The sequence below is a fragment of the Pithys albifrons genome, chromosome 17 (assembly GCF_047495875.1).
Source record: "Pithys albifrons albifrons isolate INPA30051 chromosome 17, PitAlb_v1, whole genome shotgun sequence".
Classification (NCBI taxonomy): Eukaryota; Metazoa; Chordata; class Aves; order Passeriformes; family Thamnophilidae; genus Pithys; species Pithys albifrons.
This window is the reverse complement of record NC_092474.1, coordinates 11,393,668-11,462,773: the sequence shown is the minus strand read 5'-3', so window position 1 is coordinate 11,462,773 and position 69,106 is coordinate 11,393,668. Positions and strand designations below refer to the sequence as shown.

The window sequence follows — 69,106 nt, the reverse complement described above, 5'->3', positions numbered from 1 at the left end:
TTTCTCTTGGTGGTGGTCTCAGAGCAGGGAGGGGAAGTGCAGGAGCGCCAGGCCTGGGAGGCACAGGGGTGCCATGGTGCAGGAGGGATGCAGGGACAGGCACAGCACATGCCAGGGATGCTGGAGGATGGGCTGAGCCCCCAGAGCAGGTGAACATTGTGGGGGTCTTACGGACTGACAACCCATTGTCCCCAAAGATGGACAATCCCAGCAGAGCCCAGGTGCTATTTCTGGCAGGATTTCCCCTCCTTGAGACCAGGCACAGGCAGGAGAGTGATGTCTGGGATAGGGCCATGGTCTCCCAGCAGCTCCATGTCCTCCATCACCTGCCAGGGACATGGAGTTGCTGCAAAATCACCCCACACCACTCTCCCTGCTCTGCACCCTGGTCCGGAGGGTTTCACATTTCCTCTCCATGAGCCCAGCAAGGTGCAGCCCTCGTGCTCCTCATGAAACCTCAGCAAGAGCAGAGCTGGTGTTTCCTGTAGCTCTCTGCAATACCCCGTCCCCAGGATTTGGGCTCACTATTTCCCTCTCAGAGGCGGGAAGCAAGCAAGGCAAGCTGCTTTTTTGGTAGTGGTGTTGATTCCCAGCTCGTAATTTAATTAAGAGAGACGAGATCAAAAGGGGACAGTATTAAAAAATAAATCAGGTGCAGAGAGCGGAGTCCCTTCCTTTAATTACAGCGTGGATCTGTAACAGCGAGAGACTCCATCAATCACAAAGGAAACAAAAGGTGTCAAGCGGAGATACACGTTCCTGGGTTAATTATTGCTAAGCGGGAGGAGATGATTGGGCTGGTTGTCAGAGAGCCGGTGCATCCCGGTACACGAACCCCTCCGCCGTTCATAGTGATGCTGCGGGAGCCCGGTGGGTGCAGCCCTGGATCCTCGGGATGCTGGGCAGTGGTGCTGGGATGGGTGGGCTCCGGGGTGTGGGGGCAAACGGCCCACGGGCGGGTCTGGGCTTGGCCGTGGGCAGCAGCTGCCACGGTGAGCCTGGTTTGGGGGGCCACGGGCTGTGGCGTTGGCACCGCCATCGGGGACCAGGGTCGGGCTGGCAGCAGAACGATTGGTGGAATAATTAATTCTCCTTTGATCATCTGCTGTGTAAATCAGTGGCCAGGAGTTAATCATGCATATGAGATGAATCCTTCTCCTGCCTTAATGAGCGCTGAATCGTGACCGGCATCTGTTTACTCCTGACACTTTCATCTTCTTGACAGTCCGAACAACTAATTGTTCCCAATAATCTCCTTTTTATTCTATTTAAAAAGAAAGTATCCGAGAGCAACCAGCCTTCCACTCTGCACTCCTGCTCACAGCGTTGTCCCCCTAATCTTTGGTTTTTTAGTCTCAGGCAAGGATTTGGCTTTGGAAGTGAGGTGAGGGCTCTGCAGCACCTTGTGAGTCCCGGTAGGAGCAAAGCTCCGCAGGCTCCCGACTGGGATGTGCTGGTGGCAGGACTTGCTCCTCCCCAGCCGGGTTTGAGGCCGGGCTTTGCACAGTTAACAGCAAACAACAAGCCTGTTTGAATACAGCAGTGGTTCCGCCTCCATCTACCTGGAACAAACTGCAATTAATCCACCGGTTGCGCCGCCAACGCAGTGTTGTAATTGGATTAATTAGAGAGGAGCTGGTGGCCACGCTGGGGAGGTCTGGCCCTGGCTGCAGCCTCTTCCAGAGGTGGGATCCATGGGATCTGTGCCCGCCGGGCGCTGGACCAGCATCACCAGGGGATGCCCGGGCACTGCTCACCCGCCCGCGGGTAATGGAGCTGGCTGGTGGAAACGACCTGCCTGCTAATTGGAGTTGATGAGGCATGGCTTGGTTAACGGGGCCTTGGAAGACGCAGCAGGAGCAGAGGGGCTGTGCGTCAGATGAGAGGAGCCAAGTGGGTATTTTGGCAGGTGGGGGATGGGGTGGACTTCCCCATCACCCTTGGCTGTCTGAGGGGCCCTGGGTCATGTCTGCCAGCCCTCGACTGCCCCTGCCCCACTTCCTGGGGAGAAGCATGGAGGGAGGTGAGAGTAGTCTGGGAGTCCTGCAGAAAGGCTGACCCTACCATGCTGCCCCACTGCTACCACAGTCTCTGCAGAGCATCAGGAAGATAAGATTCCATGTTCCTGCTGCCCCAGGTGGCTGCTCAGGCCTCCAGTTCAGACACATAGGTGCCAGTGTGGTCACTCACCTGGACAGACAGACAGACAGACAGACTGACAGACATCCTTGCCAGACCTCACCAGAGCCCAGTGAGCTGAAGGAGCCTGTGACCTGCCCAGGTTTGTGCCCTGGGATCAGATCCTTCACATCCACCTGGAGTCTGTGCCATCAGCTCAGCTCCCTGGCTGCCCTTGGGAAACATCCATTAAATACATATTTATGTGTATATATACATGTATAGGTATTAGAAGAAGCATTTTTGGGAGGGTGTGCCAAGCCTGCTGTCCATGTGCCTGGAGGAATGGTGGAAGGCAGGTGGGGTCTGCAGGCTCAGGGTGGCCCTAGGCACAAGGAGCATCCCCGATGGCTGTGAGAGGATGTCAGCCCTGATCTCCCTGAGCTAAATTGGGTCTAACCTGGCTCAGCTGGAAACCAGTGGCCACAGGGGATTTACTGCAATTGCCTAAATCAACTAAAAAAGCCCTTGGGAAAGCTGGTGCTTCCCTGTGCCGGGGGCTGCAGGAGCAGCTGAGCTGGCTGCTAGTGCTTTTGGATCTCTCTAAGCTATCCTGGCTGGAGCAAGGCTATCCTCACCTATGAGATCAGTAAAAACCAACTCCAGAGTCCTGAGAACAGACTCTGCACACTAAAGCAGGTGGGACCCCAGGCTGTGGGACTCCAACACTGCTGAAGGGAGCTGGGACTCAGCAGCGCAGCTAGGATGGCAAAGAAGTGGTGCCAGAGGGCACAACCCAGCCTTTAGCTACTCTATTCCTGCTTTACCCAAAGGGAAGAACAAAATCCCACTAGCTCCTTCATTATTAAAGAAAAAATTTTTTTTCCCTGAAATTAATCAGATTCCCCCATAGGCAGCTAAGACAACGTGTAGGGTACAGCCTCAGCATTAGCCAGGTAACTGGGGGCTGGGGACATGTCCCAGGAAGGACATCACAGTTCCTGACAGACGAAGTTGGGGTCCCTGGACAAGTGGGAAGGATTTGCCCCAGCCCTGGCCTCATCCAACCTTCCAACCACAGCTAACAGGGAAGAGGATCTCTCCAAAAGCCAGGCACAAGTAGATGTCCCCAACTGCTCTGGAGCCTGTGGGAGGGGTGGGGCCCTCATGTCACCCTGGACAGCAAATCCCACTGTCCTCAGGGATCTGCCATGACCTTTTGGTGAGCTCCAGGGGCCAGCGGCTCTTGATCCAGTTTGCAAACGAGCTCAAACGGTGACAGCAAGGTCAGTGAGATTTGGGGCCCCTGGACACGTCCCCTGTCACATCAGTTCCTGTGGTGTACTTGGCTGTAATTTAGCCTGGTTTAATTGTGCTTGAATTAGCCACAAATGGCACAACGCTGCGGCTGCGGCTGCGCTCGAAAATGTATAAAATTACAGCACAGTAAAACATTTTCACATTTCATTAGTGCATCTTAATGGGAAGTGTCTGCTCCCCAAACTCTCCACTTGCTCTCCAGAGCAGTAAAAGTTTACACATTAGCAGTTGTGATGCCCATTAACACTGTAAAATGCTCCATGTGTTTTGCAGGAGCAGCACTGCTCCACAGGGATGGGAAGTCTAAAATTTGGGTGATTGGGTGTTCTCCTGAGGCACCTCTAAGTGGGTGGTGGAGGGAGCTGTAAAGGAAGCATTTTGCATCCCAGGTGGGAGTGTCCCACAGCCCAGGAGGAGCACCTGAGCCCCTTTCCTGGGATGGTGCTGCCTGTCCCCCCAGCTTTATCAAAGCTCCAGCTTTCTCCCAAGCTGCCTCCAATCCAAATCAGGAAGCTTTTTCAGCGGAAGCAGCATTTTAGTAGAAGCCAATTTAAGCAGAAGCTTAGGCTGACGCCCTCAAGTGCTTTATTTTAAAGCATTTTTGTTCCTCTCCATTATCAGTAATAGTCTATAAAAGCTGAAATGTGGCACTTTGCTCCCTCCTGCTCCATCTCTCCATGCCTGTATGGCAAGGGCGAAGGAGGCAGAACTGGGCTCCTCTGTCCATGGCTCCCACTGCCCCAGCGTAATAATCCAGAGGGGGAAAATACCCAGGGAAAAAACTCAGTGAGAAGGGGTCAAACCACCTGTCCCATCAATGTTCCATAGGCAGGTTTGCTTAAATAGCTTTGGATTTCTGTCCAGATCTGTGTTTCTTGGGCAGCATCTTCTCCATCCCCAGTGGGCTTTGGATAGAGGATTCACTGTGGTTTGGAGTCTGAGCCCAAAGTGAAGGGGTGGGGATTGTACCTTGTCCATCTCTCACCTGATCCAGATCTCAGCTTCCCTGGGGGGGGTGGGCTTTAGCAGCTGGGGTGGCCAAGGATGGGTGGGGGGTGCTGGGTCTGGTGGGGTTTTAAACCTCAAGCAGTTTGGGGGAATCAAACCTCCTGCCCCTGACTTGGCTCATGGGTTCAGTGCAGGGAGGTGCTGGAGGAATGGGGAGCAGGAGCTGGCCCTGCTGGGCTTGCACCAGCACCTGGAGTGAGCCAGGAATAGAAACATCCCAGTGCCAGTTTGGAGGAGGATATCATGCATCCCTGGTGTGACCCATCTGACCCTTCCCAAGCTGGAGGCAAAAGTCCAGTGGCTTCCCACTCTGCAGCCCAAACCTGTGCTGAGCATCCCCAAGCCCCCTTCTCCAGCCAGATCTGAGCTGGAGACAGATCAAACCGAGCTGCCTCTGCTTCGTTAACCAGTAATTACCCCAAAAGGGAATGGTACTGTTTGTGTGACTGGAGGCTGCTGATTGCCAGCAGGGAAGGCAGTGAGAGAAGGGCAGCCCTACCTTTCACCCTCCTCACTCCCTGGGCACATCCTGGGAGAGCTGAGACCCTCTGTCTGCAGTCAGGGGCTGCCTGAGCCCCCTGCAGCCCAGCGAGGGGCTTTGCTCCCTTTGTTCCTGGTCTGGCCAGCCAGGCCCTGCGTCTCTGCTCAGACACATGTGGCCACGGGCTGTGTCCCCCTCTGCCAGCTGCGTCTGACCTTTTGGCAGGGGCCCTGGAGAGCAGCGGCGGCGGCTGCGCAGCTTTGCCGCAAGGTCCCCAGGGGCCGACTCGCCGTCACAGCCACTGCCGCTTGGAGGGGAAAAATCCTATTTGCAGCTCCATCCCTCCATCCCCCTTCCCAGTCTGGAGCTTTTTTAGAGCCAAAGGAGAGAAAAGGCCATGGTCTGGCTTCCCTACCTCCCTCTCCTGCTGCCCTTTCATTCTGCCTTTCCCAGCAGCTGCAAAGGCTTTGCCTGTGAATGCTCACACTGATCTGTCTGTCCCTGTGCCTTTTCATCTTGCACTGCCTAAATGTCAGAGCTGGACAGCTTTGGTAGGTGAGCAGGGAGGGTAAAGGGCTTTTGTTGGAGCAGACCTGGGCGAATGAGCTGCAGAGGCTTCTCCTGCCGACAGAGTAGCTGACTGCTTCCACTGGGGCTGGCACAGAAGCCAGGCTGGGAGACACCTGGCACTGGGAAGGGGGACAAAGGGACTCAGCAGGTCCTTGGTGTCCATCTGAAGATGATGGAGAGGCATCCAGTGTCCATGTGAAGATCATGGAGAGGCATCCTGGGGGTGACACCATGCATTGGTCCTACTTCCATCGTGGTTTTTCACACCCAGACCCTGAAGGTTTCCCTTCTTCTTCACGAGGGCTGCACAGAAATGGTGGAGCCAGCACTGATGGAGGGAATGAAGACACTCCCCATCCTTTATCAACTCAAACAAAGGGAGCACAGCTACGTCCCCCCAGTATCATCCCCAGCAGCCACCTTGCACCACATCCAGCATCCTGAAGCTTTTGAGCCGGGCACTGATGAATGGTCCTTGTCGGCAGTGGATGCACCCAAGTGCCCACAGCCTCGGTGCTCTTCAAGGAAGGCTGCAGCTTCTCCCTTATTTATTGCCAGTAGAGACATGGGGTGGGAAGATGGAGGGAAGGAACAGGGTCGTCACTGCCTTGCAGCTGCCCCAGAGCTGTGGGTGCTCCCAGGTTTCCTGTGGATGCAAATGGCTTTTCCACCAGAGAAGAAAGGGCGAAAAAAGACCTTTGAAAAGTGCCTTGACCTTGGATGCACCTGGATATGGGGACAGGCAGAGTGGGAAACTCGGGTGCTGGGTGCTGCCCAGGGCTGTGTGGGGCCAACTGGTAGCCTTAGAGTGGGGTGAAAAGAGCCACAAAGCAGATATTTCCCATGAAAAGCAGATATTTCCCATGAGAAGGATGATGAATTCCATCTTGCAACTGATTCTGAGAAATGCATTTACCAGGCTAACGATTCTTCAGTGGCAGTGTGGGACTGCTCGGCCATCTGCTGCCATCCAAAGATTTTTCCCAGCTTGGCAATGGTACACGTTGTCCCATGGCTATTGCTGCTTCCCCACCCTGCAGCCTATTCCATGCTCACTCCTTTGCACTTTTCTTGGGAAAACCAGCTTGAATCCCCACTGAGCATCCCCCGGCCCCTCCACCTTGGCAGCCCCATGGGCAGACCTGCTCAGCATCAACCCACATCTGCAATGACATCCAAAGTGGAGCTGTGCCTCACCTTGCAGGTTCACATCTCAGTTGCAAATGTATTTTAAGCAAGGAACTCTGTCCTCCTCCTCCTCTTCCTCCTGCCTGGCTGAAGTATTGCAGTATGGCAGAGTATTGCAGCAGGCAGTGGAGGTCCCCCCTCCCGCCAGGCAGGGCTGGCTGAGTCAAGGGAATAATTGGTAGGTGCTTCTGGAGTGCCACGAGCAGAGGGCACTCGCAGCCTTTGTTTATTGACTCTTGATGATAATGAATACTTCCAGAGATAATTATTGATTTTCTGCATTTGCAGCAAACCTGTTTGGCTGGGGAATGGGAGGAGCAGTACCGTGCCAATGGCACGTGGAGATGGGAATGGGGTGGATTGGGCAAAACCAGGCTCTGGCTTTTCCTGCTGGCTACAAGCCAAATAAGGAAAAAAAAATAACATTTACAGAAAGATATTTCTGCAGCTCCAGGACAAGCCCAGTCTTCTTCTCTCTACTAGGGGGAACAGATTAAAATTTAATTGTAATTAAACATATTTTCTCCTTTCCCTCTCGTCGGATACCCCCTGCACGCATACAGCCTCATCCTGCTGATCCTTCTTCCCTTGGGCCTGAGCTCATCCTCCTCAACAGCAGCCAAACACCCACAGTGGGTGTTCACCAGAGCAGGGACCCCTCTCTTCTCTTTGCACGCTCAGAATCAAAGCCTGGGTGTGGGAGGGGATGGGGCGACGAGGCCCTTTAAATTGGCAGAGGATAAAGCAGGAGGAGGCATAGCTGGAGTTTTCTGAGCATTCCCACCAGTTCCTGAGCCAGGTAGGTCCCTTTCACATTTCCCAGGGGGTTTTGGACCATGGGAGGGGCTTTGTGGGGTGAGGGGTGGGTGTTTAATTGTGGGGTGCAGGTGGTTGTAGGGCTGCAGAGGTGGGTGCAGTCAGTGGGGCTGGGGGGCAGCAGCCTCAGGGAGAGCCTGGTTTGCAGATCCCCGTGCAGGAGGGGGAAGCCCAGGGCTCAGCCCTTTGTGTCACTAACACAAAATAATGGAAGAAGAGCTCTCTAAGGAGGAGAGTTTTTTATATAATTTATATTTTATATTTTGTTTTATACTTTTATATTTTATTTATTCATTTTGCTTTGGAGAAAATTGTGCAGTTATCTTCCAAGTCACAGTTTCCCTATTCCCATCCCAGAACTCCTCTCTCTCTGCTACAGTTTATTGCAGACGTTTGGGTGCAAATGTTTGAACCTGGCAGAGACCCACGTTACTGCTGGGGCTCTAAATAACCTGGGGTGGCATTTCTGGCAGCCCCACAGAGTGAGAAAGCAGCAGCTCTGTGCTGCTGGCAAACAGTGGTCCCACAGGGTGGACTGCAGCTGCAAAGGCTCTGGGGATGCTGTAGCTGTGACCAACCCCATGGCACCAGCCCCACAGGTCCCTGCAGGACCATTGGCAATGCCATGGCTTAATAGACACACTAGAAACATACAGAACCATTTCTTGTTATGATATAGTGCTTTTTCTGGGTATCTTGTAATGCTTTCTCAGGCTATTTATTTATGAGACGATTTATTACAGTGCAGTTATTCTATAGCAGTGAAGTCTATTCCTGGGAGCCTCCGTTAACCGAGCCAATTGCTTAATTGGCTCACTGATGTCTCCACAAGGTACGTCAGGAGAGAGGGCTCTTGTAACGATTGAAGCCTCCCTCCTGCCCACACACCACCCGTGCTGCTAATTTAATAGTGCAAACATTTATTATTTCTTTTATTTGGGAGTTTATGTTCGGATGATTAGAGCCATTCTGGGATTGCTGGTGGAAGGGGTGAAAAGCCCGGGAGTGCCATGAGGACCCTGGTTGCAGCTGGGAGTGTTGAACTCATCCTGCAAAGCCCAGAGGATGCTGATACCTTGCAGGGTATGTGGTTAACGAACCACAAGGGGAAGGTTTGGGCTGACAGTGCCAGTGAGGCTCCTGCCTGATCCCCACCCCACAACTGGGTCATTCATCAGCAAATCAGAGCAAGACCAGGCCACGTGCGTATTTACACCTGATCTCTCTTTGGTGAGTTTAATGTGCTCTGAAGGCAAACAGGTTCCTAATGAACAGGCTATGTGCTACAGGAATGAGTGGGAAGGCCGGAGGAAAACAAGGCTTGAATTTGCTTGGGTGGGGAGTCCCTGTCACTGCCCAACTGCAGGAGAAGAGCGAGGGCCAGTGGTGGCTGTCCCAGGGCTGGTGGGTGCCTGCTGTGAGTGCTGTCTATGCCCTACCCAGATGTGCTTTCACAGCGTGGCTGCTCTAGACCTCTCAAACCCTTTCCCCTACTCCGTCTGCTCTTTCCTGGCTGTGACAGTCCCCACTTTGGCATCTCCCACCCATGGCATGTACAAAGTGCTCTGGGCCGGAGCAGAGCTGTAACTCCAAACTGGCCTTTCCCAGCCATTGCCCTTGGGCAGTTTCCTGGGGGAAGCAGCTTCCCAAAGAGCATCTCTCCGCTGTGCATGAATGTCGTCCTTCCCCATGAGGATTTTAGGCAATGTCTGGCAGAGCTGACAGCGTTTCTATAAACCCTGCTGGATCCGTGCCTGCTCCCACTGCCGCCACTTCCCCAGGATCTGTCTCCAGCCGTCCATGGCCTCACAGCACAAATCCCACCGGTGTTGGTCCATCGTGTGCCACCAAGGCTCCGGCTTTGCAGCTCTGGGCGTCGGGACACAGCTCAGGGCTATCTGACCCCAGGTACCACTGGAACAGAGCCCTGGCATTGGGAGCACGAAGCAAAACAGAGCAGGGAAGGAGGAGTTCGCAAACACTGCCAAAACGAGCCTTCTGCTAATTTTGTATTTATTGCACAGAAACGATTAAGTTTCCCCGTGATTTTCCTTCTTGGGCTCCCACCGCCTATTGTTCCTGTCTCCATTATCCCCCCGCCGCTTACATAAACGTATCATGCGGGTTTCTGAGGCACAATAGAAAGAGTCTCATTCATCCAAGGTCACCAGCTTTTACTTGCGCTTCAAAGCATCTGGTGGAAGAAGCGTTTTCTCCTAAAGACGTTGTTATTGTACTCAGTGAAGGGGCTGAGGAAAATCGCGGCGCTGCACTCGCACCGCCCCAGCCCTTCTTCCCTTCCCATGCGCCCAGTCCTGGCAGGTGAAATCCTGCCCTGAAAGGTGAGGAATTGTGTTCTGTGCTGGCTGGGACCTGCTGTGGGGTTCCCCACGCTGCTGCTACACAGCCCTATGGCTGGGGCCCAGGAGCAGCATATTCCACCCCAGTTAAATGAAGGGATGGGAAGAGGGAGCTAAAAAAGGGGTTGTTTTCCAAAGTCCCTTTCCCATATGGATCCCAGTATGGACCAGAGAGGTCTCCACAGCCTCTGGATGTTTTCTCCCTCAGCTGGTGGCACCAGGCTCTCCCTCTTTATCTCCCTGTGTTTGGTTGGGACTGGGCAAACACAAAGGGGCACCAGTCTCTCCCTCGTTTTTGCCCTGTGTCTGGTGGGGACTGGGCAAACACGAAGGCAATCTCTGTGGGGGGACACGGACTTGCTCTGCCCTGCAGGGTTTGTGCCCCGCCAAGGGCAAAGTGCAGGGGTGACCCCCATCCAGCAGCGAGCTGGCAGTGGCTGCTGGGCTGGGGAAAGTAACGGTGGGATGGCGCAAGGACAGTCCTGGGGGCTGTGAGGGAGCGGGAGCCCCCCCCGAGCCACTGGTGGGTGGGCAGAGAGGCGGCCCGTGCCGGGGGGAGCGAACCCTCCCCGCGTGGGGCCGCGGGTGCCCCCCGGGGCCGCCCCCCCTCCGGGCCGGGCCGGGCTCGGCTCCGCCGCTCCGGGCGCAGCTGCGGCGGGGGCGGTGCCGGGGAGGGGACGGCGGCGGGGACGGCCCCTCTGCCCGCCCCGCCGGCACAAAACGGGAGGCGGGGGCGGCCGGGGCCGCACTTCCCGCAGCGGGCCGGGTTGCGGGCCGAGCTGAGCCAAGCCAAGCCAAGCCAAGCCGAGTGAGGCTGAGCTGAGTGAGGCCGAGCCGAGCCGGGTCGAGCCGGGCCGAGCCGAGCCGAGCCGAGCCGAGCCGAGCCGAGCGGGGCCGGGCCGGGCCGGGCGGCGCGGGGGATGTAGCCTCAGCACCGCGGACAGCGGCGGGGCCGGCCCGCGGGGCCCCGGGGCCATGGCCGGCGTGCAGCAGGGCGAGAAGCAGCTCTTCGAGAAGTTCTGGCGAGGCACCTTCAAAGCCGTGGCCACGCCGCGACCCGAGAGCATCATCGTGGCCAGTATCACCGCCCGCAAGCCGCTGTCCAGGTAAGGGTGCCGGGGCATGGAATGGGGGGCTCTGGGTCATCCCGTGTCCTCCTCGGTGCCCAGTCCCCCTCCCCAGCATCAGGAGGGTCTCCCTTCCCCGCCTAGTTAGTGGCTGGACGATCCGGGGACCCTCCGCATGCCTGGGGCAGGGGGATGCTGGCTGGCAGAGCCCTCTCCCCAGGCAGGTGCTGTGCTCTGGAGCAGAGCAGGTTTGGGAAACTTTGGTGGTGCTTGGAGTTTGGGAGCTGGCTGATCCCACCGAGGGGAGCAGGGTGAGGGTCTGGAAAGTTCTAGGTGGGCTGTGGAGGGAGGGCAGTGTTGGGGGGCATCAGCCAGAAAGTGTGGCCAGCTCCATCCCTGCTGTGCAGAGCCCTGGGGTATGTGTCCTGCTGGTCCGTCTTGTCTCTGCATCACTCCCCCACCAGGGGATCCTTGGGGAGGTGAAGCCCGGGGAGGGAAACAGCCCCCTCCAGCTGGACCCTGCCTTGTCACAGAGGGCAGGCTGATGCACCCCAGGGATGTGCAGCCCAAGGAGTCTGGTCACTGCCTTGGAGTGGAGCAGCTCTGGGGCTGCTCTCCCCCAGGTCCCACAGCCAAACAGCCTTGGCTTTGCACGTCTGGTGCCTGCCCTGTCCTCCTGCTCCAGGGAAGCCGCTGCCCCCCATGTTTGCCAGAGGCTGAGCAAACCCATGAAACAAGGCACAGGGTCTGCAGGTACCCCCTGAGCTGCTCCTCTGGGCTGTCACACGGGCAAAGGATCCATGTGGCTTCCTCCCAACCATGCATACTCTAATTTAGACCAGCTTTATTTTGCTGACTGTCTCAACATTCTTTAAAAATATTCTCTTTGCACTGTTTTTATAAGGAAAGGAAGATTTTGCTGGTTTTCCTCTCTCTTTGCTCTGTTTTTCCACTGCTGGCCACTGCCCACCTGGTGTGGGGAACAACCACATGGAAGTGATGGGTTTGTAGAGGAGAGGGGCTTGGTCTGCAGTGGGCTGGGTATCACGGGCTCAGCCTGTGCTAAGGAGTAAAGCTCATAGGGAGTGAGCTGTTTTGGATGCTTCCCCTGCTAGTGGAAGCCATGAACCACAGCAGCAATGGGGAGGGGATGGGGGTCACTTCTGGCCCTGCAGCCCAGCTGCTGAGCATGAATTTTTTCAATCTCTCTGAGTTCCGTTAATCTGGGTGGGAGAATGGGAAAGGCGCAGCTTAAGCTTCCAGAGGAGAAGAGCAAATCTTGTTTACACGGGCAGCACTTACAGCACTTCAGCCTTTGTGAGGGAGAGGAACCCCTGTGTCTTTCTCCATCCCTTGCATCCGGTATAGTCAGCGTCCAAAGGGACCATTGGCAGGCTGGGTGCTGGCTCACACACACACACTCCTGCCTGAAGGTGCCTGAGTGAGCCAAGCTGCTTAAATATCTTGGAGTTGGAGGTGTAATACAGCAGAAAATTAGAGTATTGGGGGAATACAGCCAGCCTGGGTGCCAGGAATGATGTCCGTATCTAAACAGCAGTTTAGATTGCATGGACATCCCGGTGAGGATGAGCACCACAGCTCGGGGTGTTTGCAGCTCCATTAAAAAGTTCTCAAACGTGTGTACCTCTCTGTTCTGCTGGCAGTACTGGCTCTGCAGGAAGGGAACTGTCCATGCAGTGCTCTCGGCACGCGGCAAAACGGACCCGCCAGCTCAGCTTTGCTGTGGTTTGTACCTCGGCACCATCAGACCCTGCACGACGGGGTCCCCAAGCCGAGGTGTACTTCACACAGCCGGCCACGGTGCTGCCAAGTGCCCGTGTCTGTGGAGCCCAGCTCCTTTTGTCTCCTCGCAGCGTGTGCCGCTGCCCGGGGCTATTCCCTGCGGTGTGGCCATCTGTGCCGCTGCCCTCGCCACAGGTGTCCAGCGGGGTCAGCCCGGCGGGCTCTCCCGGCGGCTGCGGGGCACGTGCTGCGCTCCCTCCTGTTCCCAGTGGCACAGGGGCTCTGCTGCTCGGAGGGTGATGCCAAGGGCTGCGGAGACAGGGAGACTGCGGTCCCCAGCTCCTCTCATCAGGGCTGTGGGCTCAGCTCCCATCCCACAGGGCTCTGCCAGGAGCCCGAGGCTGCTGTCTGGGCAGGTTCACACTTTGGAGATGCCAGATCTCACATCCCCGGGGGCTTTGCAGCAGGTCCCAATTGGGGTACGCAGTGATGTCCCCAAGCTGGCACCAGGCTTTTACTCCAGCAATATCGAGAGCCAGGCTCCTGCTCCCCACGGTGAGAGCAGCCCCCATGGCTTGCAGCAGTTCCTTTCATAGTGGTCTCCGTGCCCAGCTCCACTCTGGGTTTGTTTTTCCTGGAGGTTTCGCTGCACCACTGCTCGGATCGGCCTTTCTTCCCTGACGATACTCCCGGCTAATTTAAGAACAAATGACTGTGGTGCCAGCAAGCAGAGCGCACCAGAGAGGAGATGGGGAGACCAGTTAGCCAAATGAAAAATTAAGATGACCATCTGGATTCCTGTTTTCTCCCACACTTGACAGCTGGTCCCTTGAAAACACCCTGCCCTGGATCCAGCCCCGCGCTTCCCGCAGCAGCAAAGACACTGGCATGTGTCTAGGCCAGGGCTGCCCGTCTCCTCATCAGTTTTGCTGTCTGAGCCTGTGCCCTCATGGAGTGCCAAGGGGCTCAGCTGCTGCACAGAGGTCCTGCCAGGAACCCCCAAAGTGGGCCTAGCTTAAGACCTTCCCTGCTGGGTGCCCTGGGCATGACTAAGGGCTCAGTCCTGCATCCTTGTGGGGCAGTGATGTTGTTCCCAGGAGAGAAGGTGAATTTTTTCCTCCTTTTCCAGCTGGGTCTGCCCTTGCCACATCCCTCAGCACCACCTGCTTGCTGGTTCTGGAAATAAAGCCTCTTCTATCTAAATTCCCATCAAGCTCTCTAGGAGGTTTGGGGGGTTAAAGCTCTGTTAAACCCATGGTTCATCCTGAACAAAAGAGTACATTAATACCTTCCCTCCTGGTCCTGCTGGGGCTGGGGGTGGGGGGACTATGAAGTCCAGCCCCCAACACAGCCTTGTGCCCAGAGCAGGGCTCTGCCAAAGTAAATGGATTATTGACCAGTTTGCAGAGTGAAAGGAAAAAACGAGGTGATGGGGAAAGGGGCTTTTCCAATTAACCTTTTCCCACACAGGGTCTGTCAAGGTTTCACTGTGCAGGAGGGGGTGAGGGACGGGGTGGTGCGGGCAGGCTGGGCAGGGCTGGTGCTGATCCCACAATTTGCCTTTGCAGCAGGATTGCTCCAGCATATGCAAAATCCCAGTGTGGGATTTGAGGGGTTTGTGTGCCCAGTGTTCTGGGGAGGGATGGGGACAGGGACAGGGACCACCTACCCTGCCTGAGGCACTCTGATAAACCAGCGTGCTGTCAATCTCTCTCACTGGTCCCTAAGGATGGGGCTTTGGCACTTGTGAACTGAAAATGCTTTCTAAATCTCCTTTGAGAAGGTGACACAAGCCTCTGCCCAGTCTGTGGGGATGGGTATCACTACCACACTCTCGCCCCAGCACCATCACCAGGATCCCCTTTCCTCTCTCTTGGCTGGGCTTTTGTCTGTGTCTGTTCCCTGGCCCTGACCTCGGCCACAGCGCCGTGGCTGGGAGCTCTGTCCTGCTGGGCAGCCTGACTTCTGCCAGCGCTGCTGCACATTCATCAGCACCTGTGCTGGGGATCTGGGGACAGCAAGGTGGGAGATGCTCCAGGATATCCTTGGGACCCAGAGGTAGTGGCAGTTCAGGGGTTTGTGGGATGTTTTTTGGGGTGTTTGCATTCCCTGCTCCCGCTCCACCAGCCACTTCAGTGAGGCATGAGCTGCTCTGACCCCAAAACTCAGTCAAAACCCACTTTGAGGGCACTGCTGGACCTGGGGGCTGTGACTGCCAGTGTTGGATCCTGGGTCAGCCGGTGATGCTGGGTGAGCACTGGCAGTGCTGGGGGAAAGGAGCTCCTGCATCCCTCCCTGCCAGATGGTCTAAGTGGGTCACATCAGGGCAGTGCAGGGGATTTGTACTTTAACCCTCAATCCCCCGGGATGTGCTGTGCACGGAGGGGGAGGGAGGGATGTGTTGCTGAAGTGGGATTAAGCCCAGTTTCGCCACCTGCTTTGGCATTGCGGGTGATCTTGGAGACGGGTGTTGGTGCTGCTGCTGCTGCAAACCTGCTGGGACAAGGGTGACGTGTCCTCCCTGGCTGCACTGGGACGGGGCAGGAGCAGCCATGGCACTGCAGTGCCAAGGATCGCAGTACCCCAGCGAGGGCAGAATGCATCTGCAATTCTCCTGTGGCCTTTGCACTGACTTTTGGCCATCACAACCTCTGGCTTCCCAGCCACTTCCCGGTGGCCTCGACCCCCAGCTCGTCCCTAGCGGGTTGGCAGCCCTTGGCTATGGATGTGGGGTGCGCCGCTGGGGAGGAAGCCCCGCTGGCAGCCCCGCTGTGCGGATGGTCCCCCACCCCGCTAATCCTCCCCCTTGTCGGACGGGCATCTGTTCCGCGGGAAGAGGCGGCGGCGGTGCCGGCCGCGCCAGCCGCCTGGCTGCCATCTGCTCCCTCCGCTCCCAACGAGCCCGAGTGTTAATGAGCCCGTGGCCCCGGCCCAAGAGCGGGGAGAGGGGCTTGAAAAGAAAAGCGCAGGGGGAGAAGAAAAGCCCCTTCCTTGGAGGGGCTGTCAATAGCGAGGCTTTTGTCTGCCCCTGCCCTCCGGCTCCAGCTGGACGGCGATGGGAGCGGGGAGAGCTAATTAGGCAGCTCGGGAGCTGCTGGGAGGCTGGGGCAGCTGAGTGAGGGGAAGAGCAGAGGATGTCTGCAGAACTCCCTTCTTGCTGCTCACAAAGCCTTCATCCTCCTCCTCCTCCTCTTCCTCCTCCTTCCCCTAGGCCCTGTCCATCTGCCTCTCCACTGGGCTGGTGCTGGGAAACGTGTCCCTGCTGGCCTTCTTGGTGGAGTGGGGGACATCTCTGTCCCCACCACTGCATCGGGGACAAGGGGATGGATGCTCCTGCCGGGGCTGGTGCGATGCAGTGAGTGCCAGGCAGCACTGCCAGGCTCAGCACCAATGGGTACCTTAGCCAGGTGTGCTGTGCCCCAGAGTGGGAGGGTGCACAAGCATCTAAGGATTTAGGGAAAAGACCATTGGAAGTCCCTGTAGGAACCCCAAGTTTATCGATGGGGCTTTCTTAGAGCTACTGGGGTGCCCACAGAAGTGCTGCCTTTCCCCACTGTGCCCCTGCTGTGACCATGTGGGGCTTTGTCACCTTCAACTGAAAGCTCCCCAAAGTGGATGTGAGGCTGAGAGTTGTCCCCAGACCAGCACTGCAGGAACTGGTAACCAGAAGGGTGGTGGGAAACACTGTGGTTTTGGGGACAGGTAATTTCTGACCTATAGGAGTCCATTTGAGAGCTTAGCTGAGCTCTGCCCTGGGGCTTCAGTTCCCACACTTGCCACCAAGAGCAGAGGTGCAGCCTGGCCCTGCTGCTGAGAATGAAGGAACACAGCACCTGGTGGGGAAACACGGGGTGAGGCTCTCCCTGAGTCTGGGACTTGCTGCTGCCCCATCTCGGGGGAGGGGGAGCCTGGGGGCCTGCAGTGCTCAAGCTGTGACAGGGGAAGCACCGTATCTGATCTCTTCAGATGAGGGATGAAATCAGGTGGAAGGAAGCAAAAGGGAGGAAAACTCCACTGGCTGGCTGGAGGATCATTTTGTAGAAATATTTGATTTCACCCTTGAACAAAGTTGCTGCAGACACTGCCCTGGCTGCTGGGCAGCCCCTCGCCTGCAGATGCCAGGGCTGTTGGGTTTGTGAGTGCAACACTGGTGGGGTCTGGCACCCCAGGGGGCTGTGCTGGCCATGGGGTCCTCTCCCTGGCTCAGCACGATCCCAGCACTTGAGTGAGGCTCTTTCATGGAGGTAGCAAAGTGTGAAAGCCAGGGCAGAATGTGGCAGTTTAGGGTCTCTCAGGGCTGGCTTCTTGACTTGCCTGGCTCAGGGAGAGCTGGCAGATGCCCTGATAGCAGCACCAGCTCCAGCCAGCCCCCATCCTGCTGGTCTGCTGTCCCTGGAGAGGCAGCAGAGCAGGACACTTGAACCCTGCAGACGTGTTCACACCCTTCCCGCGATGTCCAGCTAATAAATATTTAGGGTTGTGAGGCCCTAAATAATAAATAGCAATGATGACCTTGATGACAGGGATTGCTGAGAAGCTTCTGCCCCATGCTGGGTCCTGTGGCTGCTCATCTCCCTGCTGTCATTGTCCTACCCCACCATCCGGAGCAGGCTGTCCCACTGTGGCTTGTCCCCAGAAAGGGCCTCTGCAGACCCCACTCTGTGTGCTGTGGGGAGATCCCCACTTTCTCCTTGGATCCCTGGATCTGGGAGATTTTTCCTTCCAGTGGGTCATGGCTGGAGCTGAGCCCTTCTCTGCTCAGACTCGCTCCTGCCCCTTCCCACATCTCCATGTCTGGCAGCTGCACCTTTCTATGTGCTCATTTTTCTATAAGATGAACTTATCAAATGCAAACTCCACGTCACTGAAATGAAATAATTTCATGCATGACCACCCTTTCCTTTTCTCTGGTTTTTTTTTGTCTTCTTTTCTCCCTGCGGGCACCGAAACCTCTTCATCCCTGCAAAGCCTGACCCAGGCCAGCAAATCCCACACATGTTTTGGCTGCAGGGGATGCCAGGGCTTTGCCACAGCCTCTGGTTGGGAGTGAGCTCCTGGGGGCTCTTTGCTGTTGGGAGAGTGTGGGCCTGCTGTGACCCACAGTTCTTCCCTGCCCCATGGGAGACCCACACAGCACTCCCATCCCCTTGGATCCTCCTCTGGCCTCAATCCCTGGCAGTGCCATCAGCTGGAAAACAGGGCTGGGTTTGATGCCTGGATCAGAGCCCTTTGGCATTCCCAGCAAAGGGCAGGGAGAAAAGCCAAATCTCTGGAGCCACTTTGCTTCCACAACCTTGCTTGATGATTTTATAGGTGTGGGCAAAGGCACAGAGGTCGTGGTGCCTGAAATCTGGCAGGAGCAGTGGATCCCAACGGCACAGCATCCCTGACAGGACCCGATGTGATGCGGATCTGCCACGTGCCGGGGGATGAGCGGGCTGGGCCACCCCCTCCGCCGGCATGGCCAGGCGCAGTGCCCATGTCTTGCTGCCACCATGACCTGGCAAAGGCCACAGAACCCTCTGTGGGACACCGGGTGCTGCAAAACTGGTTTCTCCATCAGCCACTCGAGCCGAAAGCGCTGACAAACAGTGGGAGTTTAAAAATAGCAGGTTTTTTCGCACGCGGCGGGAACACTTTCCCTGCCAGCACAGCGGGGACTGCAGGAAGGGCTCACGAAAAATAATACAAGGGAGGAAAAAACTCTATTAGAAACTGTATTGATGTTTCAGGCGGGCTGAAATAAGTCCCTGATCTGGAGGCAGCTCCACCAGTGACCTGTTTAACACTTCATGTTTAATTTATGTCTCGGGGACATGGAAGAAGAAGAAGCAGCTGCTGCCCAGCCCCAGCCACCTCCTCTTTCACCCCTTAGTGGTGCCTGTGTGGGCAGAGGGGACACTGTGGGAAGGGTCCTGCTGCCTATGGGGCTGCTTTGCTCTCTCCTTCCTGGGGCAGGGGAGGTTGTGATGTGCTGGTATGGGCTGCAAGGGCCTTTGTGCTGCTGGGTCCCAGGACTGGGGTCAGGTGCCCATCTCACATGGGGGTGGCTGAAAATGCTCTGAAACCCACAGGCAATGATAAGAAAATGGGTTTTCTCTGCCTCTATCACCAAATTCCAGCAGTGCATCATCCTGCTGGAACTTGATGACACTTTGGCAATGGGCTGGTTGTATTGAATTTGTCTCTGAGCCTGTGTGTGTTGGAGGGTGACTAGAACAGAGTGGGGTAGGAGGCTGGGATTTTAGCTATATTACTGTCAGGATGAAGAATTAGCCACTGCCCAGCAAGAGAAATATTTTTGCATTAAGAGAGATTTCACAGTTAAAGAGCTCCTGCTGCATTAATCTGTGGGTCAGCTGGAGCCGCCGTACAACCCCCTGCCCACCAAAGCTGTGCAAGTGTAACACCAATCTATAATAGCATGTAAATATATCATAGCTTATTCTCCACTCCTCTGCCAGCTAAAGCCAGTGGAGCATTCCTGCTCTACCAGAGTGGGCATGGGCATGGCTGTGGCACAGTGGGTGCAAGAGGCACTTAGGGATTTGGGTGGATCTACCCCTGAGGTGGGTGTTTTAACTCGGAGAACCGATTGCCTATCAAACATTTGCCCTTTTCAAATCCCCCTGCTCCAGTCAGAGCCCAGCCAGGTTTGTTACGATGGGGAGAAGCAAGACAAGTGGGCTCAACACTACTTCTTTTAAGGGATGAGGTTTTGAATCACCAGAAAACTCTAAGATTGGGAACTTACACAAAATAAAACCCCAAAGCAACCAAGGAGACCAGTGCCTGCCCTTCCCTGTGTGTTTAACAGGTCCTGTGGTTATCTGTCAGCACCCACCCCATCCCTGCCTTTGTCTGCCCATCAGCCATGCATGGCTGGGTTAAAGGGTTGTGGTGTGGGGCCTCCAGAGCGAGAGGCAGGTTGGTAACTCATGCCAGGAGATGGAGGTGCCAGGGGCTGGGTGGGCACCACCAGCAGAGGAGGAACAAAGGGAGCTGCTGCTGAATCCCTGAGAGGGGCCAAGTTTGCAGCCTGCCCTGCAGGGAGTGGTGAAACCCATGGGCTGTCAGCGTGGCTGTGCCCTGTGTCTCCTAATGGAGGATGAGCTTGATGTCTTGGTGAGCTCCCCTGGCTCTGTGTCCCTGGACTGTGGCTGCCTTGGGGATCAATGTGGGGCTGAGCTCTGCAGGACACAGGACATGTTGGCTGCATCTCTGCCAGGATCCTGGGACACCCCCGGATGCAGGGACTAAGTTGCCTGTTCTGTCTGATGACTGGAGGAGTCATTGGCACAGTTTTGGACTGGTCCTTGTGCTCTCCCAAACATTTCCCACATGTGATGCAGAAGCCAGTGAAAGTGAAGGATGTCCTTTGTATCTTTTGGAGGGATTTGGCATGTTTTGGAGAGTCCAGGCTGGCAGTCACAACTGTTTCATGCTTCAGGCATGTCCCTGCCCTGGGATGTGCTTGGGACCATGTGGCTGTGCCTGGTGGGCAGGTCCCTGTCCCCATCCCTGCCCTCACCAGGAGTGTGGAGAATCTCAGCACCTGCAGGGACAGAGCACAAGGCACAACACTGGCAGCATGTGCCAGTGGCAGGTTTGGCTCCCACTATTTGCTGCCTCATGGCAGAAGTTACTAACCCATTGCCCTCAGGAGCTCCCCACAAGTGTTTTTTCCACCCACAGCCCCAAATTCTTCATCCCCATCTCTCCAAGAAGGCTTGGATGCTCAAGGGCTCTCAGTGTGGGAGCTGTGCTGTGGGGATGAGTGGGTTCATTTTGTGGTGGAGGTCTGAGCGCCAAGAGCTGCCTGCTGGCTCTCAGGGCTTTGAATGCCACCTATGGCACATCCATCCCTGATTAATGGAAACTGAAAAGCAGGATCCTGAGGATCTGTGGCTCCCCTGCCTCCCTCCCTGTCTCCAAGCTGTCACAGCCACCAGGTTTGTCGTGCACAGAGCAGAGGACTGTGGGTCTCCCCTTGCTGTCCCATGGAGGAGGAGCACGCAGTGCAGCCCAGGGACACAGCCTGTGCCCTGCCTGCAGAGCTGGTGCTGGCACACAGCCACTGCCCCGCACCCCCCGCTCGCCCTCCCCACCACTTCGGTATTGATTTGACCTGAGCTCCCTTTAATGGGCTGTGATTTCTTTCAATTAGGCTTTGAGTGAGGTCTCAATAGAGCTGGACCCGGCACAGTGCCTGGACCAGCATAGTCCAGAGGGAGGTGCTTGTGGATGCTTCCCCCTCCCTGACAAGAGCATCCCGCCATGTCCTATTTTCCCCATGTCCCAAGAGGATAATCCCACTGCTTAAACGTTGCTCCTTGTTCCCTCTGCATCTCCAGACTCTTTCCATCTGCTGGACTAGTGGTGCCTTTGCAACCCCAGCCCAAAGGACAGATTTCAGCATCATTATCTGGTTCACCTTCCTAATTTAGACTGAGTGCTGGACCCTCATGGTCCCAGCTGCTCTGGATAGGAGCAGCCCCACTGCCAACCAAGACTGAACTGACCCCAAGCACTCCTCATCCTCCCATCCCCAGCAAAGCTTTCTCCTTTCTCCTTGGTGGCTGTCATCTCCTCAGGGATGTACTTAGCCAAGTCAGGGCTTGGTGTGACATTGTTTCCGGAAAACTAATGGGCAGAGGGCTTGTTTCCAGAGATTGTGTGAAGCAGAAATCCCTGCCCTTCATCTCCAGCTGCAATTACTGAAGCCAAGTCGATGCAGTTGATGGCAATAGGATGGTAACACTGTCTGAATTTGTATTTAATGCTGATTCCAAGGGTCTATAATCTTCATCAGCACCACATGACTTTTTATAGAACAGAAAAATGTGAGAGCGGTTAATGAGCTGTAATTCTGGAGAGCTTCTGCCTTGATTGGGACTAATTATTTTCTTTATAAAAATAATTAACCATCCACACAACCTATAGAGTGAAAGGCATGTGGCATTAATTAAACCATGCGGTATTTTCAATGCACCTTTATCTCCTGTTTCCCAGCACATCCCAAACAGACGGTCACACACTGCAGAAAGCCAGGCTGGGCACAAGCTGGCATCGTGCAAGGGCTTGTGCTGGGTATACAGGGCAGGTCCTGAGTGAGGGGGCTGCATCCAGATCCCACCCCTGCAGATGCCTGGCCCTGCACATACTGTAGAACTCCTCATTTGGGTAGGAGAGGCTGTTTTGGGGAGAGTGACAGTGCTCATGTGTGGGCTGTCTGTGATGGGTGCAGGGGGATGCTGGGGGGGACTCTGCTGTTTTGGCTGAAGAGCAGCCAGTGGGACCCTGGGGGGCCCAGGGGTCTGTGCTGGGTGCTGTCATTTGATGTGGGGCATCAGGATATCCCTTGTTCTCCTGCACTCTGAGGTCCTGGGCTGAGTCCCAGGGAATGTGCCCCAGCACCGGGTCTGTGCGTGCTTAGACACACACTTACATAATACATAGTTGTTAACAAAACTAATTCCTCTGTTTTCCTGGAGGTATTCTGAGAACTAATGAATATATTTGCATAATCTTGATTTTGTTTATGAATAATTCTGGATTATCCAAATGTGAATAACACCAGGGCTTTGCCACTCTAGATTGCCTTTCAGCTGAGGATTGCAAAGCATTTTACAAATATTAGTTCAGCCTCACAAATCCCAGCAAGCAATAAAATTATTATTACACCCAATTAAAGGTGGATGGGATGAAAACTGAAATGATCCTCTGCAGCCCTTCCTGGCAGGGTCTACCACAGGAACACACACGCCTCTTCCAAACATTCCCCCTAGGAAGCAGCAAGGCAACAAATATCCTCCCATTTCCTTTTTGGGATAATTTTAAACAATATTCACAGTTGCAGGGTGGTGTGGATGGTTGGGGACAAGGCCTGGGAGCAGAGAGGGAGGTTTCTTTCAGGCTCTGACCCCCACAAAACCTTGGGTGCTGGAGCCCTGATCACCCCAATGACTGCCAGGTGGCAGGGATGGCACAGCCATACCAGCCCCTCCCTCCTGGGAGAACAGCAGGAGGAGAAAAGGCCCTGTCTTCCCTCCCAGAAACTCTCCTTAACTTAAAACCTTCTCACCAGTCCTTCCTGGGCAGGTGGCACAACCACTGAGGTGTTTTTGACAGGACCAGGGGCTATTACAGGCAAGGAGGTTTGGAGTCAAACCAAACCCTCCCATCTGAAGCAGCAATTTGGGAGTTTCCCAGCTCAGCTGACATAGCAGTTGTGACACAGGGAGGCAAAGGGCCTTCTGGCCATAAAATGTCGCCAGCAGTGGGGGTTGAAGCCCATTTGCCACCTTCCTTCCTTGGCTGGAAATATTGCAGGCTCATCTCTCAATCTCTCAGCAGCAGAAATCCGTTGGTTAATTCCTTTCCACAGCAGCTAATTGATGCCCACGCTTCCCCACACGGGGACATCTGCTTCTTGCAGTGTCACTTAACCCTCTTGGCCCCACGTGGCCCTGGCACTGCAGCCCTGGCACTGTGGGGGATGGATGTCCCAGGAGACAAGTCCCAAGTGGGAGGATATCCAGGGACCCCTGCTGTACCAGACCCTGCTCAGGGTGCACCTGTGGGTCTGTCCTGGGGGATTTGAGTATTTTTTTAAATGCTGGAGTGATTTCACAGCCTGGATGGATGAGTGGATGGATGGAGGGATGGGGTGGGCAGCAGCCAACCAGAGTCATTCCCAGGGCAGACCCACAGGCAGGCAGTGACTATGTAAACGTTTTTTTTGGAGTTATCCAAGTGTTGGGACTTCCAGTGTGTTTTTAGCTCTTCTTCCAATGGTCATTCAAAAGAAGCAAGGAGGAAAAAGCTGCATGTGGGTCAAAGGCAGCATTTCTGCTCCAAGTGGATCTTCTCCAGCCGTCTGCTCCTTGCTGCTTCCAATGTGCCTTATTATTAATTCATTTTTAAAGTGATCTCTCAGCACTCCCAGGAGCTCCTGGTAACTGTGTGCTTACAATTCTCTATTTGATTAAAATTTAATGAGCTGTTATTGGCAAATACACTATTTCGTTGCTGTTTGCCATGCCAAATGGCAAGGGGTTTGAACAAAGGAGGGAATGGGCACATCCCATGGTCCCTGGACCAGGGTCTGGCACTGTGCAGCCCCTTGGGTATGAAGGTGCTCTCCAGCCTGACCACACTGCAGAGAGTGCCAAAGTGTTTCTTTTCTAGGGCATCCTTCAGTTCATTTTTTTTGTTAAACCCCTCCTAAAACATTAAGCATCATCTCCTCGTGCTCCTCAGCTTCTGGTTCTCAGTGTTGTGTTGGGAAGTGCCCAATCAGAACTGCTGGGCTCCCTGCCAGCCCGAGGTCCTGACCTTTGCCCAGTTTGGTTTTGCCCTGTGATGTTTGTGGGTGAGAGTCTAATGAGAAATTTTTGCTGAGATCCAGACTTTTCCTAGTGACAAGCTCTGCAAGGACTGCTTCAGGTTGCCCCCATGCCTGGCTGTCAACTCTTGTCCCCCTCACCCAGGAGCAGTTGCCACTGTGGCTGCCCCAGGGATGAGGGCAGGGGCAGGATCTGGGAATGCTGTTTGTTGCCAGCCAGGACAAGAGTGGTCGTGAGGCTAAGGCAGGTTTTAGCATAAGCTCTCAGCCCCAGTCCCTCCTCAGACCAGTCCCTGGGTCACTCAGGAGCCTGGAGGCCCCCAAATCATACAGGTTTGCTGTGGCACGGGCCAGCATGGCAATGCCAGCACTTTAGTCCACATTTGCAGGCACCTGCAACAACCAAGGCTCCTCCTTTCCTATTTCCTGAGTGAGGGTAAAGCTGGCTCCTGTACAGATGTGGGAACCCACAGAGGATTTGCCTAAGGAGGAGGATTTGAGGACAGGAAAAGGCACGGGATTGTCCCCCTGAGAGCAAGCCTGGCCTGGCAGTGTGCAGGTGCTGACGGGCAGGAAGCTCCGCAGGGCCCTCGGAGCCGGCAGCGTGGGAGGCACAAGATGCCGTAGAAACCATTGGAGATGGGGCAGCTGTCCAGGTTTCCTTTGGGAACAACGTGCCCATGTGCCATATTCCTTGAGTTTGTCTCTGCTGTTGCTGGCAGGCAGTCAGCAGAGCCATCCTGGGTTGCTGGCACTGAGGGAAGTGATTCCAAGCCCTGCAAGGTGACCAGGTGCTCAGGAAGGAAGTGGGACAGGGGTCTTGGTGCCCCTGGGGTGGAGGAGATCTGTGGGGAGCAGGGAGAGGCTGTGCCTGCCCTCCTGCCTGAGCCTGTCTGAGAAGGATGGCCCATGGAGGCATCGCTTTGCCCTGTGGAGTTTTCCCCTCTGCCAGGGCCATCCATCCTGGGAGCCTCTGCTGCTGCCAGCTGGTGCCCAGGACAGAGCCCTCCCCGAGGGCTGCAACTGCACAGCATCCCCCAGAGCACCTGGCACCGATCCTGCACCACTACCAGGGCCTCTTCCAGCAGGGAAGTTCCTCTGTTCTGATCTAACCATGCATAGTAAACCCACTGCTGGAAAATAAAGAGCCAAGCTGCTTTTTTGGCCCAGGATGTTCTAAGAGCAGTTGTTAAGTGGTTCTGGAGACCAAGAAGGAAAAGGAATCACTGTCACGTACAGGCTTGTGGCAGGACAGAGGGTTCCTGGGAGCAGGAGAGGAAGGCAAGTCACAACTGGGAAGAATTTGATGAAAAATGTATATTACAGAATTGTATTTCTCTTCTGTGTTTAAACTGCCTCAAGAAAACCACGTGCTTTTCTGCAGCTGGTGCCTCTGCTGATGCACAGAAAAAAAAGAGTGGAGAGAAGATTAAAATTGAACTGGCTTGGAGTCTGTGTAATCAAGGAAAATATCTCAGTGATTTGCTATTATAATTTTCAATAACAAACTGCAGGGCTCCTGGTGCACTAATAATAACGGGTTGAATGAGGTGGGGAAAGAACCTGCCATGGGGTGTTTGTGTGTGTATGTGCTTGTGGGAAGCACTTACAATATTCCCCTTCTTCTAATTTTGAAGAGGTATTTTTAGTGCATATTTCAAAGAGCTTTACATAAACACATCTGCTGGAGTGTTTGCTGTGAGATGTCTTTACAACTCTCTTTTCTGTCCCTTTCCAGGGACAAGGGAATGGTTTGACCATTTTCTTTTTCAATCAGATGAGCAAAGTCAGACACCAAGAGAGAAAATCAAAGGATCATTTTGCCAGTGCCAAAAGGCTTCTCAGGCCCAAGGGTGGATTTTAGAAGCTATTTGAGCAGCTCAGGTTACCCTCACTAGAGCCCAGGGCAGAGGCACATGGAATGGGGCCATGGCCAAGCCATGGGGATGTGGGAGAGCAGGGATCCCAGCCTGCCACCTGCCCTCTCCTGTGCAGCCAAAACCCCCAAGTGAGGAAAGGAGAGGAAAGATGAGGAATTCCATCACCTGTCCATGCACTTTTTGTGTGTTACTTGGGAGAAGTGGCAAGAGCATCCCTGGCACGAGCAGCTACGGGTACACAAGGTTCTCCCCTTTCCCCTCAGGCTGATGTTCCCAGTTCCCAGCCTGTCCTTCCACAGGCTGATGTTCCCAGTTCCCAGGCCAGGCATCCATCCATCATTGTTTAATGCCAGTGAAACATTCACAACTATTAGTTTAACCTTTTTTGTTTTGGGTCTCTGATTGCTGGAGCCGCTCCTGCCTTTTCAGTAGGGGCTATAGAGAAGATGGGAACATTGTGCCAGCCAGGGCTGAAGCAGGGAAGGTGGTGAAGTTTCTATATTGGCTTTCCCAGACCCTTAGTCGTGAGCCTGGAAGTGCTGTCAGTGCAGCTTTGCCAAGTTCAGTCAGTGTTTGGGGCCTCTGAAGTGCTTGTCTGTGCAGCTGAGGGCATCCAGCACCTGACCCAGCTGTGTGTGCAAAGGAAAATAAAGGATAAAAACAAACAAAAAAGCTTGGTTAGCATGATCCAGACCCAGTTTGCTTACACTGCTGCTTGCAGAGCAACTGGAAAGGGCAGAAGGGCTGCTCAAGGCCATGGAGGGCTGGGATTGCTGGAGCCCATCCTGCAGAGGGACGGGGAGGCTGCAGATGGGGAAATGGGGAGGTGCCAGGGTCCGGCAGCTGGAAGGTCACTAGGAAGACAATTTTCCTGCTCTTGAGATGAGTTACTGTGGGGAAAAGTCTGATTGATGAAAGCTTTGTGGCAGGAGACTGCTGTGGGAGCAGAGGAGCAGGGCTGGGACACAGAGCCTGCAGGCAGAGGGGGGCAGTGCCCAGCGCCGGCAGTGCTGGGGTGTCACACACAGGGATGTCAAGTGCACACCAAACCCTCACTGACTGCCCGTCCCTGTGGGCCTGGGGCGACAGGTGTCACCAGGCTCAGCCTGATGCGATGGCACTTGGCCATGGCATGGGGTGTGACAGCCCAGGGTGGAGGGATGGAGATGGTTTGGGAGTCAGCTCTGCTCCCTGAGGCAGACACACCTTGTGCCTTTGTCCCATCCTCTCTGGAGGGTGCCAGGATCCGTCCATGGGCAGGAAGGGCAGTGGTTGAGTGGCCTCCATGGTGCCTCCACAAACTGGAGGTGACAGCCCTTCCTTGGGGAGGTGAGGCAGGATGGGGTGGCCTCAGGAGATGGGGCTCTGTGGGGCACTGCTGGCAGCAGGGAGCCCAGTGGGAGTCAGAATTGTGATGTGTCTTTAGGAAAGGCTTGTGGGAAGAGCTTGAGGCAGTTTGCAAAAATAAACAAGGACCTCCCCACCTCACAGCCAGGCTGGCACTACCCACCCCTTCTGCTCCAGATGGACATAGTATTTTATGGTGGTTTCGCTCCCCTTCAAATGGGGAATATTTGGGTTCTTTCCCACCGGTAACCTTTCCTGCATCATGTCTATTACAGTAGCAATAGATACTTTCTCTCTGTGGTCTATACATTCTGTTAGGGAATGAAAACATGGGAGAGCCCAAATCTGATATCAGAATGTGGAGATGGGCTGGCTGAGCTGTGAAAAGAGGTGAAAGGCTTGGGCTGGTGGAAAGGTGAGCTCTATGTGCCTGATGCTTCTCTCTGAGCCACTGCAATGCTGGCAAAAATTGCCATGAGCCCAAAACCCCCCTTCTGGACTGGAGACTGCTGGGCTGGGGAGGGACAGGGTGAGCCAGCCTTGGCAGGAGGTGACCCAGGGCATGCTCTGCACTGAGCTGGTGGCAGGCAGCCCACAGGTGCCCTGCTGTGGGGGTCTCCCATCAGGAGCAGGTGTGCTGCTTTTAGACAGGTCTGATGGATAGGCTGGATTTCTTCATGGGAGAAATAAAGGAAGAAGAAAAGTGAGTGCAACAGCCAAATGGAAATGGAGAAACTTGGATGGGTGGGCAGCTGCCTTGTCCTGTCCTGGCTGCCCATGGCCATCCTTAGAGACAAACATGCAACTGTGTTGTGCAGAAAAGCTGCAGTCCTCACTCTGATGCTGGAGCAGCGTTACCCACCAGCAGGGCAAACTCTGGGTGTCCTTCCTGTCTCCTCATCTTCCTGCCTGTTCTGGCACATCCCCTGGGCTGAAAGAACCCCACACTTCCAGTGGCATCATACTGAGCATCCTCTGCTCTCCCGGGGCCAGCTCCAGCAAAACACCCACAGAGGGCTTTTCTTCTCTGCTGCAGGCACAAGCAGCAGGGAAGGTGTGATAATCCCCCATTCGAGGCCACAGTAATCGTTCACACCAAACTGCATCACTTCTGTATCTGTCATGAAAGACGAAAGACAATAAGAAAAAATGCAGTTTTATATATATATTCAATCAATGTCTATGGAGCTCAGCACAAGGGGATTACCAGCCAGTTTAGAGCGTTAGTGACTCTCAGCATCCATCAGAGAAGAATATCTGGTTGAATGGAAGCCAGCCTTTGATGGAATTGGAGAATAATTATTTCCATCAATAATTACATCCAAGCCCAGAAGAAATGATTCCTGGCACGTTGCAGGACAGGAGTCCTTGTTTGCCTCGAGGCCAACATGTTTGAACCCCAGGACCTGGAAATCCCATTAGTGGGAGTGGGGGCTGGGGTGAGAAGGACGCTGCCTGCCATGCCCAGGTCCTGGCAGTGCTGTCTCACCCTCCTGCCAGCCCGGGGATGAACCCTCCTGCCTCCACTGCTGGAGTGGATCCAGCTCAGACTGTGCTCAGGTCATTAATTTGGGGACGTTTTTAATGGATCCTAATGATTGAGCCTGTTCTTAAAAGGGTTTGGGAAAGGCCACGAGCCAATTAGCTCACACAGAGAAAGCAATTAACCATGTAGCTTCCTGGGTGATTAAAACTAACATAGACGTTGGGAAGCGACTGGGGAATTTATTACAAGCAGAGTAACAGTTTTAAAGACAGAGGGACTATCACCTCCTGCATGTTCTGGGCCAGAAATATTTCACCCAGCTTCCCCCCAGTGACCCTTGTATATGGCTGTGCATATTCTTAAATGTTCAGGCTTTACAAAATAGGCTCCAAGGAGGACTCAGCTATTAGAAGAGGGAGCTTGTTGACAGAGAGAACTGGTATCCCTGTGCCAACTCCAGCCCCTGGGACATGCAAGACTCTAGCTATGCCTAATTGGGGCTTTTTTAATATTACATTGCTCTTTAACCACCCTCTTGGCCCCATTCAACCCCCCAGATGGGCAGCACACACCTGGCCCTGGCCCCAGAGGAGGCTCATATGTGATGACTGTGGCAGTCTCTGCAGCCCAAAGGATCCTCCACTGTGGCTGTGGGGCTGGCAGGGGGACACCTCAGCCTTCCCCTTCTCTCTTGGGGTCCCTGTGGCCTGGGGGCTTCGTTGTGCTGCTTTCCAAAGGAATGAGGAAGGATGGGTGGTGCACACAGCAGGGGAACCTTTGAGAGCTGACCTGGGGATGGCCAAGCTCCAAATCAGCACCCACAGCCCAATCCTGGGATCAGCTTCAAAATAACAGTAGGAATAAACTGGGACAGTTTCGGTGCCAGCTGAGCCCAACCCACCCTGGGTACCACCTCCACAGCCAGGATGAGCCTGGACATGCCAATACTTGCTTTATCTATTCAAATAATACTCTGGATGACACCAAAGCCCAGTGTTCTCAGCACCCCTGCTGGGTACAGTTTATGGCTTTTCATTAATCTTTCCATTCTTTGAAATAAACATCTGCAGGGCCTAGAAACCTATTTGCTTTCCCCCCGAGTGTCTGCACACAGGCTTGTTTGTGTTTGTTTTCCCTGTCTGGCTGATTTTCTTCATTTCAGCTTGCACAAGCCCTGGTGTTTCTTAAAGGCCACTCACTCACTGGCTCTGCTCTTCACCAGCTCCCATGGTCTTCCTGGGTGGTTCCCCACAGCTCTGCTGAGCTGCCCCAGGTTCTCCAGGTTGGGCTTTCAGCAGGACCAGGTGTATTCACTGACCCAGCATCCTATTTGTAGGAGGGAAGGAGAGCTGCTTCCCTGGCTGCCAAAAGTTTTCTTCTAGTGGAGGATGAGGATGTGTGGCAAGGTATTATCAAGGCAATAGCAGGTTTGGAAAATTGCACTTGAAATGCAAAAGGTTTTTCTCTGTCAGAGTACAAGACCTGTGCTGTCCTTGCAGAGCTGGTGATCTAAACCCCACGATGCAGGAGATGTCCTGACTAGCTCCCGTTGTCCCTTCCCCGTTGGATTGGATCTGGACAGCTCCATGGGGTCCCTGCAGGATGGAGCTGTCCAGCTGCTTCCCGGCTGCACGATGCTCGTGGCATCTCTGAATGCTGAGCACAGCAAGCGTGAGGTGCAGCTTTGTTTGGAAACGGGGCATTTTGGAGGCTTGTAGGAGCATTTCCCACTTCAGGGCTGAGCAACCTGCAGCTCTCCTTGCCAGCAGGAAGGAAAGGAGATTCCCCAGGACAGGGGAAACCCTCAGGCAGCGACCCCAGCTGAAGGGACAGTTCCTGATGACTCTCTCTCCCCTTGCTCTGGCAGTGGGACACTGGGCTGCCTGCCATACCCTGCAGAGGACAGACGCCCCGAAAAGCTGAGCAGCTGCGTGGTCAGGGAGGCCTCCACCACCAATGGCTGTGCCAAAGGGAGGGAGAGACGGAACCACGGGCACCGCAGGTCACGCAGGTAAGAGCCAGCACTGAGAATGGGGGCACCTCAAAGCTGAGGGGTGGCAGGGGAGGCATCTGGGGCTGTTTACCCAGCCCCTCTGGGGTCTGTGAGAGCTGGGGATGGCTTAAATGCCTCTGTGAGTGTACAGTAAATGCATGTGATTATATGAAATCCCTGTGCATGTTGTCAGGGAGAAACCTACAGTTCCCTTCTTCTCTTACAGCCTCCTTCCAAATAGCCCTGCCTGGAAGACAGGCGACCTGCCAGCACCCCTCTGCACCACTAGCTCTGCTGGGAACCACCCTCAGCAATTCCCCTCTCCCCATGCCTGGATCAGACCAGCAGCATTGACTTCATTAGGACACAGCTTCGTTATCAGCTTGTTGCTAGTCCCTGACCCTTTGGGAGGGGAAAAATGAATGGAAGGTTGTAGAGGAAGCAGCTGGGGTCTCTGAGCCCTGCCTGCTAAACTATCTCTGGGGTTAAAGCCTCTCTGGTTAAAGATGCTGCAAAGAAAGAGCAAGAAAGCACATTTCATATCTTCAGATTTCAGGCTAACCAGAACAATAATCTGAAGCATATTTTTAATTAGACTTTGATCATAATCACGGAGAAACAATTAAAGTCAGATCAGCACATGGGAGAAAGCTTCCACATCAAAGACAGATTGTCCCTTGGGAGAGGGAGAAGGGTTCTGCAGAAACTGTCTGTGGCTGAATGGTCAGCAATTCCTCCCTGCTGTGCCTTGGCTGTGGCCCTGCTGTGCCCCTGAGTGAAGGGGGTGAGGGGCACCCAGACCTGTGTGCTGGGGAACCCAAACCTGTGCCAGGGGAAAGCAATGGGAACTGGGCTCAAGCACTCTGAGAAGGGAGGGATGGGAGCAGTGCCAGGATCCCTGGTCTGGCACAGCCTGGGGGTGGCTCTGGGCAGGTGTCTGAGCTTAGTGACAATGAGACACTCTGGAAAACACACGACTTCCACCCCAATGCAGACAGAAGACTCACTGAGCCCAAGGTGTGCTTTATCCTCTAACAGTGCTGCTGCTGGTCCATGAAATCCTTGGGACGAGAGAGAGAGCAAGCAGGAAGGAGTGTGTGGGTGCCCTGTGGGCCCGTGGTTGTGCTCAGATTTGCTGCACCAGAAGCACTCGGCGCTAACCCACAGTTCACAACTGGAGCATTAACTTGAACTTCTGATTTACAGGGCAATTTTTTTCCAAAGTGTACTAAAAGCACTAAGCAAGTGGGTTTTTATGATAGCATGATTTTGGTGGTATTCAAGCCCTGGCTGACCAAGTGTTGAGAAGTGGTGGAGGCTCAGTGTCCCCCCTCAAAGTGCCATTTGCTCTGCATTAGGACTTTTACTAGCAATAATGGTAGTTCTCTCTGCAAAAAGCTGCTCAGTTTTTGGTCTGTTTCTGTAGTGAAGATCCCACACTGTTTTCCAAACACGGGGCTGCTTCCACTCCTTACCTGCTCCTAGTTCTTCCCACTGGCAAGGGGGGAGTGGGGAAACTGAGGCACAAATGCAGCACCCTCATGTCCAGCAGTGATTTTTCAGAGGCTCTGAGGACCTGGCTGTGCCCCCCCAAACTTTGGTCCTGGATCCATTGGGGATCCCCCTGGGATTCTCTTTGGAGTTTCATGGGCTGATTTGGGATCAGCCTGAGGATCCACAGGCTGCCACCAGCTGCCCCTGTCTTTAAAAGGATTTGCTTTAGTTAATGAGTAGCCTCAGAGTATCTGTCAGTTTTTCAGCCCAGTGCTGTTGAATTAATTAACCATGGTATTTGCTTTTCATCAAAATATAGTGCCATTTGGCATCACATGTTTAAAAAAGAAATTAATTTACAGGAGGGTTTATTTTCAAGGTTTAACAACTGTATAAGAGATGCATATCTCCTTCAATTACCATACCATCTCAATAAATATATATATATATTTCTAATCAATTGCTACTTAACACATGTCAAGCCTTTATTATAGTTAGATGCATCTGGCTGCAATAATTACTGTGTGCAAATTAAATGCCAATTAATTATTTAAAGCATATTTACAAAGAGCAACAAACCCTATAAATCTGTTACAGAGTCATTAACCTTAGCAAACACGTTTTAAATAGTCAGCATTGCTGTGGTGTAGCTGTCTTGTTATATCTCCATTAGACACTTTCAACTGTGACCAAATAATTTGTTGGAGGGTAATTAGGCATCACTCCTGCCCCAAACCCGCTGTGAGCACTGATCTTGCTGCCCCGTGTCCCTGAGGTGGGGATGGCAGAGAGAATCAACTCAGCGTGAGTCGATTTGTGGTTTATTTTTAATATTTTTAATGTTTATTGGTTTTTTTCCCCCCTCCTCAGCCCTTCATATGATGGGGAGCGGCTGCCGCCGGCCCGGGGCAAGAAGAAGAAGAAGAAATCTGGCCGTAAGAAGAGAAGGAGGTGAGGGGGCCATGGGGGTGTGAGGGGACAGGCAGGGCAGTGCTTGGCTGGGTGTGAGGGATGAGGGTCAGTGAGGGAGGTGAGGGGGCCATGGGGGTGTGAGGGGACAGGCAGGGCAGCTCTTGGCTGGGTGTGATGGAGGGGTGTCAGTGAAGGAGGTGAGGGGGCCATGGGGGTGTGAGGGGACAGGCAGGGCAGCTCTTGGCTGGGTGTGATGGAGGGGTGTCAGTGAAGGAGGTGAGGGGGCCATGGGGGTGTGAGGGGACAGGCAGGGCAGCTCTTGGCTGGGTGTGATGGAGGGGTGTCAGTGAAGGAGGTGAGGGGGCCATGGGGGTGTGAGGGGACAGGCAGGGCAGCTCTTGGCTGGGTGTGATGGAGGGGTGTCAGTGAAGGAGGTGAGGGGGCCATGGGGGTGTGAGGGGACAGGCAGGGCAGCTCTTGGCTGGGTGTGAGGGATGAGGGCCAGTGAAGGAGGAGAGTATGGCCATGGCAGTGTGTGGGGCAGGAGGGGACCGAAGCCCTCGGCTGGGTGTGAGGGAAGGGGGTCGGTGTAAGATGGAGGTGTGAGGGGCTGGGGGTTCCACAGCCCAGGGAGGCACTGCCATCGCCTCGCCCTCCCCTCAGGGCAGCAGAGCAGGGTTGAGGCTCATCCCCAGCCTCATCCCATTCCCACTGGTTGCCCCCAGCCCCTGCCTGCCCTGGGGGTGCTGCTGGGGGTGGGGTGAGGGCTGGGGAGCCCTGCAGTCCCTAATGCCCCTCTGCCTCCTCAGGTCTCCCTCCTACAGCCCCTCACCTGTGAAGAAGAAGAAGAAGAAAAGCTCCAAGAAGCGAAAAAGAAACAGGTATTTTCCCCTTGGAAACGTAATTCAGTCGGCAGCAGCTGCTGGAGGGTTGGAGAGGCGGGAAAGGCACAGCTGCCTTGGGCAGAGCCCTGTAAGACTCTGGCTGTCAGCAGTGGCCACCTCCAGGTGAACACTGGGCAGCCAAGGAGGGGCACAGCCAGTGTCCTTCTGGGCAAGGAGAGCACAGAATGGGGTGTCCACTGAGGGCAAACAGATAAACGTGTGCTGTTGGGGTGTGGGGGCAGAGAGATGGACAAGCCAAATCCTTGTGAGGTCTGCAGAACATCCGTCTGCTGTCCTTGCTGTCCTATTCCCACAGCTCCCATCCTCTGGGATGCCAATGAGATCAGTGCTCAGGGATTGCACTGATCTCTGTCCCTTCTTTCCCAGCCTGCAGAAGGTGCCAGGACCAGGAAAAGGCTCAGACAAGCTCCTCTCATTCACATCCCAGTCTCCTCTCCTAGCCCTGGTCACTGCCTCCACCTTCCCCTTCTGAAGCCCATTTTTAATTCAGAGAATATGATTAAATTTTAAAATTGCAAATACTGCACTGTTTTCTCTCAGCTGTTAAACCAATATTTGAAGAGAACAGTGGATGCCATCTTCCTTGGAAAGTTCATGTATTTATAATATATTGAACCAAAGAGAGAAGCTCCCAAAAATGGATAACAGGGTGAAAAGTTGAGCTTGAATCTTAAAGAAGAGGAAGACAGACAAGGATAGAGAAACTTCTTTAAAACAGTTTCTTCCTGAGGAGGGATTCTCTTTTATGGATGCCATCTCCTTGTGGAAGTCCTTTGTCAGAGACTCTTTGGCATTGAACCTTCAATACCAATTTTTGCCCCTGCAAGCCAAGAATGAGCTGCAGCTGGTCCCAAAAGGCAGCATGATAAACCCTTCACGATTAGTGACCAATGGAAGTTGTTTCCAGACACCTGGGAACACTTTAACTATGGAACCCATGTGACTTTGCCAGAGGCAATCTCACAGCCCCTTTAGGCAGGACCTCAGGCCGTGTCTTCTGTGGGATGTTGTGCTCCGAGGTGAGATGAGACAGTGGGCTGTGCATGGAAGTGCCCTCCATGCTCTCAGGGTACTCTGTATGACAAAAGTGTCTTCTGTGTCATCCCAGGGATGCTCCAGGAGGCAAGACAGAGGCATGACAGTGGTTTGGCTGTGAGGCTGCTCTGGAGTCACACAGAAAGGATTTTTCCTTTGACTGCTGTTTGGTCCATTATACAGAAAACCAGGGAATGGACTTACCCCAGCCCCCTCAACATGCAATGAAAAACTGTGGAGGCAGGAGCAGAGAAGAGAGACCTACCAGAGATAGAGGATGGATCTGATTTCTCTAAAAACTTATCCTGAGTATCATAATCTCAGTTACTTGCAGAGTGTGCTAGTCATTTCTACAACTCAGCTGCTAAAGGGGAGCTGGGGCCATTCTGCCCAGCTGGTCCAGGAGGTCCCAATGCTTAGTCTGGGCCTGAACACATTGTCTCTGATTCAAATTTACACTTTTGTGAGACCCTATATTCAATGTACATATTTGTGTCTTGCAGGTTATCTTCAAAGAAGAGAAGGCACAGGTAAGAGTTGAGCAAGTGTGGGTGGTCCCTTAGAAATAGGAGTTTAATGGTTTTTCAAGGTTGATGTTCCCTGAGTTGGGGCAGAAGACACTACTCCTGTGTCTCCTTCTTGAATCCCATCGGCTCCCCCCATTCCTTGTGGGTCTGGGGCGACCCTCTCCTTATTCAGCCTTATGTGTTCCTCAGATCTCACAGGAACTGGGTCTCCAGCCCAAGCTGTGCAATGAAGTATATAAATGGAAAACACCTCTTGGTGTTTTCTAGCCCCTGGAGACCCCATCCATCCTCCACCTGAACCTTCATTTTTCATTTGCAAGCAGTGCCCATCTTTGACACATTCAGAGTCAGTGGCTTCCCAGGTGTGTACTGGAAGAACTCTCCTGATTCCAGTATGTGCATGTACCATATCAAGAAGTATTCATCTTTTCTATGTAAAAAGGCAGTCATCAAGTTGGCTGATCCCTCTGAGGGCTTTGGCCAGGCCCAGGAGGCAGATTTGTCAGCAGGCACTCAGACCCCCCGTGCTGAGGCAGAGTCACGAATCCCTTTCATTTTTCCTGCATGCTCGTGGGCAATCTCACTGTACCATTGATGTGTGATTGTGCAGCTTTGTATCAGAATAGAAATCTCCAAATTAATTAGCCATTTCTTATTTAGTTCTTCAAGCCCCAAAAGTAAGAGAAAGGAAGAAAGAAAACACAAAAAACAGTAAGTAGTGATTCCTGGAGTTCCCTGCCCTGCCTGCACAGTGTGGGCTAGAAGTGCTTGCTGTGGTGGGGCCCCTGGAGCTAGACCTGCTGCACAGCCCTGAGCCACTCTCAGGATTGCTTGGCAGCTAAAACCAGCAGTTCTGGTCTTGCTGGAATGAAAAGGAGTTTGTAGAGCCTGGAGATCTTTCCTCTCCCTTCTTTTTCTGACCCCTCATTTGTTACTTTCTGTGCATCTCACAAGGATGTGAAGAGTCTTGTTCATCCAGTCTGGAACAGGGACTGTGGCTTTTCTGGGGGGAGCAGTGTGAGAGAATGAACTCTGATCTGCTCAAAGTGCAGGCTGGCACATTCTTACTCTGAAGGGCCTTGGCTCCTCCTGGTTTGCTGCTCTTGCAGGTCACAGTAGGGGCTACTCATGATATAGACTACAGCCAAATATCTGAATGGGGCCTAGGGAAGAGAAAGGATTTGTTTGGAGGTGATGGAGGCTGCAAAAAGTCTGGTGCTGAGGTTCTCATCAGCCCTGCAGTGTTAGCAGAGCACAGTCCTTGTCCTGTGGGGCAGATAATGGAGTGGGATGGTGTAAAATGGGGTTCCTCAGGGCTGGAAAGAAGGAAGGACTGTAAGTTGCCTGTGTTTTTCACTTCCTTCTCTGTTTTCTCCTGGCAATTGCAAGTTGTGGCTTCTCTCCTACTTTCAGAGCAAGGAAACAGCTCTGAGGCTGCACTTTGGGCACTGCTCCCCTGACTGGCTTTGCTGGGACTTGGGATACTGCCTGCACAGGCCATCTCTGTCTCATTTTCTCTACGATTTCTGTGTGACCAAGGCCACAGACACCCTTTTTTCCCCTCAAACTGGGCTGCCCTGCACCTAGAAATCTCAGTGGTAAAAGGAAGGCTTCCCAGGTTACCTGTAAAAGCAGGCACCTCCCCAGCCTGCAGTACACAGCAGTACCCTAACAGTGTGGTTAAAACAAAGATCCAGGTCCTGCTGCCGTGCCCTGAGCTCAGGGAATGAGAGCTGCTGGAATAGCTCTTTGGGGATAAACCAAACAAGGCATTTCAGCCTCATCTTTCTGCTCACAAATCAGAGCTGAGCCACTCCTGATTTCTGCAAAGCTTATTGCTCCCAGGCATGGATCAGATGGATCCCATGAGCCATCTCAGATCAGGATTTTTGCATAATCATATTGCTTTGGCTTATCTTTGCATTGAACAACTGGTTATCTAAATCACACAGGACCAGTTTTTCCTTCTGCAGGGAGGGAAAACAAACTGGAGAGACTGGAAAGGGAAAGATGCTCAGTGTTGCTGATCTCAGCCATATGGAAACAAGGAAGGAGGATCCCAAAATGTGAAGTTTTTAAAAATATAGGGTGTGAAAAGCATCAAAGAAAATAGCCAAGTGGAGTTGAAGGAATTGCCATGGAGGTGGCCCTTTTGTCTTAAAGGAGATGCTGTTCCCAAGTAATTATTTGCTGAGTTTTTATACTGGCAAATTGCTAAATGCTGTCCAAGCAGGTCATATTCATCCTGTCAGTGACTGTATAGTGTGGTCATGAAGCCAGGCTGTTCCCACCAGCTCATCCACCATTAGCTTTGACTGCTGGCACAGCCATGCCAGTCTGAGCAGATGGATGTGCTGCCAGGACTACAATAATTGCTGTAGTGGGCACTGGTGAGAGGGAATGGGCACAGAAGGTGGCAGGTAGCCTGCCACCCATGTCACCCCATTTTCTGCATGCAGGACTTCAGCTGTTGGTGCAGGCAACAACAGGCCTTCAGTAACAGGGACAGGTAATCCATGAGAAACAGCCTGGATGGTGCAAGGGGAAGCTCAGCAGGGCACTGGACCTGTGTCCCTGCACATGGTTTGCTGGGGACTGTCCTCAGGCCCTGTCACAAAAGGGAGCAGCAGTGACTGGGCTCCTGTCAGAAGGCAGGTAAATGGCCCTGCCCCTCAAGCAAGAGCTGTGTCCAGGGCAGGCTGCCATCAGGGAAGCTGTACTTTGTGTAGCAGCCATGAGAGCTGCCCACAGGACTGGCTAGATGCTCCCACCTGCAAAGGGTGGGCAAGGCTGGCTGTTACCGAGTGCACTGTATCGCTTGGAGCTTGTCCTTCTGCATCTGCTCTTTAACAAGGAGCCAGCACTATGGAGAGGGTTGCAGGACTGTGCTGGGTTGCCTGAAGGGATGGTGCTCCCCACAAGGCTCAGCAACAGGAAGGAAGCACTTGCTTGGCTATTTTAGGGTGGGTTGCAGAATTAAAGGCAAGCACATAGTTCTTTAAAGTCTTCAAAGCAGAAAGGATTGGTGGTGGCTGCTGCACTCCTGCATGCTTGTCCACAAATCTTCCCCCAGCAGACTACAGAACCAATCTAATAGCTGTGTAAAATGTTGGAAGATGGCTTGCCTTGATGTCAGTGTAGCAATGAAGGGATGGAGAATTTCATGCCTCGATGTTCTGTACAGTGTTTCATACACCAGTCTCTGGTTTAAAACACAGATCTTTGTTCTGATTTGAATGTTGTTGACTGCAGCCTACAGCTGCTGGCTCTTGCAGCCCCCCATCTGTTGGCCTAATGCTGGTTTTCTTTCTGCTTCTTGAAGCTCTCGAGGGCACACCAGGAAATCTCACCGCCACCGCCGCTGCCACTCTCGCTCAGAGAGCTCCGACTCGCACTCGCCCGACTGCCGGAGCAGGTAATGGCACCACTCCCTGAGCTCAGTGTCCTCCACACTCCCCTGTGGGCTCAAGGACATGTTTGCCATAGCCTGCCTGAGCCACAGGCTCTGTGTGCAGAGCCACGTCCCATTCGGGTAGCAGCAATGTCACATGCTGGGGGCTGAGCTGCTTGTGGTCTCGGCCATAGGAGGGTTTTGCCTCGAGGAGCAGTGGCTGCAGCTTTTTGGTCTGCCAGTCACTTCTAATCCTGATGATCAGCCCATGACAGCTGATTCCAGCCTAGTGTCCCTTCCCCAGCCCAAGGGCTCTGTCCTGCTGATGTCCCAGGAAATGCTTAAACATGGTCTTAGCAACAGAAATATATTTGCCCGTGGCAATCTATAGCCACTGTCTTTGACCTGATTAAAATCTCTGTCCTGTGGATGACAGGACCTGGGGCTGGCTAAGTGGGTGCTGGTGTTAGAGTCGGCATTGCTGCAACAGCAAGTGGTTTATACACATCATGAGTTCATGTTTCATGTTCTCTGAAAGCACTTGAAGAACCCACCCCCACTCTCCCACTTGACTTCTCCTAAGTGCTGTGAATTTTCATATGAAAAGCTGATGATCAGTGGGGGGAGGAATGCAATCAGTAATGGGAGGGGTGCTCACTCAAGAGCAGAGTGTGTCTTCTGGAGGTGTATCACATTCTAGGCTCCATGAAGGCATGGCTTGCCTTGAGCCACCAGAAAATCATGAGCTGGAGATGAAATCTGAGGTTAAGGTCCAAGGTCTGGATGCAAAATCAGTATTTTTCTTTTAAAGCAGAAAAGCAAAACCCCCCTCTTCTCTCCATTATGGCTCCACACAGCAGTCATGTGGAAGACATTTTGCCACATGCCATGTCCTAGCACAGAGCTGCCAAGGGTTTGTGTGGAGCTGGTAATGGGCCCTTCTGCCATACTAAGGAATAACATTTTCGCTGTTCATGTCTCCTGGAGGCACAGAGCCAGGTCTCGGGAGGAGGGGCGCAAAGTACGGCGAAGACGCTCCCGGCACCATTCAAAGATCACTGCAAAGAGAAGCTCCTCTGCAGAGGTTCAGGCCAGTCAAAAAGCCAGCCAAACCCTCCCACTCTACAGCTTCCTGTCTCCTAAGGAAGTAGTAAGTATTACACACTGTCCTTCCTTGCTTGAACTAGCCAGAGGAATCTGGGCAAGAAGTCTGATATGAAATTTTTATAACTCAATTATAGTGATGTTAGACAAACTTGGTTAAACTGTATTATTAATTCATGGTGCTGTTCTCCAATGTGTGTAAAGTCATTCCTTCCTTCAGCACTTTCACACCAAGGGTGGGGCTGGAGAGGGGAAAAACTTGTAAGGGCCTTAGTTTATGAATAATGAATGGAGGACATTTCACAAAAAAAAAAAAGTGGCCTCCAGCAAGGATATTTTACAGGGAAGTATTTGTTATGCAGTCTTTGCTCAGCTGGATGTGAACTTAATTCATTGGTCTTCACATCCAAAAGTTTAGTCCTTCAGGGTAAGAAAGGGTATCAAATATATATAAAAGGAACATTTACATTAAATGAGTTGCTGATTATAGGCAGGGGATGTTTTCTGACTATCAGGATCCTTCTAAGATCACTGTTGCTCTGGACTGACAAGCCCAGGGGCCAAATTCAGAACTTGTGAGTAGCCCTCATTGATGCTAATGGGAACTGCTTGTGCAGCTGAGGGTAAAATGAGGCTCAGTGCCTTGGGATGTTTTTCCATATCATATACATGGAAAGAGATGATATAATACATGAATTGAGGGAGCAAGAGGTGGAGGGAAATATTAGGTACAGATTGATAACAGACTTCCTTTTCTGTGGCATGTTTCCCCTTTGTTCCTGGCAGCAGCAGAGCAGAGGTGTGATGCTCTTTGACTGTGGTGTTGGTATCAGATAGGTATTCTGGAGAGATAAATTGCTACATAGGACTGGAGGTAGAGCAGAATCTTGTACTCACATGTGTGGATGTGTAATGCTAGAGGTGTTTTGAGTAGAGAGTCCTCCAAGCCCTGAAGTGTTTTTCTCCTTCAGGCCCAGTCATCAGTTGGAAATAGCTCAGCCACACGCAGGAGCTACATCAGATATGAGAGAAATAGTGCCAGCAGGAGGAGAGACTCTACCCACACAGACAGCGTGCCCATCAAAATACTCAGGGATTGTACGTGGGTACAGACAGGCACAGGCTGTCTCTCAGCATTATAGACATGCAGATTTGCTCTCCTTATAGACAGCTCCTGAGTGTGTGGGGCCATGTGAGTCACTGCTTGGAAAGCCTTATAAGGCAGCGTGGAGAGCACAACCCGCACACCACACGCTGGTGTGTGAGGGCAGAAAAACAAGGTATGAAGCTGAGTGCCATGAGCTGGGGGTGTTGCCCTCGGGATGAGTGAAGAGCTCCTCCCAACAAACAAGCAGCCAAGGACTGCACCATGTCACCAGGGTGTTGTTCCGTTCAAGCTGCGTATTTTGCATAAACGCTTTTGAGCCTAAGCCTGGTTTTTAATTAGTACTAGGTTTCCTCTCTCTGAAGCCAGGCTCCCCGAGTCCTGGGAGGCCAACTGCCAGCTGTTCTGTTTCCTGAGAAAGAGTAAACCCTAATTTAAAATTTTAAAAGCTTTAAAATGAGCTAAACTCAAGCGTGCTGCACTCCCCTTCCCACTTGCTTCTCTTGAGGTAAATAAGCACACAAGCTGCAGGGCAGGGAAAGTCAGAGCTTGACAGCTCCAGATGCAGGGGGTAGATGAAAAGCAAAAGTCATCAGGATCCTCCTGTATTCTTTCTAGTAAGGATTAATAACACAGGCAGATATTTCAGTGACTAAAAGATATCACTGATGCAACCCACCACTGTCCTTCTGTCCTCAAAAGAAACAGACTCTCCTGGGACAGGATTCAAGAGCACATTTAAGCACTTGCTTAAATTGAACAAGTTAAGAGCTGCCCCTGAAATTTTTCTGAATAAGGTCATTAAATATCATGTGCTCAAAACTGGCAAGGGAAAAATGAAATGGAGAACCTTTAGTCTCATTTGTTAATGACTATACACAACCCTTTGATGCCTTTCTTTTTTTGTGAGTTAAATGGTTGGTCTATTAATAAGCTTAGTTCTGTAAGACTCTACTTTGAGAGCAGCCTGGATGTGTTCTGAAATTAAACTGTGCTCTTGCAGAAAATGCTGATCACATATAAAAATAAATTAATGGGAAAAAAAAGATTTTGTGAAAAAATCCAGAACTGGGATTCAAAAATGTCATGTTTCAGTCCTTTGTGAGGGCTGGTGTGTCACATTCCCTACCCTTCCATCTGGCCTGGGCTTCCAAACCAAGCCATCTTTACCTGGAGGGATGCACAGTCACATCTCCAAAGGAAAGGGATTGTCCAGGGAGAATCTCAACATACAGAAAAGACTCAGAGAGATAATACCCAAACCCCCATGAGGTACTGCCATAGCACTTCCAAAATAAAGGGTTTGGGTTTTAAACCATTTTTTGTTCTACATTCTTCTTCTGAAAATTTTATGTGCTTTGTTCTAAATTTTGCATTTCCCCCAACCCATTTGCCTCCCTTTGTAATAAACCAGCCAGAATTTCTACCTGGGTGTACTTGGAATTGATGAGGGATAAAGCACACAAAGTAATGCCCTCACCATGCACCTGCCTTGCTGCTCCTTTCCCTCCTTATGCATAAGTTGATGCACACACACATGCATGTACACATGCAGGAACACCCCAAAGTTCCCTGCCACTTTTCTTTCTGGCAGTGAATTTCCAAGCTTCTCCCTCTCCTTCTCCTTTAATCCTGTGCAGCCACAATAGCCACCTATTGAGAACAGGATTGTGGGGCTGTGGCTCAGCATGCAGAGGAGCTGTGGGTAATGTGCAGCATTTATTTCTGTCCAGAATGCCCTTAACCTGCTGCAGACACCTCGTTCAGCACAGACACAGGTGTAGGACGTGCCACTGTGCTTTCAGTTAGCAGTGCAATATAAATACCTGCAGGGCATGGATCTAATTGCCTTTGTTGTTCCTGATGAAGATAACTGCACAATGCTTGTGCTTTCCTTGCCAGCTCCTTTACTTCCACTGTAACTCATTTGTGAAGCCACAAATTAACACAGGCTTGAGCCAGATTTCCAGAGAGGCTCAGTGGGGTACGGCTGCTCCAAATGATGCTGTTTGTCTTTGTGCTCGTGTCTGCAGAAAGTAAAAGGGGGGAAATGCTGTGCAGGGGCTGGGACAGTGTGTGCTGGAGGGCTCAGGAAACCTTATGGCAGATCTGCATGGTGGCTTGCTGCTGGTCTCTGTTTTCTAGCCTGGGTTAAGAGCTATTCTTTTCAGAGTTAGGCAGCCTATTTTTGATAACAAACATGGCCCTTGAAGAGCAGAAAGGCAAAACCTCCCATAAATATACAAGTTGTTCTCTTTTTTCTTTTCCTATTCTCCCCTCTGGGCCAGGGGCTGAGGTTACCCCTGGCTATTGTCTGGCAAATCCACAGCTCAGTGCTGGGACCAGCAGCTGGGGGGGAAGGAGAGGTGCCTGTAGCCATTGAGGGGCTGGGCATACACCAGGTGCCAAAGAAGGTGGGGGAAGGCAAACCCTTGCTCCAAAGTAGTGCCAGCCTGGCCTAAGGTGAGTTGGGGACACCCTGGCCTGTGACACACCCCACTGGCTGCACCCCAGCAGGCTGAAAAAGTCCTTGAAAAGGGACAAACCTTTGGTTGACATGCTCTGGAGTTTACCCCCAGCAGTGGATTGGTGAACCAGCCTGCTCAGCAGTGTTGCCATCCTGCCCCAAATAACCCAAGCTCAGAGCTTCAAGGGATAGTTGTGTCATTGCCCTCCATGCTCTGGGACTCAGCTTAGCCCCTGTGATAGACAAAGCCTCACTCTGAACTCTCCATCTGGCCAAAAAAGGGGCATTTTCCCACTCAATATTTCTCTAGTCAGAGATTCCTAATTGTGCAGAAATGAGTTACATTGAATTCCTACAGCATTTCTATTTTTTGTACTCAGTAAGAAGTTGGCTTTTCAGCTGGGGTAGGTTCTCAGCAGAGCTGAGCCCGTTGCCCCAGGGAAAAGCCTCCCCCATGCCCCTGCCCTGGCAGTGGAGGTGCCCCAGCCCAGCTCAGCCTCATCCCCCCAGCAGCCCCTCAGCAGGTGCTGCTCCCTGTGCCGGGCTCGTGGCAGATGTTTGCTGACAGCAGGGCTCACCAGGGTCAGGGACACAAGTGTTTTATTCCTTTCATTAACACAATGCCCAGAAAGAGAGAGAAAGGGAGACATTATGCCCCTCTGATAAAGAAATTAACTCTGCTTTGAAGTGAGTTGCAAAACAAGAGAAAAAAGGCCCAAGGAAGAAATCCTCCAGCTTTAAGTGAGGCTGTGCCATGCTGGGCACTGATGGGTCTCAGTCCTGGTAGGGCTGAGAAAATGTGTCATCTCTCACCCTGGGGCTGTTTGTGGCACAGTAAATGGAGTTGTTCAGTTTAATTGGAAGATGAGAAGCGATTGTATTTTTGTAACCTATTAGGCCTCGCTGCCTCTTGGTCTGGGATTGTACTCAAAAATTACAGTCTGGAGTATGAGTGAGGGCCTCATTTCTGCTCCCCCTTCATCTTGATTAAATAATGACTTGGAACAAAAAAATCCAATAAATACATATCTTAGCTTCCCTTGAGGGCAGCAGTAGGTTACCTGCTGAAAGCTGGAGGAAGCAAAGTTCAGGAGATTATTTAATTACTTACTAGAGAGGGGAGTGAAAATCCAAATGTTCACAGAGACAGAATTAGATTTGTGAAAGAGCAGGATCTTTTAAGACACCCTAGAAAAACAAAAAGCCATTAGAATTCAGAATCACACAGAACAGTGTGATTCAACTGAGCATCGTGCAGTGTTTTCAGTTGTAGCACCCTGTTTCCATCCTGGTTGGCTGGCATGACTTTCAGAAGCAATAAAATGGGACCAGAAGCAAAGCCAAGGCTGTCATATGGGGACTATAGGAAATGGGCCTGAGCAGACAGGCAAGTTGAGCACCCTGAGGCTTGTCCTGGCTCTTGCTGCAGGACAGCATCTCTCTCAGAGCCCACAGAAAGCTCCTGGCTACAGCCTGGTGGCCCAAGGTGGTGAGGCTGGGAAGCTGCTGTGTCCCCCCTGGCACCTCCCTTGCCCCATCCAGACCCTCCAGCTCTCGCACAGACTGTGAGCTCTGTATTTCACTGACATCCACATGCTCCCTCTTCCTGGAGTGTTGCTGCCACAGATGCTGAGCTACAGAGGAGCTTGTTGATCCATTTGACAGATTTTGTGATGTGCTGACAACAGTTTCTGCTTTGAAAGTAAACTTCAACCAAGGCAGAGCAGAAGCAAGGATCTCAGGGCCCAGAGTCAGTCTGAAAAGCTGTTTTAGAAATGCCAAGAAACTGCTGTATTTCTTGGTTGAAATAATGGCCTTTTGGTTTAGAGTGGGGGGGAACAGAAGGAAGGTGTTTGTGCCTGTGGTGCTGGGGTCACTGTCCTTTGGAGCAGCCCTGTGCCCACTCCAGGCTTTTCCTACTGCTGCATCTGGGGGTACCTCACAGGGTGGTTTGGTGCCTGTAAATGAAAGGTGATGAAAAAGCTGCTCGTCTCTGGGTTAGGGTTCAGCTCTAATGCAAACCATAACCCATTTTTAAAAAAGCCAAATCTGATGCCATGTTTGAAAGCACAATCTGTATATTCTGGAATGTGCCTAGGGAAAGTGCAGTGGTCCAGATCTCCTGGGGCTCTGGATGTGGCATCAGGGTTTCAGAAAGAATTGGTGGAAAACAGAGCTGGGTACCTGGCTCTCTTGTGCTCCTTTGACATTCCAATTTCTGCTGGAGTAAGCACAGATTGGTAGAGAAGTGCTGGAGCTGAGAAAGAAACAAGGAGCAGTACCAGATGCTGCAATGAGGACTTGAAATGTGTGTCTTTTCTTGGCTGGGAACACTCAGGAGATATTTCTGCCCAGGGTTTCTGTGTTGGATGTGCAAGCTGGCTAGTGAAGAAGGATCACTTCATTCCCACATCTGCTACTGGGGCTCCTGATGCCTCAGAGCTGGGACTGAGCATCACTTAAAAGTTAGTGTGGAGTGGGGGAGTCCCCAGCTCCAGTATGGATTTGTTGGGATGAACTAATTTTTGTGCCTTATCCCAGAAGTGGTGGTGTTTCTCTCCCTGGCAACACAGGAAGTACTTGGAGATCTTCCAGCTCCAGGTGCTTCCAGAGCATGAGGACGTTGTGGGCAGCCACCATTCCACAGACTGTGCTGAGAGCTGCTGTGTGTGTTGGTAGCTCTGCTCTGGTTTCAGTTGCTGCTGGTTCAGCTCCTGTGTCCAAGCCAGCTGTCCTTGTCCCAGTTAGCACCTCCTGAGCTTGGCTGAGGGCAGCTCTTCCTGGGGGCACAGACTGGATGCCACAGGCAGGAGGGTGGATGTGGCAGCACCATCGGATGGGATGAAGGAGCTCCATGTAAAACATGCTGAGTCTGCAGCCCCTCTGAAGATGAGAAAGCCAGTCAGTCCAAGGCTAACCTCTCCAAAGGGACTTGCCCTGTCCCTGCTGTGTGACAGCTGATCCAGGTCTCCTCTGGTCCCTTCGATATTACCAACACTGCAGTGTAGTTTTCTCTGTTCAGAATGCCCCAGATTGGTGAGGGCATGGCCCAGGTCCCTGGTGTGGAGAGCAGGGCATAGAGGGGAGTGTTGTGTGCCCCAGAGCGTGGCACAAGGGCATGTGCAGGTGTTTGAGGGAGCATGGCTTGCTAGGAACATGTAGGAGGACTATCACAAGGTGGGGGAACCAACCTGTGTGTCCACACTCTAAGGACCTTGGACCAAACCTCACGGGTGGGAATGAGGAGAGTGAAGCCTCTGAGAGAAAGAGGAGGAGGCCACATGAGAGTGCAAACATGCTGGGTCCACATTTGGCCCTGCCATTGTCAGGGCAGACATTAGCACTAACATAGCCCCTCTCCCAGTGCTGGTACATCCCTGGACCAGCTCAGGTAAATGCTGGTGGAGTTAAAACTGAACTATAAAATACTGAAACAATGTAAATCCCCTTGGTGGTGCTCAGGGTCTCAGAAATCAGCCCTGCCTGGGGCAGCCTGAGTGAGTTTGGGATCCTTGCTGGCCCCTCTCTGTCCAGCAACCCACCAAAACCCAGCCAGGGTATGGCTGGACCACCATGCAGAGACTGGCCAGGAGCAGAGTTTTCCTCCTTTATATTTTTTACTTCTTCCCTCACTTGACTTCCCTTTGTCACTTCCATAAAACCCAAGGGGATTTAGTGCAAGCTGTGACTTTTCAGCACAAGCCATCAGCCTCCAGGAATGGGCTGGGCAGACTAATTTAAAGCAGAAGGAAACAAATAATAAGGGAGACAAGCGAGCAGACAAAAAGCAGTCGTGACATTTGCGTAGAGGAGGCAGCAAACAGTTGGCAGTGTGGATTGAAGAGAGGGGTTATGTTTTTTTCATGTAATTTGAGACTCTAATGATGGACTTATGTTGCCCGCTCTTCCTTTTTTCTTACACCTTACCTACTAAAGGAGGAGTTCTTGATGGGTAAGTGGATGCTATCCGCAAGACACCAGGGAATTTATTAGAGGTCACTTGAGCGCATTAGCTGTATCTTCTTCAGGGGGTGAAAAAGCACACAAACAAGTATCTGTATACCTTTTATTTCCAAAGGGATTTTTCTTTTTTTCCTTCACCCTCTTTTTTCTTTTTTTTCTTTTTTATTTTTTTTTATTTCAAAGTGATAAGCTTGTTTATTTGCCAGTTTTTACTTTATGCAGAAGCCCTTAATTTGATTTGATTTGGGTTTTTGTTGCTTATTTTAGTGACATTCGTTCAGCCGCTTTATTAAGGAAGCTTAAAAAATTCACTTATTTAAGATTTTCTTTTTTTTAATTTGCAAGGATTATGTAGGGTTTTTACATGTATATACCCCTTTTTTTTTCCTCTCCTCTTTAAGGTTATGTAAGGGCTTTGTCCTCTGTTATATCTTTTATTTTGGTTATTTAGTTAGTTATTTTGATTCTTTAGTTGCCAGCTTACTTTGTTGAACTCTTTTGTTTAACATGAATCGCATGCTGATACTCTTTGCATGATCTCTAAATCTTCCCATTATCATAGCAGGGGGAAAAGAAGTTTCTTCTTACTGTGGATTTCTTTTAGGGATATGTGCTTTTGTTTTCTTCTCCTTTCTTCTTTTTCTTTCTTTCTTTCTTACTTTGTTTCTTTTCTTTCCTTTCCTTTTGTTTCAGTGCATCATGATGGTAAAATTTCTGGGTTTATTTAAAAAAAAAAAGCAAAAAGCAAAGTAAAACAAAAAACAACCACCCCCCAAAACCATTCAAACAATGCCAAATGGCTTTTTTGCTTTCAGATCTCTCAGTCAGGGTCTTCTGCTGACCTCTTTACCAAAACAGACAACCTAGCCAGCCAGAACGGAGAGTATCATGAATATGACTCAGGAAACGATACTTCCTCCCCTCCCTCCACTCAAACGAGCTCATCCAGGTCAAAGGACAGCCAGGAGAAAAGAAGTCTAGTCCATGATGGCTTTGGCCATGCCTTCTCGTCCGGGAAGCCCAAACTGGCCAACAGCGATAACAGCTCTGATTCAGGAAATTCCTTCACCAGTTGTTTTTCCCAGACCAAGGGAACAGCTTTGGAAAATCTGTCTCCAGATGCCCAGGGACAAGACCGAAGGTCAGTGATTACCAGTAGGTGCTGCTGGCAGCCAAATACCTGGTGTGTTGTCGCTCTGTATCTCCTGCCCCTTCGCCAGGTGCCATGGTGAGCTGGCAGGGAGGTGTCTGTGGTCTGGAGGCAGGCACATACCAATCAGACCCACAGTCTTGCCAGTCTGGAGTTCAGAAGCCAGCAAGGACCAGTACTGTAGCCTGAGAGGAAGATAAATCCCAGCCATAGCATCCCTGGGCTTTGCTTGTGCCAGTGCTTCTGGCTTTGGTGTGATTAACACAGGGTTTAGGCCTGGGTCAAACTGTGACTGGAGCATGGCCATGTCAATGAAAAGTGTAACTGGCCTTTCTGGGAACAATCTGAAAGGGGCTTCTGGGGGCTGCCATGCTACTTCTCCCTCTCTGCCTACTCTGGGGATGGGAAGCAGTGTTTGTTTTCACTAAAACCATTATGGGCTGTTCTTTCTCCTGTCCAACAAACCAAATCCAACCTGCCCCTTCCCAGCTCATGCAGGACTGGTCCAGGGTGAAAAGATAGCACCTTCTGCTGGTGGAGAGCACAGGGAGGGGCAAGTACCTCAATGGCTGCAGGATAACACAGTGGCAGCACTGGGGCCACAGGGTATCCAGGCTTGGGGAGGAGTCAAAGCACCACCCAGTGCCACAGGTCATCCTCAGAAGAGAAGAGTAGCTGCCAGCCTACAACACCACCTCCCATTCATGGGAATTTGCCAGGGAACGCTGGGGATGAGGACACTGAAACATGGTGGCTGGTACTTACAGCTGTACTCAGGCAGTGGTGTTAGGGAGCTCTTCCAGCTCAGGCTCTTGGGTCCTAAAGGCTGAAAGTTAGAGCTAGGATGTGGTCTGGGGGTGGGAGCCAGGGGAATGGGTATTAGGAAGGACAAGCTTTGTTTTTCAGTCAGAGGGTAATATTTTAGGGTTGTATGTACTTATCACATTGTGACTCCAGTGGGATGACTCTGCCTTCACATGGGTGGAGCTGGGATTGCAGCTGGCCCTGGCTGCTGGGAGGCTGCCTGGCTGCTGAGCTCTGACCCCAGTTCATTCCCAGGGCACTTCTGGAAGAGGAGGAATCCACGCAGTGCTGTCCAAAGGCAACAGGACATGCCTGCTCAGTGCCTCCTCATGCTGTTCCACAGCCAGGCTGGAGCACAGCCCCTTGCCCTGCCATGCTGTGCCTTTCCCTCACTCCAGAACTTCTCACCTCACTCTCTGCCCAGGAGCTGCACTACTTGCAGGCCTGACCCAGGCTCTGCCAGCCAGACACCTCTGGTGTGTTAGGCACGGGATAGATTTGCTGCTCCTTGTGCTGCCTGAGACCTCTTCCACAGCCCTTCCCTGGCACAGACAGGGAATGAGCTCTTGGACTATGACCCACACACACGGTGTCTCCTGCAGCAGCAACCTGGGGAGCCCAGGGGTCGTGTTTACCCCCAGTCAGGGGTTGGAAGGATGGGAATATTTGCTGGAGCATGGTGCTCCCCTCAACCAAGGGCCAGTCCCAGTTCAGCCACAGCTTCAAGGAGTGTTCAAATATATGTTCACAGAGGGTGCCTGTCCTTGTGTCTCGGCTCCTCGGAGGACAAGAAGCGCCACTCTGTCCCATACCCAGCACACAGCTCCCCACTCAGGCCATGCTCCCGCAGCGAGTCCTACACCAGCACAGGCAGATCCTCCCCTGGCTCCAGCCGCTCCCGCTCCTCGCACCACAAGGCCTCTCCCAGGTACTCCCGAAGCAGGTCCTGCTCTTCAGGAAAGAGGTAAGGCCAGCTGAACTGGCTGTCTCTGTGACCTTGGGACTCTTGTTGGCTGGCTGGCTCCTTGCAAGGGGAGGGGTGAGAGTGTGGGGGGTGCCTGGGGATGCACAAGGCTTGAGGTGAACTGGCCACACAGAGCTGAGCTGAGATCATGAAATATGAGACATCTCTTCTGCCTCCGCCCCAGATTTGGAGGAGTCTGGTAAAGCCTCAGGCTCCAGCATCTTTAACTCTTTTATGTTTTTTTCCTGTCTCCAGATCTTACTCACGTTCCCCCAGCTATTCCTCCAAATCCTGCAAAAAAAGTCCTGGGAGTAGGAGTTCAAGGCCTCGTCGGAGCCCCAGTTACTCCCGCTACAGCCGGAGCAGGTACAGTTGTCCACTCGTGATACCTGCTGCTTCATGCTGTCCCACTGCCTCCATCACTGGGTTGGACTCCAGTACACCTCCTGGTTCTTCCCAGCCCCACACTGCTCCCTCAGCTTTCTCACTGGGTGCTCTGGTGCTCAGCACTGTGGTGAGAGGGAGCAGGGGATCATGCAGGAAGGCATATGGCAGTATGTTGTAGTAGCCCTCAGTCCAGAGGAGATTTCTCACCATTTATTGCCCCAGAGCTGGTGCTATTGCAGAGGGAAGAGCCCAGAAATGAGCTGTGAAAAAAATGGATTTCCTGTAGCCAAGGACTGCCTGGCATTGACTCAGGGGGTTTTCACACAGAGCACTCTTGGGGGTGGGTTGCTGGGAAGAAGACCTGGTTTATCCTTGGCTTTGAAGCATCATGGTATCTCACAACTGGAGCGTGTGGCAGGTGAAGTGGCTGTCCCTCAGCTCCGAGCTCTGGCAGGGGCCGTGCTGTGCAGTCAGGAGTGCATGGATGGCTGCTCTGCTCAGTGGTGTGTGCCACAGCCTCGTGCCAGTGGGAGATGCCTCACAGGAAAACCTGGGCAGTGCCCCACTCTATCATGTTGATATGAACGGTGGGCAGTGTGAGGCTCCATCTGGGTGTGCCCACAGCTGTCGTCACCTGAGGAGACCATACAACCAGCAGCCCTTGACACAGCGGGGTCTAATTGCAGCAGGGAAAGACACTCTGATTTTCAGAGTCAAGGCTCTGCCAAAGAGTTGTCAGGCCCTGGGAAGTGCCCCTCTTGCAGGGGCAGATGCCAGGTACCCTCAGGCTGCCACTCACAGCCTTGCAAAGGCAAACACAGTCCAGGCACCTCTATCCCTCCACACTCCTTAGAAAATACACATCTCCAGCTCAGCCCTAGAGATGCCTTTGGGCAGGTTTTATGGTGGCATCACTGCTGCTGTGAACATTTTGCACCCTTAAAGTTGTACATTCCCAGGGTCACTTCTTGCAAGCTGTGACAATCCCTGTGCTAGTGAGAACATTCCTGCATGCAAGGAGCAGGCAGGTCCCTGACCTGTAAAGTGTTGCTTTGCAAATGGCTCTGAGCAGGGTGTATGAAGTCAGCCACGCTCCACAGAAGGGCCTGTGCTGACGTGTACAGGAATTTAACAAAAGAGAAAACCATAGCAACACCGGCACTCCTTCTGGCGAGGCAGGAGGAGCCCTGCAGGGATACAGTGCCCTCAGCTCACGTGGGGCCTGCTGGCAGGGCTGTTCTTGCCAGCTCCAGCAGCATGGCCAACAAGAGATATTTCACAGAACTAAATACAGAGCACACCCACAGACACAGGACCCTGTAAGCCATCTTAGCTTGGCAGTGCAGAGCCCCTGTAAGACACTGCTGTAACCCAGATACAATTAGTGGTGTCCATCTGTCCAGCCAGATGAGTGTTTCTGGGTCCAGCTATATCAGAGCTCAGGGCTGATGCCACCAGAACACTTAGAGTGGTCCCTTTTGTCCTCCACTCATCAGTGCCTTCATGGGTCATTTCCTCCACATCCCAAACCCACCCACAAACCCCCAGCAGTGACAGTTCCCAACCTGTGCCTTCCCCAGGGACCGTGAGCGAGAGCACAAGTACAGCCCCAGTGAGAAGGAGTCTCACAGGGAGCGTGAGCGGCAGCGTCGGCGCCGCTCCTATTCCCCCCTGAGGAAACGCCGGAGAGACTCTCCCAGCCACCTCGAAGCTCGGCGCATCACAAGGTAAGGGGATGCTGCCCCATCCTTTGGAGACGGGCTCTGCTGGTGCTTCCCGAGGGGACGTGGGCTGTCCTTGGGTCCCAGCCCTTGCCAGAGGAGGTTTCTCAGGTTTCCCTGAGCCTGATCAGCAGGCCCTTCAACCCCTCCTAGAACTTGGGGTTTTCTAGCTAGAGGCAGAAGGAGGATGGGGGGGTTCTCATTTGCAACAGCTCAAGGAAAAAGGATGAAGTCATAGCAGGGACTCAGGTGCCAGGAGCATCCCCTCACAGGCTTTTTATTAAACCCTTCCCTGTGGTAGATGTTCTACACTGTAGAGAGACAAATATTGACTCCAGCCTTCACGCCGGGGGCTCTTTGGAACAACATCAAGCAGAGCCCAGCCTCAGACTCTGTGCTTGGGGCTGTGTGGGTGGGTGGTTTGAATCCCAGGGCCATCAGCTACCTGATCTCTTCCTTTTTTTTTCTTTTAAGCAAACACAATCACATTTTTGGGAGTGTTGTGCGGAGCAAAAAGTGCTTTGGGGGATTTTGGCAGTCAATCTGTCCTTGTATTGCTGGTAACCCACGTCTCTCTGTCCCCACAGTGCCCGCAAACGCCCCATCCCCTACTACCGCCCCAGCCCCTCCTCGTCCAGCAGTGCCAGCAGCTACTCCTCCTGGTACAGCAGCTTCAGCCGCTCCCCGAGCCGCAGCCGGAGCTACTCCAGCTACCGGACGAGCCGGAGCCGCAGCTGGAGCAGCAGCAGCGCCGAGGGCAGGAGCCGCAGCCGGAGCTCGGGCCCCAGGAGCAGCCGCAGCCGCAGCCGCAGCCGGAGCCGGAGCCGGAGCAGGAGCAGGAGCTATGACTCAGGAGCCAGCTCCGACAGCCTGCGTCGTTAGGGAGTGCCGCTGGTGGCTGACACCGTGTGCCGGCGGCACCTCCAGATTCCTGGCATTCTCCGCTTCCTTCCCGCCTACCTGGCCATCGATAGCAATCATCCCCGATACTGATGTGATGGCAGGGCCGGGTCCCCCTTCCCGGTTCACAGTAAGAGCCCTGGAGCGCCTGGTGCAGCCCCTTCGTTCTGTCGTGGAGTGGGGCGGATCATCCCAGCGTCCCATGCCAAGGCTGGAAGAAGGGTCGGTGCTTTACAGAGGGTCTGTCGCGACAGACCTGCTCCATCCTCCCTGACACTCCCGTGTCCCCATCGCTGCCACTCTCCAAAGCACTACCAGCTGGTCCAAAGGAAAGAACTCTGCTCCGGGAACCGACAAATTAACTTCTGTTGAAGGAAGAGACCCAGTGAGGGAGGAGTTTGCTGAAAAGCTTCTGCGATGAGGGGGGTGACCTCTCCCCACCAAGGCAAACATCAGGTCCCTTGGGTCCTTCCTCCAGAGCAGCTGCCCACACTGCAGCAGGCCTTTTCCATAAGAAAATATTTATTTATTGCCGCTCAGCCAGTCCCTGCTATAAATAGAAGGCTAGAAATCCCTCCTGATGTAATTCCTGGGGAAAAGAAAAAAAGGCTGTTTGCCCTTTCTCCTGGCCTTTCCTACCAAGCAGCCACACCTTTTGCAGGGCTGTTTTAACCCCCAGTGCTGACTTGCTTGCAAACAACCTGCTGAGGTCTGAAGCAGACATGGGGCTGGTGGGGTACAAGGCAGAAGGGAGCTGGTGCCATGCTGCACTCTGAGGGCCAGGCCGTGGCATGGGAGACCAGGGCCATGTCGTTCCCTTCTCAGAGGAAATCTCATGCAGTTTGGGTTCAGGTTTTTCTAAAGGGAGTGTTGTCCTTGGAGTGGAACCATAGGGAGGTCTGGAGATGACCTGGCAGTGCAGTGCAGTGAGAGCACACAGGGTTAAAAAAAAAGGGCATTGCATGATCCAGGGCACCCCAATTCCCCTTCCTAGAAACAGGCAGCAATTTTAAGCAGGATTTCAGGAATTCATTTCTCCTTGAGCCCCTCAGGCTGCCCTGAGGCAGGACCAGCAGCACAGCACTGCTGGTGCCAGGCTGCAGCAGGATTTACTTGTGCCCCAGTTTGTCACTGGGAGGCCAGAGCAGTGCAGGGGGACAGGAAGGGCCCCCACTAATTGCCTGTTTCTCCAGGGAGCCGCAGGCAGCGGCAGGAGGGCCCTGCCTGCCCAGCCTCCCTGGGCCCTGGGGTTTTGTCTCCCTGCCAGCCCAGCTGCCTGCGCAATTACTGTGTTTTGCTGGGTAACAAAGGCTTCTCCCAGCACAGGCTGAGCTGGTGCTGAGGAGTTTATTTCTCTTACAACACCTGGGTGCTTAGAGACGCTAATTTGGGCTTAAGACTTCCCTCCCTCCCTTTTTCCATCCCCTCCCCTTCCATCCTGCCTGATTATTAACGAGTTTGGGCTTAATGAGTCAAGGAGGTGTGTTGTTTAAGTGTCACAGAAAAGGGCTGAATGGAGCCACCATCTGCGGGAGGAGGAGAGGGGGTAGAAAGGAATGCCACCCTCCCCATCTAAGGAGTTACTAACAGTCCCCCCAGTGCTGCTGGCAACAGGAAGAGGGCCAAAGCAGCAAGTGGAGGAAGGCCAAGTGCCACGAGGTGTGGTGGAGCTGGATGATCGCTTCAGCAAGCTATAAACCTGTTACCTGTTGGAAAGTACAGTAGCGCAGGCTGGAATTCCACCTGCGTGGTACAAGGGGAAGTTTGATGCCAGGAGTCTCCTTCCTAGTATCCTTCCTACTGCTGGTCCCCCCGTCCTGTTCCTTCAACACCCAAAGTCCTCCTTTCTCCCAGACCCTCATCCCCAGCCTTGCTCTCTGCAGGTAATGTGATGATGAGGATGGCTGAGGTAGAGAGCTGAGCACTCGTATGGCTGGTGGATTGGTGGGGACATGTCTGTCTCCTGGGATGACTCTTTCTAGGACATACAGAGAGAAGCATTCTTTGTAGGGCTGAGGAAATGCTCCAGGGCTCTGGTTAAGGGGTCAAAGGCAGGGTGTTCTTGCAGTCTTGCACTGCCTTCCCTCCTGTGCTGGCCCTGACAGCAGCTCCTTGTCCACCCTCTGCAGTGAACTTGCTCTCAGAAGGGCTGAAAACCTCACACTTCTTCCCCAAAGAGTCTCTCCCAGGCTGACACTGAGATGCCCTGTCTTTCTGCTCCCTGGAAAGATCCAAAGGCAGTGATGGGAGCCCAGGTCTATCCAGCTCTACCAGTGTTTCAGGAGCAGGTGTTTCAGGTGCTCCTTAGCACCCCATAATGCACACGAGCAGCTGTAGGAAGGAAGCAGTGAGCCTGGAGATCCAAAACTGAGAAGGAAAAGAAGAGGGACTTTGTGAAACTGGTGTAAATACCAAACACACACCGTGGCTGGGGTCAGAGGATGGAAGCACCACACCAGGATCAGCAGCATCCACCCACTGTGGGACAGGAGATGACCCCAAGGGTTGCACAGGGCTCTCACACCAGTCCAGCTGATCCATGTTTCAAGGACTGCATCTGCCTGTACAGTCCATGGCAGCTAAACCCTCCTGGGGTTTCCCAAGCAGACTTGTGTTGGAGTAAACCTCTTAAATTATTTATTTATTTATTTATTATTATTATTCTATTTTTAATTGTATGTCAGAATGGATGCAGGTGGTCACAATTACCAGTATTTATTTATTCCTTTTTTTTTTTTAAGAACGTTAAGTTATTTTCTGATCTGTTTGTGTGTTTGTTTGTTTGAATGTATCCATGCTGCCGGTCTCGTGTAAAGGTTTACAGCTCTGGCCCCTCTTGGTGGCTGGAGGAGTGACAGTCACTCCTGCTGCCAACATGTCCCTTTGTGCTCTCCGGAGCAGGGTGGACAGCGCATGGCAGACAGCGGGACAGAGCGCAGAGCTGTGTGTTTTCATCTTAAAAACTGGTGTTTCTCATTAGGTTTGTGCAGGAATGATGGATGTGACCACAGAGACAGGTCTAGGACCTGTCAGAGGTGATGGCCAGGGTCTGCTGGCCGGCTGAGCCCCGGGGTGTTCACAGTGCTGCGAGGGGAAGCCTCTCCCGGTCCGTGCTCACATGGGCTGGGTGCCAGTTGGCCGCTGTGCTGTTTCCCTTGGCTCCACAGCCAGGGCACAACCCGAAACCAGAGTGCTCCACAGAGGCACTGCTGCTTTCCCTGGGAGGATGCCGTCGCCAGGACTCCCCTGCCGTGTTTATCCCTGCACAGTGACCCACCCATGGGAAAACTGAAGAAATGAGACTGTGAGAGAGTGATCCCTGTGGGAGGTCCTTGCAAAATCCGGTGTCTGGTGATGGACCTGACCAAGTCTGTGTGTGTGTATGTATGTATGTGCACATGTGCATATACATGTGAGTTTCCCTTGGTCATTATATTTATTTTGTAACTTAAGATTTTTAGTACAACCTGGAACGTCACCCTCCCTGTCAATGGACAACTGGGGTTTCTGTGGGTTTGTGTGAAGCCCATGAGCTTTTCTGTCTCTGTGCCTTTTGCCAGTGCTTTTTTTTTTTAATGTTGTTTCTCTCATTTGTTGCTTTTATGGATTTTTGTTCTGCATCCAGCATCTCAGATTGCTGCAGGTGTTCTCTGCAAACAGCAGGTTCATCTGTTGGAAAAGCATCTTGGTCATTTTGGTGTTGATGAATTGCTGCTCACATGTGATCAGACACACAAGGGACGTCCAGGGCTGGCCACAGCATCAGGAAAACGCTGGGAAGCAAAGATAAGGGATGTTTCAAAGTACTGTTTCTGCTCTGTTCTTTTCTTCATGGCTTACAGCACTCAGCTGAACTCTGCTTTATGTTGACTGCAACTTTCTCAATGTTTTTTCTTGTTTTGGGGACTGAATTTGTACCAAACTTGTCTGCAACAGCCAATCACTGTTATTTTGCTATGCATTGTACATATATTGAACAGGCTGAGAGGACTTGGCCTCTATTTAATATTTATTTCTTCTATTTATTGAGCATTAATTTAAAAAAGCTATTTGGGCCATGCCATTGGGTCCATGAAGGAGGAGCCTTTGAGGTGTTGCCATGTATGTTGGAGAGAGACGGACAAATTGGGCTCATTTGGACCTCACCACCAGTCATTTAGGGAAGAACCTCATTGTGATGGAGACGGGCAAGGCAGGGGAAAACTCTCCATCTCCTTGGACCAGCTTCTGTTGACAAATCACATCCCCCTGGAAAGGTGCAGGGCCTTCAGAGGTGACAGGCCAGCTCTGGTGGAGGAATAACCCTACTCCTCTTCCTCTGCCATGTGGCATAGGGCTGCTTGGATCACCAGAGATCCCTGGAGATCTCTGATCTCCTACTGCTGGTCCTCTCTTCCCTCTGAGGGAGGGAGACACTTGTCACCCTTGCATCAATGATGAGGAAGGGGATAAGGTTGAAGTAACTGGCCATGGTCTCTATGAGGAAAGAAGGATGTCCACCCTGCCCCATCCTGAGGCCTTTGTGCCATGTCCTGCTTTTCCCCCTTCCCCGAGCTTTTTGCCAGAACCAGTAGCTTTGCCTAGATGGGAGCTCAGGAAAGGTGGTTAGGGCAGGACTGGGGAGGTCTCTCCTGTTGTCTCCACCATGAGCAGAGCTTGCTGCAGGCATCCCCTCCCAGCTTTGAAAAGAGCATGAGATGTGCTAAAAAATCACAACCTGCCCCAGTGTCACTCCACTGACACTGCAGACATTGTCCTCTTTACCCAAGTGGGAGATGTTTGTGCTCCATGGGCAGAGATGCCTGTGGTGGTGGAGTGTGGACATGGCTCTGGCATTGGAAGGAATGCCCAGTGCTGGGCTGTTCCCAGGGAGCTGCTGGGAGCTGCCGGATGCTCAGCCTGAGGATATTGGGATATTGGTCTGAGAAAGGGATGGATTCAGGTGCCTAAGTGAACACTTTGCCCTTTAGTGTCCAATGGGGTTTTATTACCTCTTTGCCAGAGAATAAATAATTCTCATGACTCTGCTGCTACCTGGAAGTTTGCACATGACCGGGAGGGTCTCCAAAGCACCGGTACATCTGCTGTTACAGCAACAGCATCATGGCCAAGCATCCCAACTTTTGGACCACTGCCTAGAGAACAACACCTTGAACCTCACCAGCCCAGGGCAGCTCTCCACCTTTGAAACCCAGGAAATGAGAAGATTTAGAACAAAAGTCAAGATGTGGAAAAGCCACAAGGGAATCGGTGTCTCTGTTTTCTCGCCTGTTGGTTGATTCCACAGCAAACTACACCGGCGCATCTGTTCGTTTGAGTTCATTGTAAAGCTCCCCTTGCTCTCCATCGACATGTGTTCTGTATCCTTTAGTCTTCCTGGGTGTTTGAGTTGTTAGCCTGGTTAGCAAAAGGTTCCAATAAAGGTTCGGACAGTATTTCCTTTGCATCACAGCCCTGTTTGTCATGTTCCTTTTGGATCCAACTGTGTGCGGTGGGATATTTTGGGTTGTTTCAGCTGCTCTGCAGAGAAGGGCATGTGCCTCCACTCCCAGCTGCCAAGGACTGGCTCCTCAGGGCACTGGCTGAAGCAAAAAAACTTGTGGACTAATATTTCTGGCAGCTCTCCTTTCCCTGCCAGGCCAGGCTTCTGCTGCCCTTTGCCAGGCACTTTGGCTCCCCCTACCCTGGTCAGGCACTAGGAGTCCAAGCCAGAAATCCATCTATGTCTCCATGGAGGTCATTGTTGTCCACAGTAGAGCTCAGATGGGCACCCAGGAAAGGTCTGGCTGTGGCACAGATGGATTGTGGGGACATGGGGCAGCATCCCCTGGTCACTCAGAGGACTGAGGCTGCAAGGGCACTTTATGCTTCCCAGAACTGATGTCGTGAGGTGGCTCAGCAGCGGGAGGCAGTTTGTAGTGACAACAGGAGCTAAATTGGGACGGCCCAGAGAGGGTGAGAGAGAGCAGAAGAGGATGTGTGACTAATCGAGATGAACAAGGCGACAGGGAGAATTCCTGGCTGGGGAGGGAGAATGGCCTGGGGCTATGTAGGAAAAACGTAGGACTGGGGATGTTGTGAGGCTCCTGGAAACGCAGTAGGATTATGGGGCTGCCTGAAACCTTGCCCCCTCTCCCATTGTGCCAGTGTTTGTCCAAGCAAGTGCAGAGCTCAGTGCTGGAGTGACCCTTTTCCCCAGCCAAGGTGAGAGGTGCTCAGCTCAACTCAGGCTCAGGGTATGGCAATGTCCCCCAAGACACCTTATTATTGTCACCCCTGGGCAGCAGGAGCCCCCAACCAGGCAGGGGCGGCTGGGCAGGAGAAGGGCATGGAGGAGGATGCTCAGCTCCTCTGCTGGCAGCTGCCTCCCTGTCCCAAGGGTGCTTAGCTGGCACCTGGGACCTCCCCAGGCATCTCCAGGCATTCCCCTTGGACCCCAGGGAGACCCCTGTGATACCCAGCTGCCTCCATGTATTGGGGGGGGCAGCCCTGCCCTGGTCAAGGAGAGGCAGCTCCCTCCCCACCAGTGATGTCACGTCGGTGCAGCGTCATTAATGCCATTGAATGACCAGCGTCTGAATCTCTGCACGGCCTGCACCGCATTAAAACCTTCCTGCTGCAATTAGTTCCATCAAGTCCATTAGAAAAATTGCAGATGCTGGAGAGAAGGAGCATGAGGCAGAGCCAGGATGCGGCATGAGGAAGTGGTTCCGTATCCAACACGACCCTGATTGATCACATCCCATCCTCCAGCACAACTCATTGCCCACCGGAGCGTTGCCTGGATCCCCTCCACGGGGTATCCCTCGTTGCCAGCGGTACCCCCTGCACGCCGCCCGTCTGGGGCTGTGTCTCCCGGGTGGATGCTCGCTGGCAGCTCCCCCGGCAGTGCCACCGCGCCTCTTTCCACCGCGCGGCCCGAGCCCGCCGCTGCCCTGTAATTAGCCGGCCGCGGCTGTGATTAGCGCCTCGCCCTGCCCGCACCGTGATTGCGGCAGGGCCGGGGCGAGGAGAGGCAGGTACTGAGCAGCGCCGTGAGGACCCTGCCTGATTCCCGGGGTCCCTCTCCTTCCCACAGTTAGGGGACATTTCTCTGGGCTCAACAGGTGAAGGTTGCCAAGGAAGCAGTGCTGGGCAGGGTCATCCTGTCCCCTGCCCCACATCCCCCAAACACATACCCATGGGGTCCCACCGCCCCCACTGTGCTGTGTTGGGGGTGCCACCGGTGACCCATTTCTCAGTACAGTGGTACTCGGTTGTGTGGGGACACGTGTCTTTACAGTGAGAGAAACAGCTTGGTCAGCCCCACCAAGGTATTTTTAACAGGTGACACTGGGGTGAAAGAAGCCAGCCCGGGCTATTTTGGGCAGGCAGGGCGACAGGAGGGGGCAGCGGGGGCCGGGGCAGCTGCCGGAGCGCAGTGCCCCCAGCGCTGCCGGGATCCTCGGGCTGGCAGGAGTGGTCAGCTGCCACTGCCCGGATTCTCCGCGGCTGTTTCATCCTCTCCAAAATACTCGGCTGACAGGGCAGGACTTGCAAAACACACCACCCCCCTCCTCCCAAATCCATATAAATAGTGCTCGCCCAACGGCTGGAAGGTTAGAGAAGTTTCTGGGCTGCAAGTTGAGGCATTTATTGCAGCTCCCAGTCGGGAGCAGCAGGGAAAGTTGCACATAAAGTGCCGGGGAGTGAGAAAGAAGAGAGAAGCTTTTCAGTCTCGGGATATTTGGTTTTACTATTTTTTTCCCCTCTCCTGACAAGAAGTTTTATTTCCCACTCCCCGGTCCTGGGATCGCAGCCAGACAGGAAGCGTTTTCTCACGGCCACAGAGCTCCCTCCGTCCTTCCTGCGCTCTTTCAGCTCCCGGTGATTCAGCTTCAATTGATTTTCGCATCGTCCTTCACCTGGTGCCGGGAAGGAGGCACCGTCCCCGCGCACCCGCGTCCCACCTGGGGTGGATGCGTCTCCTCCGGCACAGGCTCCCGGGGGAAGTTCTCAGCCAGGAGCAGCCCCGCAGAGGCTGAGGCTTCGTGGGAGAGCCCCAGGGCCACGCTCAGACCGCTCCGAAGGCAGGCATGGCCGACAGCCAGTTGCCCTTCTCCTGCCATTATCCCGGCCGGCGCAGCATCCGCGACCCTTTCCGGGAGCCCGGCCTGACCTCGCGCCTGCTGGACGATGATTTCGGCTTGTCGCCCTTCCCCGGGGACCTGACGGCGGACTGGCCCGACTGGGCTCGGCCCCGGCTCACCACCACCTGGCCGGGCCCCCTCCGCGCTGGCATGGGCCGCCCCTCGGCCATGGCCCCCGGCTACGGCACCCACTTCGGGGGGTACCCCGAGAGCCGCAGCCCTGCGCCCTTCCCCCGCGAGCCCTGGAAGGTGTGTGTCAACGTGCACAGCTTCAAACCCGAGGAGTTGACCGTCAAAACCAAGGACGGCTACGTCGAGGTGTCAGGTGAGAGCAGGATGGGGCATGGAAAGCGGCTGGTCCTGCCAGCTCAAGGAATTGCTAGAAAATGCCAAAATCCCCTTTATTTTAAGGCGGCAGCAGCCGCCTCGTGCTGGGGAGCAGGTGAGGACTGCCCCGGGGCTTTGGGGCAGCTCCACAGGCAGTTCGGGGGTGCCATGGGGGGATCTGGTGCACAAGCCATGGTGGTTTGCTGCCAGAATGAAAAGGGATCCGTGTCCTTTGGGGTAAATGTCCCAGCTTTGCAGCCCGGCTGGCGGCACCCTGCAGCGAGCAGCCAAGAGCGGCCCCAGCTTGGCTGGGTTAATTATAGCGAGGTGAGGGCGGCACGGAGGGAGATTCCCTTTAAAGGGGCCGAGGGAGAGGCTGAGAAGAAGGGAGCAGCTGCTCCACAACCCGTAAAAGCCCCAGCCTGGGTCTGAGCCGGTCAGAAGTGTGTCCCTGAGAGGTCAACTAATGGTGGGAACAGTGGATCCAGCAATTTGGGGTGCCCACAGGTGTTCTCAGCATCCTGTTAGCCTGGCACTGGCATCCTCCACTGCCCCTGAGTCTCCCAGGCCAGGGTCCCCAGGGACGGCCACCCAGCACAGCCCCAGGTGTTTATTTGGGGCTCACAGCATCACAGAGGGAAAACCCCGGGCCAGTAGGGTCCAGGTGGGCACCCAGCCTGAGAGCACGGTTGAGAGGAGACCCGCCTGGGGAGCAGGGCCAGGGGGGAGGCTGCCACCTCCAAAGGTTTCATTATTTGTGTATTTTTATTTTCTTAAGCCCCAGCTCTTGGCAGCCTGTGAGACCCCATTTTCTTACTGGAAATATGGTTATAGTGTCTCCAGCATTGCCTTTCCCACATGGAAAAGCTCCCTGAGCCCTCCCCAGAGGAAAGGTTTGCACAAGGGAAGGGAAACAACTGCTCGGAAAACTTTGCTGTTGAGTTTTGTTGTTGCTATTTGTTGGGGGGAAACATAATCTGCTGGTGAGGTGCTGATGTGGGGTGTTGCCCTTCCCTGCAGGCAAACACGAGGAGCAGCAGGTGGAAGGAGGGATTGTCTCGAAGAACTTCACCAAGAAAATCCAGTAGGTACCGGTTGGTCTGGCTGAGCTTTGCCAGTCCCCACGCCCCAGCTCACACATGCAGGGACTGTTTTCACCCCAAAATCTGCTCTTCTGCAGCACGTGTTTGGCTGGTTCGGGCCACAAACTGATTTCCTGAGGGAGAGGAAGGAGAAGGCCTTTTTTAGGGTGCTCTGTCAGTCTCCTCCACGCCCAGGGCTGGGTTTGGAGCGGGCTGGGGTGCGAGGAGCCAACCCCGGGGGTGCAGCGGGGCACGCCGGGCTGAAAGCACCGCCAGCCCCGGAGCGCAGGGAGCTCACCCCTGTGTGCGGATGTCTGTGCATCCGTTTATCTCCATGATGTCAGTCAGATCGCTATCGCGTTGACTCACCCGTGGCTCACTTTGGCAACAACAACGGCAAAGGCGAGTGCAGAGGCAGCCGATGCGGGGGGCAGCCCCTCGGCCGCAGGGGGTTAACAGCAGGGAGAGGCAGCAAAGCCCAGGGCATGGGAAGGGTTTCCTCAACTGGCAGCAACTCAGCTTCGCTTTTCCACCCTGAAGGAGCTCAGCGTATCCCAAACTCCCATGGGAAAGCTGGGCGAGCGCTGCGCTCCCTCCCGCTCGGCGCTCGGGCTCCTTTTACGGGCAAGGCTCGCGGCTGACGTGGCTGTGGCACGGCCAGGATTTACTCCTGCTTTGCAGAGGCCCGGGCGGCACAAGCGGCGGGTGACATCCTGTCAAACACATCTGCCGGGGAGATTAAACAGAGCTCCCAGGGGGCCGGGCCGGCCAGGAGCCCGCTCGAAATATCCCTGACACATTCCCAGGCGCTACAGTAATAACAGGCTTTGCTGAGCCCCACACCGGGGCTGCTGCCTCCCCATTGGTGGTTCCCAGCTTCCCAAGGGACGGTGTCCACCAGGGATGCAGCGTGCCCTGCACTCCTAACCTGTCTCATCTTTCTTCCCCGCCACAGGCTGCCCTACGAGGTGGATCCCATCACGGTGTTTGCCTCCCTGTCTCCAGAGGGGCTGCTGATCATCGAGGCGCCCCAGATCCCCCCCTACCAGCAGTACAGCGAGGGCAGCAGCGGCAGCGAGATCCCAGTGGAGAGCCAGGAGGCCACCTGCACCTGAGCAGCCGCCTGCAGCCCTCCCGTGCCCCGGCCCCCTTGCCCCCTGTCCCCTCTCCCCCTGGATCCCCGCTCCCTGTCCCCTGTGGCGCGGCATCCTGACAGCCTCCGGCAAGGGTGACGGGTACCGCTCGCAGGGATGGCACCCGTCACCCCAGGGGGCACCTGCTGAGAGCTGGGGCACACACCGGGTGCCAGGCCATTGTCCTCGAGGGCTTGTAGCAGTCTGAGGTGCCCATAGAGATTTTGTGCCCGCGGGGCCAAGCAGAATGGATGTCCTCCCTATGGTTATTGTTTGTTCCGAGTGGCTCGGATGGGATATTTATAACAATAGCAAAAAAGGGCCTTTTTTTTCTCTAAAATTTACATGGAAACCCGTAGCCTTGTGTCTTTTTCTCTTCCATGAGTTGTTTTGTTGTTTTGTTTTTTTTTTAAACTACATCTCTGCAAAGGACACGTGTCCAGCAGCGGAGTGTGACGGCACGGCCTCCGTCCTGAGAAACGCGAACCGTCCGCGTGCTTTGAACGTTGGTTCGGGGTTTGGGTTGTTTGGTTTTTTCCTTATTTCCAAAGAGAATTTGTGCTTTTACTTGTCAGACCTGAGGAATAAAACCCAGTCGATGTTCTTAGCCTCTGCTTGTCTTGGCTGAGCCAGTGGGGTGGGCACAGGGCTGTGAGAGGGCGGCAGGGAGGAGGGGGATGCCACCATGTGCCACATCCCAGCCTGGCACAGGTCCTCCCCATGGGGGAAGGACAGGAGAGATGTGTGGTATCTGCACTGATGGGTGATTTCCAACTCCCGGCTAACACTGTCTGAGGAGGCGTCAAGCCTGGCGAGGACCATGGGCTCATCCTGTCTTTACCCTCTCAATGTTTTTCCTGCTTGGGGATGCTAAATCAGGCTCTGAGCTGGGAAAGTTGGGTTTGCACCATCCTTATTTCCATCTCACCATGCCCCTTTCCCATCTGCAGCTCCACATGGACACACTTCCCAGCTGGTTCCCTAGTGGAGGTTTCTGCTGGGCTCTGGGCACAGACTTCTCCTGGGGGAGAGGCACCATTTGTTAACACACTGCAATGCCCAGGGTTGGCAAAGCTGAGGTGTCAATGGGTGGTGGGAAATTTTCCATCGATCTGTGCAGCACCTGGACCAGGCACCCAGTTTTCCATGTCACCAGGACTTCAGAGTTAAAAATACAACCTCACATGCTCCACGGGGGCTCATTTGGGCTGTGGTTACCAACAACAGCCCATCACGTGCTGTAAACCCCAGCTCAGCACTCAGGGGCCGGGAAGGCTCCCACATTCCAGGTCATGGGGTGGAACCTGGGGACTCTCACCCAGTTTTACATATTAATTTCCAGCAGTTGTGGCAGAGCTGGGACCCTCTGGTGGTGCACAGCACTGCCAGCCCCAGGCTTGGCCACGCTGCCTCTGCCAGACACGGCTGTGAGCACAGCAATTTTTATGAATAAAATATAATCCTGGAAATGTGATACTGACACCAGGATGGAACGCCGAAAAGTCATGAGTCACAGCTCCAGCCCTGTGTCCTTGTGCCAGTTGGAGCTGTCATGCCCTGTGGGTGACACCTCTCCAGCACAAACTGTCCCTCCTCTTCCTCACCCCTTCAAAGGTTTATTTTTATCAGCCTTTTGAAAAAACAACCTCAATTTTGTCTCTTCTCCTGGAGAGGACTCCAGTGGAAGCACATATGCCCCTGTGGCCACACTCAGGCCCAGCACCCCAGCTGGATGTGCACCACTGCAGCCCTGACCTGGCTCCCTGAGCAGCACTGCAGGTGCAGGGCACCAGCTGGGAATCCACAGGGGAAAATGAGGCAGAGCTGAGCCCCTCTGCCACCCCGGGGTGTTTAGGGAAGGCCCCAGGCTACAGCAGCACCAGTGCTGGGACAACAGGAGCTCCAGGTTTGGCTTTGGGGATGGCTCCAGCTCTTGTTCCTGCTGACCCTGCAGTTTGGGGCAAGTTTTGTTTTTCTTTAATTGCATTCAGCTTTATTTGGTTCTGCTTTCTGGTGAATTCCTTAATAGCATCTTATAAAAGCTGTTGTAAGCTGCATTAGCAATAATTCCTTAATGGCTGGGGTTGGCATGGGCAATTAGCACTAAGAACTTTTCCATGGGCAGCGTGCTTGGATCTGTGCAGGCAGCAGCTTTCCAAGCTCTTCGATGGTCTGGAGTATCATAGACTAATGAAGTAATTGTAACTGGAGATCTGGGGGCTTTTTAAAGTATGATCTGATTATTCATGTGAAGGAGGTTTTAAAAGAGTAATCTCTACTGATGTTTCTGTAAATGGAAAAATCAGTTTGGAAATACAAGGGGCACTTCTGTATCAGCCTCTTGTCCCCTGTCTGAGGAGATGGGGTGAGGTCTGTGGAGTTCTGGGGTACCAGAGTGAGCAGAGCTGGGGCTGGTGGGGAGCAGGAGCTGTTTGCTCACCCTCAGCCTGCTGTGAGATCACAGCTTGGAGCCATCAGAGCAGTAACACGAAGCAGTAGTGGCCACTCTGCAATGACATCACATTTCATGGCTTTAGAGCAATTACAGCACACTGGGTGGTGTCAGAACACATTATGGTTTATGGCTTAATATTGGCTCTGAGGGAGGTGCCCTGTGCAGGATGGAGCAGTGGCTGAGCATCCTCTGGGGAGGGAGGAGTGGGCATCCTGTGGGTCCAGCCCCGAGGCTGCCCCAAAGGGCTGGGCAGGGATTGAGCCTGGGTGGCTGTGCATTTTGGGACCCCTCTGACTCACAAGAGAAGGGACAGGATTGTGTTAATCAGCAATTCACCTTGCACAGGACACCCCAGACAGAGCAGCACCTCTCTGCTGGCCCTGTCCAAGTCATTCCAGGAGGCCAGGGCTGCCTTATTTCTCCTGGAGAAGCACTGGACTTGCCAATATCTACATCATTGCTGAAGGAGACAGAGGAACTATCCTAATCTGGCTTTCAAATCCTGCTTTTGGAGCAACACTGATGCTGCTGGCACAGGGCTGTGCCCAGATGGGGAGGGGAGAGGAGCAGCACCTGGAAGACTTACTTTTTTTCCTTCTAAGAAGTCAGCTCTGATTAAATGCACAACCAAGTGTGAGAGAGGCTGGTGGAATTAAGCAGTGTAACTCACATTAGGCTCTTTGTTGGCACGATGGGACAGCAGCCAGAGCAGAGTGTGAGGAGTGTGCCTGCTCCAGGATAGGGATGCTGGAGTCAGGGCTGAGGTGGACATCCAGGAGCTCCTGATGCATCTCAGGACCGTGTGCTTGCAAGCTCAGCTCTGAGCCCTAGCAAAGCTCTCCTAGGCAGCTGGAGGGAAATGTGAGTGGTTCATGAAGCCCTTTTATTTTGGGAACAATTTTTGGTGATCCCTTCTGCAGCACAAGCAGGTGATTCCCAGTGCTGCAGGCACAGAGCTGGGATGGGCAGATGGGGAGGGCCCAGCACTATGAGATAAGGGGCTGTGTCATGGGAAAGCAGCCTCAAAGGACCTGCTGCTCCAACTGGCAGCTGTGACAGGCTGAAGGACACAAGGAGATAAGAGAAAGGTCACCCAAGCCATGGGAGAGCTCTCCAGGCAGCACAGTGGCAGGAGGCTGAATAAACCTTTTGGCTGTGTCCTGCTGCCTGTCCTGAGCTGTGGGGCATCACCTGCCCTCTGCAAGGCACAGTCTTGGATCAGCAGGGCCAAGCAGTTTCCAGTTTGGTTTACGTCCCACCAGGGCTGGGATGGGAAGCACGTGGCTCCCAGCAGGGCACCAGCTCCCAGCCTGTCCCAGAGGATTTATTTTCCTAAAATGGAAGCTAGAGCTGAATTGATTTATTTTGGTTGGCAGCAAGTGGAGCCGGGTAAATAATCCTCCAGACGCTCCAGAGCTGACCAGATACACCAGGCACCTCCAGAGGTCTGGTCTCTTCTCCTAGAAAATGAGATTGGTTTTATTTTCCAGTTGCCCAGCACCCAGTGGTGCCTGGACAGAGCTGTGGCCAGCAGCTGGCACAGCAGCTCCCACAGCTGTGCCCATCCCTGCTCTGGGAAGCATCACCCTACACGTGCCCATGGCTTGGGACCCACTTACTGGCTCACCCTGCAGGGATGCACTTGGTAACTTCTGCTTGCTCAGTGCTGGATCGTGCTGTGGGGTCCTGGGGTGCCCACAGAGACCCTTTTGTTGGCTGGTGGGGTTGTTTGTGCTTTCCAGCCCCTCTGGGAGCCTCGTCAGCTCGGGGCCGCTCGTGCAGGAGCTCAGCCTGACTTCCCTCACCATTCTCTTCCTCGGTCCCTCAGGCTGCCAAACTCCCCTCGGCCCCTCCAGGTGACGACGTGCAGCTCTCCAGGCTCTGGTTTGGCAGCTCGTTCCTGTTCCTGCAGCTAATCCATCTGGGTGTGCACAGGGGATTCGGTGTAACACTTCGAGGTGGTTTTCCTTCCCCAGCTCCCTGAGGGTTTCTCTCTATTTCTCACACAAAACCGGGCTGCCTCGGTACAAGCCAGTCCCTTTTCCCTGAGAAAATATGCTGTGAGCACTGGGTTGTTTCTCTGTTGTAGCTGAGGTCATTTGAGGGCTTTCGTGTTTCTCTTTGGGAGTTTCTCCACTGTTGGAAATTTTGCTTTCATGCAGTTTTGGTCTCTACTTGCAAAGTGAATCTCATCTGCTTTATTTTGGATGTCTCCAAAGGGAACACTTTGCCACGTGGTGACCATGGGGAGAGAAAAGTGAAAACTTAAGGGGTTTTTTCCAATGGAAGAACCCAATATTACAGAAATAACCCACCCTGGCTGACCAGATGGCCTTTCTGTCCCTTCCAAAACAAAGGCTGGGAAGCTCAGCAGGAGCTCCTGGCCCTGAACTGGCACAGCCACCCCTGGGAGTAGCTTAAGAAGTT

General features: G+C 53.3%; 2 protein-coding genes across 2 annotated transcripts; both read left to right on the top strand.

Moving 5' to 3' along the window:
* Positions 1–10,610: 10,610 nt before the first annotated feature.
* On the top strand, positions 10,611–59,004 carry SRRM4 (serine/arginine repetitive matrix 4). Its single transcript, XM_071571693.1, has 13 exons — positions 10,611–10,967; positions 30,599–30,742; positions 33,089–33,169; positions 33,940–34,011; positions 35,574–35,600; positions 36,258–36,308; positions 38,920–39,012; positions 39,976–40,138; positions 48,443–48,768; positions 50,333–50,545; positions 50,801–50,911; positions 52,513–52,659; positions 53,241–59,004. Exons 1-13 carry the CDS (start codon positions 10,837–10,839, stop codon positions 53,533–53,535), a joined length of 1,854 nt encoding a protein of 617 aa, XP_071427794.1. The 5' UTR covers positions 10,611–10,836; the 3' UTR covers positions 53,536–59,004.
* A 2,136-nt stretch (positions 59,005–61,140) lies between these two features.
* Positions 61,141–64,831, top strand: HSPB8 (heat shock protein family B (small) member 8). The gene is made up of 3 exons (XM_071571707.1): positions 61,141–62,007; positions 63,030–63,093; positions 64,047–64,831. Exons 1-3 carry the CDS (start codon positions 61,629–61,631, stop codon positions 64,204–64,206), a joined length of 603 nt encoding a protein of 200 aa, XP_071427808.1. The 5' UTR covers positions 61,141–61,628; the 3' UTR covers positions 64,207–64,831.
* The last annotated feature ends 4,275 nt before the right edge of the window (positions 64,832–69,106 follow it).

What these genes read in the sequence shown, in the direction of transcription:
- SRRM4 (XM_071571693.1), top strand. Translation starts at nt 10,837, where the DNA reads ATGGCCGGCGTGCAGCAGGGCGAGAAGCAGCTCTTCGAGAAGTTCTGG. An exon ending in TCAAAGAAGAGAAGGCACAG is followed by an intron (nt 35,601 to 36,257) that starts GTAAGAGTTGAG and finishes TTTCTTATTTAG; the next exon opens with TTCTTCAAGCCCCAAAAGTA. An exon ending in TCCCGCTACAGCCGGAGCAG is followed by an intron (nt 50,912 to 52,512) that starts GTACAGTTGTCC and finishes TGCCTTCCCCAG; the next exon opens with GGACCGTGAGCGAGAGCACA.
- HSPB8 (XM_071571707.1), top strand. Translation starts at nt 61,629, where the DNA reads ATGGCCGACAGCCAGTTGCCCTTCTCCTGCCATTATCCCGGCCGGCGC. An exon ending in CGGCTACGTCGAGGTGTCAG is followed by an intron (nt 62,008 to 63,029) that starts GTGAGAGCAGGA and finishes CCTTCCCTGCAG; the next exon opens with GCAAACACGAGGAGCAGCAG. An exon ending in AACTTCACCAAGAAAATCCA is followed by an intron (nt 63,094 to 64,046) that starts GTAGGTACCGGT and finishes TCCCCGCCACAG; the next exon opens with GCTGCCCTACGAGGTGGATC.